The 61,895-nt window shown below is 39.1% G+C and overlaps 1 protein-coding gene and 1 pseudogene across 1 annotated transcript; one reads left to right on the top strand and one right to left on the bottom strand.

Annotated features, from left to right (window-relative positions):
* Positions 1 to 19,089: 19,089 nt before the first annotated feature.
* On the top strand, positions 19,090 to 24,073 carry LOC143593225 (poly(A)-specific ribonuclease PARN-like). Its single transcript, XM_077072921.1, has 8 exons — positions 19,090 to 19,388; positions 19,462 to 19,592; positions 19,672 to 19,860; positions 19,943 to 20,055; positions 20,161 to 20,277; positions 20,836 to 20,950; positions 22,244 to 22,459; positions 23,463 to 24,073. Exons 1-8 carry the CDS (start codon positions 19,090 to 19,092, stop codon positions 24,071 to 24,073), a joined length of 1,791 nt encoding a protein of 596 aa, XP_076929036.1.
* Positions 24,074 to 34,678: 10,605 nt separating this feature from the next.
* On the bottom strand, positions 34,679 to 35,719 carry LOC143593227 (cytosolic sulfotransferase 12 pseudogene; annotated as a pseudogene).
* Positions 35,720 to 61,895: the final 26,176 nt, after the last annotated feature.

Genomic DNA, 61,895 nt, shown 5'->3' with positions numbered 1-61,895 from the left:
CTTCGGGTTCTGCTCGGTGTTACTCGGTAGTGAACCCTGCGGCCTCTCGTTCAATCGGCTGGCTATCTCCCCCATCTGCCGCTCGAGACTCTGAATCGACGCTCCTTGATTCCTCATGAACTGCTCGTGCTCTCGAAGCTTCTCCTGCGTCTCCTTGTGTCGGGAATCCTCACGCGTCATAAGCTGCGACAACATCTGTGTCTGTTGCGCCATCATCTCCACCAAAGTGGGCTTCTTCTCCCCACTGCTCGCTCCCTCACCGGCATCCTGAAATAAACTCTGGCGTTTCTGAAATCCGGGCTGGTTGCCGCTCCTCCAGTTGGAGTTCTGATTGCCTCTCCATCCCGAATTATAAGAATTGAAAGAATTTGGATTTCGGTTTGGATTTCCTATGAAGTCTACGGCCTCCTCCTGCGAACTGACTGGGCACTGAACGGTATCATGCCCCCCTCTGCAGATCTCACACAACTTGCTCTTCGTCTGCATATCCTTCACCATCTTCGCCAACGCCTCTACCTGTGCCGTCAGTGCGGTGGTCGTGTCCACCGAATGCATGCCTCGTGAGATGGAATCGACGGTCTTACCTCCTCTGGCGGGTGGTCTCTGGTATCCACTCATAGCTAGCCCATTGAATAAAGCGATACACTCATCAGGGTCCTTAGTCGTCAACAGATTTCCTCCCGCCGCCATGTCGAGCATACTCTGCGTCGCGTACGTCACTCTATTATAAAATTTTTTGACAACCGCCCAATATTGCAAGCCGTGGTTCGAGCACAACGTTAATAGATTCTTGAATCGCTTCCAGTTCTCGTAAAAACTCTCGGTGTCCTCCATCTGAAAAGAATGTATCTGGTTACGCAAACGAGCGGCCTTAGCCGGAGGATCGTATTTTTCAAGAAATTGGGTCTGCATGGCAGCCCAAGTAGCTATAGAGCCCTGTGGGAGGGACTCGAGCCACAGACTCGCTTGATCAGCGAGAGAAAACGGAAAGACGCGGAGCTTAACGGCGTCTTCGGAAACGCCCTAAACACCAAGTCTAGAATCAAACAATGCACCGATCAATCAATACAAAACTAATCAATCAACACACGGGGTTTATGCAATAAATTGATATAATTTCCAGCCACTAAACACAACCTATTTCATGTCTAAATCAAACTTTACAATAGCAATTAAGGTCTATTAATCAAACAATCAATAAAACCTATCAAACACTAACAATTTTCATCTTTCCTAGGTAGAACTAACAAGATTAGCCTCTCATAATTTTTGGACTGCAGCAAACACTCAATGAAATCACCATAAAACTCATCTCAAATATCAATTCAAACATTCAATGGTCAACAAATATCGTAAACAAGTCAATATCTCAAGTAATTGCAAAACTACTAATCAATTAAACAAGTATATTAAAGTGTATGATCAATGAAAAATAGGTAAGGATATGGATGATTCCGGGCTGCTCTTGGCTGTAACTACTGTTGTATAACCTTCCCGAGGCTTGGTTCTTGTGTCTTCTTTCTTCCCTAGCCGCCACAAGCTCCAACCCTAAGCCGAAAAAAAAAATTTCTTCTTCTCCCTGCTGCTAGCTGCGATCGCCAGGTTGCTGTCCCTCTAGGGTATTTTTTTTTTATTTTATGATATAATATGAGGCTTGGGCTTTTTCATATCATAGACGGGCCGGGCTTTGAGTTTTACTTGAAAACATAAGCGTAAAAGGCTCGTAAACTGCTCCAAAAGTCCGGTTTTTTTCTTCCTTTCCACCCTTTTGCCTACAAGATAAATAAAAATATGTTAAAGCTATCTAAAAGGAGTTAAAACACATAAAATGTAATACAAAAACATAGATAAAAGGTGCGGAAAATACGAGTGTTTTACAACACATCAAGTCTTGACGGTATGCCCTAATTTTAAAGGCATAACTAGAATAAATATTCTAATGATACAAACGAATAAAACATGATATAACGGGTTAATAACAGATTTTGGATTGATAACTATATTGTATATAATAAATTTTATAAAAGTTGAGTTAAAACGTAATCAATTTTAATATTATTATATGTTGCATGTCGGTTTAAAATAATCGATCGACGGTTTAATGTATACCTTTACACATTAAATAAAATATCTCATTTTTAAAAGCTTGGCGATGATTTATTTAAACGAGTACGAAAAATTTAGATTATTTATTTACTTGCTAAGATATATATATATATATATATATATAGAGAGAGAGAGAGAGAGAGAGAGAAAGAGAGAAAATGGTTCAAATAAGAATAAGAAGTTTCCTAAGAATGGTAAGAACCAATAATTTTTTGGCATGTAGCATTACAAATTATGGTGAAAGAACAATTCTAGGAAACTATGTCGGTTATAAAGGTGAAAGAGTAATTCTAAGAAACTATGTCGGGTTTTGGTAATTTTAAATCTCAACCATTAATTAGCATGATCCAATGGCTATGATTTATTCCTAGTATTCCTAGAAAACTACTTCTTTTTATTATAACCATCCCTATATATATTTACACACACACACACATAGGGAGAGGATCAAGAGAAAACTCATCTTTAGAGAGAAAATTTAAAAATTTCTAAAGAATTATTTTTAATTAAAAATAAAAGAATATTTTCAAATTTCTGTTTTTCCCATTATTCTTATATTTTCTTACCCTTTGCTCGAAAAATTAATTAAAAAAAAACCGCTGTAATGCACATACGTATTACTGGGCCATACCATTGTATTACACATGTGTATTACCATGTATTTTTAAGTTTGATAGTGTTTAATTGCATATATTCAATATTTATGTATTGCATATGTCTAGTAGTGTTGTATTATATGGAAAAATAATAATAATAAAATAAAAGTCGATGTAGTGCACAATAGCCTTAATTTTGTATTACACATACGTACTAATGTGTATTCGATGTGCGTATTAGTCTTATATTGCATATATACAATAGTGTGTATCAAATATGTGCAATAGTGTTGTATTCTATGCAATACAAACACTTTTGCATATATGAAATGCACACTACGCATGTACACTACACCGACGAGGGTTTTTTTTTCTTTTTTGAACCATTAACAACATATAAGAATAATGAAAAAAAATACTTCAAAAAAAATTAAAAAAAAAGTTAAAACTAGTTTTTAAGGGATTTTTAGAAGTTTTTAAGTTTTCTATTTAAAAGGAGTTTTCACTAGATACCACCAATATATATATATGATGTTGGAAATTTTGTGAAGATCGGTTTAAGTAAAAACTATTTTTAGTTTCTTTATTTATTCATAAAAATATATTATATTAGGCTAAATAGGAAAATAATATAGATTTATAAAGATAAATTATATATATATATGCACACACACATACATACGTATACATACATAGCAAGATTAAGCGATAATTTATTTTTGGAAATATAAATGGCGTTCGGTTCGTTAAACGAATGAATATAATATTAGTTTTTATTATAGACTTAGCTAAATATTAATATTTAAGTAAAGTAAAGAAAATAAAAAAATAAAAATTTAAAATAAAAACGGTCCAGGGGAGGCTTGAACCTGCGGCCCTGGACAGGTCACTGTCTTAACACGCATGCGTTGGCCAGCTGAACCGACTATTATTTTGTTTAAAGTATTAAAAAACTGAAACTGTTTAAACACAAACCCAAATCAATTCCAACCCTTATAAACCCTAAACGGAGAAACCCAAAATTGGGGATTGTTTTCCCTCAATCAATTGAAATTGACAGAGGGCTTTTAATCCCTGCAAAAATCCGAACTAAACCCACATTTCAATTACCTCAAATGATGATGTACTGAACGAGATTGATAGGGCTAGGGTTACGACTAGAACTTGAGTGCAAAAACGATCTAAAACAGTTTGTATGATGAAATTAGTTTAGGTTTTAGGCTCGGAATACTATAAGGAGTATGAGGGACGATTGAATTGAGTTATTATCATGTATTTATACGGTTTTGAGATCAAGAGGGCCGCGGGTTTGATTAGCTTGATTTTAGTTGTTTTTTAGCTCTCTAAAACACGATTAACACAGTGATTAAATGCGGGTTTGACCAATTTACGAGTAAATGATATCAATTCCGTGATGTTCGGCTTGATTAACGGATTCAAGATCAAAGGGGGCCGGGGTGGGGGTGAAGGTGACGGAAGAGAGGGAATAAGGGAATGGCATTTGTGTTTTTTAAGACTAAAGGGTGTACATACCATTTTGCTTTCTAATTTATAATGTCATGTCAGCGCCACATCATACCCTACTCCATCCCACTATCTTTTACAATACTATGGAAATGGTCACCAATTTACCATTCACCACTTTCTTTTTTTCAAATAAAATAATAATATTTATATAGCTAAAATTAAAACCGTGTTGATAAAAAGCGGAATGACCAAGCTCGACTCGTTACATATGAATTATAATATTAAGTGTAAAAAGACTTTTTTGTTTCAAAAATAACAACATTAGTTTTTAATTTATTAGTATAACTAAATAATACATAAAATAATTCTGGATTTTAATAATATAAATACTAACAAGCTCTCCAAATTTTACCAAACATCTATCAAACACCTCAAAAATCAGCATCTTCTCCAAACACCCTTATCTTATCCATTCTCTCTCTCTCTCTCTCTCTCACACACAGTTTTATTTCAAAACAAAGGAAAAATAATAAAACAAAAGCTTTAAAGGGGAGAGTGAGCGGCAATATCATCGGTAAAATTTTCACAGCAAATTTACCGCTGGGCGGCACCAGCACGCCTGGGGCGGTGTTCACCGCCGGCGCCACTTGCCAGGTCAGATGTTGGGCGGCAAATCGAAGCCCACACCCTTTAGCCTAAGGGGGTGTTTAGGATTGCTTATTTTCAACAACTTATTAACTTTTTAAAAAGTAATAAGGTGTTAGAGATTGCTTTTAATATGAGAGGAAAAGTTCCATAAGTTACACTTTTGTAACTTATTAACTTAATGAAAAGTTATAAGGAGGTAAAATAAGGAATCCCAAACACCCCCTAAGTGTTATACTCTTTTCTTTATTTAACAAAATTATGTTTTTAATTTAAATATTTTATTAATTTAATATAAACTTAAATAAATAAATGTTGAGTGGGTAAATCACTCTTTTTAAATTGGGTAGTTTTGGTTTTTTAGACGATATTATCCTATTAGTTAGTTGAGTGGGTACTTTGGTACTCCCTAATGGGATGCGCCTACCATTTTGACGCCAAAATTTAACGAGCTTGCTTTTTGTTTAACGTCCAAAATTGTGATGACTTGACTTCGGCGATGTGGGGTTTTACGCAAACAATGCACTAAGTAATGGTTACATCTACACTAGCAGTACTTTTTTTATTTATTAGAAAGTTGAATTATCATTTGCATCTTAGTAAACTCAAAGACAAATACTGGCCAACAAATTTTAATTGAATTGACGCAGCTAACCTAGAAATTATGATGATGGTATAAACGTTTATTTATTAGTTAACAAGAGACTAGAGATGTGGCCGGTGTAATATCGGTATTGAAAATATCGGTAGCAATTTTTCGGTATAGTACCTATCTAGTATCGAATTTGTAAAATAAGTAGCTTCAAATGGACTTTGGATGCTCAACTCATACAAGTCTTTATTTATTCAAACAAAACTCGAAGTCTCTTTGAATCTCAACCGTTTGATTAAGGATCATGAAGAAACACTAACCGGACCCCGGGCAGATTACGGGTAACCTGGGGGTTAGATAGATGTTTCCCACGAGGGGTTAGACCCGGCAAAGATGGTTCTTCTGATAACCTGCAAAACAGACACCGTGAGCTTGTCACTGAGAAGGGGGGGGGTTCCTCCTTGTGACCACCCTCCGGCGTGAGAATCAGACTAGATTGCTCTTTAAATATAAAAGTATATTAAGAGATTGCTAGAGCAGACATCAGGTATAATATGATGATAATGTGATAAGATATGATGGTCATACCATTTGTGGTATTTATAGCCGAAGGTAGGTTTCCAAGGAGGTGTGGCCTGCTGAATAGTATTCCTGTTCTACCAACTGTGGCCTACGCACGTGTCCTGCTGGTAGTTGGTGGGTAGGCAGCGGCTGATAGTGACCAGGCCTGCTGTATACTATTCCTTTTCCACCAACTGCCGGCTATGCACGTGGTATGACAGGAGTTGGTGAGTAGGCAGCGGCTAATAGTGACATACAGTACAGGAGCATGCTGCTCGCCATACTGTTGTCAATAAGCTGTCGTATCTTTAGTCAGATCTTTTGCCCATACCTCATCAGGTACAGTACAGAAGATCTTCCCGTATCGTACGGACTGGCTTATTTGGGCGGGAGTATTCCCCCTCCCGCCCTTGTGCGGGATTGTTCCCGGCTTTGCTCATTTCTTCAGGTGACACTGAGTGATTGAGAGCTAAGTGCCTTGTGCGTGTAGCCTTGCTGCGCGGGTGGCCTTCCCTGATGGCTTGTATCCGAGGCTGCGGGAACAGGCGGAGTCCTTCACCATTGGGAGGCATTTCCTGCGGGAACAGCTTGCGTACTGCGCGTAAGGACGTCACGTCTCTGAGCATGGTTGGTTCTGCGGATCCAGTTGGTTTCTGCGCAGACGTCCCTCTTCAAGGTGAGTCTTGCGGGTCCAACTGGGCTCTGCTGGGACCTACCTCTTCAAGTCCCCCCAGTCCAATGTTCTTCTCATGAGTGTTTAATAAAGTGAGGTGAACTTTTGGACTTAAGCAAAGGGTTTTGAAAAGGGTTTTTTAAGGTTTTCCATGGGGATTCTTCCCGCGGAAGTCCTTGTCACTTGCAGAAATTCCCGAGTTTCCTGCTTGATCTTTGGGTATGATGCGGGTAGGTCTGTAACCTCCTCGCAAGTCAGGAGCGTTGAGTCCCACTTGTGTGGATTCTCCATGAGGTTTTGGTAGTTTTGAACATAGTGATCAATTATGTTAAAACCACCAATTCCATCCTGGAGCTTCAAACAACGTAGTTCTCGACGTTCCCGCTATGCGGGAATGTTATTTCCGTTTCCGCAAGCATTGCCCAGAAGATCCTTCTTGGTTTCAATTCCCAGCGGAGCGCTAGGTATGTGAAGGGTTTTGCCTTAACACTGTACCCGCGCTCGTCTTACGGTTACTTTACTTCCAAGGTATTCCTGGCGTCAATTCCCTGCGGGTGCTAGGTATGTGAAGGGTTTTACCTTACCACTATACCCGCACCCGTCTTATAGTTACTTGGTTGCCGAGGTATACTTGGCTTCAATTCCCTGCGGGTGCTAGGTATGTGAAGGGTTTTGCCTTAACACTGTACCCGCATCCGTCTTAGGGTTACTTGTTTGCCAAGGTTCTTGGCTTCAATTCCCTACGGGTGCTAGGTATGTGAAGGGTTTTGCCTTAACACTGTACCCGCATCCGTCTTACGGTTACTTGTTTGCCAAGGTTCTTGGCTTCAATTCCCTGCGGGTGCTAGGTATGTGAAGGGTTTTGCCTTAACACTGTACCCGCATCCGTCTTACGGTTACTTGTTTGCCAAGGTTTTCTTGGCTTCAATTCCCTGCGGGTGCTAGGTATGTGAAGGGTTTTGCCTTAACACTGTACCCGCATCCGTCTTACGGTTACTTGTTTGCCAAGGTAAGGGGTATTTTCCCGCTTACTTTTTAATCTTTTTGAATTTTGAATTTTAAAATTCGAAGAGTTGGTGGAAAGATAAGAACAGTCCAAACCTCTGAAACGTCGTGCGACGGTTTCTTCTGACTGTGTCAGGACGTGCAGGAAGTTATGGTGACGTGACAGTACATGGTCATTCCAGACGCTTTTTCAGGCGCGTGGGCGCGATTTTTCGGGCGCGTGGCCGCGAAATTAATGGTACGCGTCCTGTCAACAGCTGTTGCCAGCTTGCTTTTTGCCACGTGTCATAGTTTCATTGCACCTTCGATTTCTCTCTCTTCCACATTAAATGCATCGCATTAATTGCGATTAGTATATAAAGGGGGAGAGGGTTCTTTGTAATCCACACTTTCACTCTTCTCTTCATCTTCTAAGCGATTTCCGGCGAATACTCACCTTTTCAGGCAAGCATTCTCTCGAAATCGCTTTCTTCTTTCCTTTGCAAGATGTCGTATCGTGATCTTGAATCTACAGCCGATGACAAGAGTACTGCTGGCGAGTGCCAGTGTGCTCTGCCTGGCGATCTGTACCAGTACGTCGTCAGGAAGTTCATGCTCGAGTCTCTCGAGCCTGAGTTTCCTGAACCCCATCAGACTGTGTACGATGCCCCCAGAGGCAAGATCGGGGTATATGCTGCATTCTTTGTTTATGGGAATCTTAGGTTCCCATTGAAAAAGTTTGTTTACCGTGTCATTGAGAGGCACGGTGTGCACCTGACCGAGGTGCACCCGATGGCGATTGCCAAGATTCGGCACTTCGAGTGGGTGTGCCGGATTCTGGGCATTGAGCCCTATGTTGACCGCCTGATGACCTTCTACACTTGGAGGTGCATCCAGGGGTGGTATACGTTGATAACCCGAATTAAGGGTTTGAAGATTTGCGCAACCAAGCGCAGTCTTCGCGCGTGGAAGCGGGAGTTCTTCTACATCTCCGCTCGCGCCATCCCCCTTGCCATGAAGTTCAAAAATGGGCAAGCACTTCCCAGCCTTCACGCCACCAACTACGAGGAGGCGGAATGGTTTTCGAAGATATCCCGGGTCCAATCTCCGGTTTACCGGTTTGCGGAGTCCGGGATGGTGATGCTGGGGATGAGCCGGGTGTGGAAGGAGGCGGATGCGCGAAAGATTCCGATCGTCCTCGAATACGGTTCGAACTCTGTTCCTTACGGTATGCTTTGTTTCTTTTTGTTGATTCTGAATTTCTTCTAACTTTTTTCCTGTTTATTTCAGAGGGGAACGACTTGCAGTCGCTCCTGAACCCGCGGGAGGCTGACGGTCCCGCTCGGATGGGTACTCGCGCTCTAGACGAGAACGAGTTGCCCATCCTAGAACAAACTGCGGATCGGTTCGTGGAGGTCTACCCGCTAGGCCACGAGATCCTGAGCGCCAGGCGGCCAGGTAAGGCGCTATTCGACCCTCGACCCCTCAATGTTGAAACCTCTGCTGGAATTCCTCTAATCGTATGTTCTGATGAGGAATCCGCAGATGGTCCTCCGTTGGTGCGGAAGAAGGCTGCCGGCGGGAAGGGAAAGGAGAAGGTGGCCTCCACTGCCGATCCGGCGCCTCGGTCTGATTCGGAGACCGAGAGCGAAGAGGTGGCGGGGAATCCCGGTGGTGACAAGACCACCGCTCCGGAGGCTGCGACTGTCACCTCCGGAGAGCCCAAGAAGACGACGGTAACCGGCGCAAAGAGGCCGGCTCCATCGGGTTCGTCCCCGCCTCTCCGTACCTTTAGGCTCAAGAAAACCCGTAAGTACAAACTTCCTTTATCTTTTAACTTCATAGTTTAATATCGTTTTAACACTTATCTTCTTTACGCAGGCGTGGATGTTGACGCATTCCAGGGTGGAGCGCAGAGGAGTACCTCTCCGCCAATGACTGTAGGCTTGGTCAGCCTACCTGAGGCGACGACCCAGGCGCCTGCGCCTGCTTCCGCTGGTTCAGTTGCTCACTCCTTTGAGCCGACTGTTCCAGCTGAGATGACGTCACCGCCGGTTGTGAGTGCTATTTTTACAACATCTTTCACTGAGCCGGCGGTCACTCTTGCTGCGGATTCCGCGGCGGCGACCGCGGCGGCTGCTACCATGCCCCCGTCATCGGCAACGACGGCCGATCCATCAGGTACGCTTGGGGCTTCTCGCCAATCTCTGCCACCTTCCCATCTGCCTGACCTCATGGATGGATTTCCCTTGGGTTCAGGTGATGGGTTCGGCGGCTATCGGCCTGTTATTGACCCTACAGGTGCGTAGGGTTCTTTTGGCCCTTTTCATATTTTTTTTTATCATCTTTTCCTAACTGCTTTATGTTTTTTGCAGTGTCGTTTTCCAATGAAGTGTACGTTCCACGATGGAACATTCGCCGAGGAACAACCCTTCGCACCCCTGTGGAGTGTGTGGAGTGGGCTCGTCACGCCGCTCCCAGTGGTGCGTTGGGGGAAGCCATGGCTAGCTACCAGGAGGGTAGGCTAAGCAATGAGCTTCGGGTTCTACTGGCCCGGATGCAGCCGCGCGTCGAGCTGCTTTGTCGTGAAAACGACAAGTTAAAAGCAGCTCGCGTTAAAGAAGTAGCTCAGGCGCGGGCTGTCCGGGAGGAGAACCAAAGACTTGCCGCAGTGGCTGCGGAGAAGGAGAAGGCCTTCAAGCCCCTCGAGGTTGAAGTTCAGTCCCGGCTCGAGGCCCGTTCCAAGGCTGCCCAAGCTGTTAATGAACAGCTTCGGCTGGCTAAGGAAACTGCAAGGAACGCAACCGAGAGGGCCACCAAGGCTGAAGCTGTTGCTGAGCCTCTACGCGTGGAGAATGAAGAGCTTAAAGCCAAATTAGAGGCTCTCCAGCAGGCTCATGATGCCTTGGCGAAGGAAGACGCCAAAAAGCTCCAGGAGATCTTGGACCAGAGGGGGGTGCTTGACCATACTGAGCGGAAGCTAAAGGGTGTCGAAGAGGCTGCGGCTAAAGAAGTGTTGCTTGCCAACCTCAACAAGAGTGAAGCCGAACGCGCCCGTAACGAAGCTCAAGCTGCCCTCCAAGAAGCTCTGGTTGCCAAGGAATGGCTTCTTCGAGAAGTGTTGTCTCAGGTATGTTTAGCTTCATGTCTTCACGCTTTTCTTTGTAAATAGAAAAGGTTCTGATACTTGTATTATTTTTTTTTTGTAGGTTGTGCATCGAGTCTTCACTGAGACATCTTATGACGATGCTATGAGCGCAGCCCTCAACGCTTCTCATGGGGATGGGGAAAAGGCCGGCTTCCTGCTTGGTCTAGGGTTCGTTGAGAAAGGCATCCCGCCTTCCAACTTCCCTTTGTATGATGTGGATACTGAAGCTATTTACGACCAAGCAGTGAACCAGTATGCCGCCTTCCCGCATCCGGTGGTGGAGAAGGTGAACGAAGTCGCTGCTGCTGATGATGGGCTAGCTATCCTTAAAGCTTTCCTTGAACTGCCACGCTCTACTGATGGTGCTGGTCCAAGTGGAAGTGGCCCTGAAGCCTGATCCTGAAGATCCCTTCCCACTGCTAGGATAGATTTAGCTTATATAGATTTATTTTCTTGTAGGCGGGTAGTTACCCGGCCATTCTTGTAATGAATCATTGTGAAATATAAATCTTTGTGCGGGTAAGACCCCTATTTTCTCTGGATTCTTTGCTTTATAAACGTTATATGACTTGCATACTTTAGTTTAAACTAGCAATTTTCCAAGTGTTTAGAATAAGTTAACCTTTGAACGTGGTAGATAATAGGTTGAAGTTTTGCTTCCTCTTTCGTGATTGTGCGGGTAGGACCGTCACTTGCACTTAGTAGGATGGATAAACTTTACCATCTGACCTGCGTGTAGGTTTTCCTCATCTTTTTTGAAATTTCTAAGTCCTTAGGATAAGTTAACCTTTGAACGTGGCAAATAATAGGTGTGAAGTTTTGCTTCCTCTTTCGTGATTGTGCGGGTAGGACCGTCACTTGCACTTAGGATGGCTAAACTTTACCTATATCTGACCTGCGTGTAGGTTTTCCTCATCCTTTTGTTAGAAATTTTCTTGAATAAGTTAACCGTTCGACGCGCGGTTGTCAATAGGTTAGTGTTCAGTTTCCTCTACCATGATTCGTGCGGATAGACCGGCACTTTCATTTAATGGGATAACTGAACTTTTCCCCTTCAACTGACCTGCGTGAAGGTTCGCCGTTTTTTGGGTTTATGCGGGTTTTGCCGCCTTCCCCACGCAACGACTTTCACATTTATGTATGCGGTGAAAACCGGCATATTCGTTTTGAATAAATTGACCGTTCGACGCGCGGTTGTTAATGGGTTAGTGTTCAGTTTCCTCTATCATGATTCATGCGGATAGACCGGCACTTTCATTTAGTGGGATGACTGAACTTTTCTCCTTCAACTGACCTGCGTGAAGGTTTGTCGTTTTTTGGGTTTATGCGGGTTTTGCCGCCTTCCCCATGCAACGACTCACACTTATGTATGCGGTGAAAACCGGCATCAGTGTTGATAGTTAAAGTATTAATGTAAAATCATCAGCGTCGATGTTCTAAGGAGAATCATTTCCATTAGAAGTGGCTCTTGGCCTTTTCTTTACAAATTTGGAATTGATTTACATGCAAACTGTGTAATTGAGCTCCCTTCCATGTTGTTGGGATGGGAGTGCCATCGAGCCGATACGCACCTGGTTCGGGATCTCGTTCTTTACGCAACATGTAGTCTCCACATTGAAGCTGGAATTTTTATTAGTGTTTTCCCCAGCTGGGGTTCTACACGCATCAGCCTGCTCATCGTTCATTGCGCCACGAGGTGCGCGAGCGTCCCATCTCTGACAAATGCTTCGACCATGTCCTTTACGTCTATGCATTCTTCGGTGTTGTGTCCTTTTGTCCTGTGAAAGTCACAGTATTTACTCTGATCAGCATTGTGACGATGTCGGATTATTTGAGGCTTTGGCCATGGGAGCTCCTCGGTGGCGAATATCTCGGTGACGCTTTTGGTGAGCGGCGTCCATCTGGAGTTCTTGTTTGACTGTACGTTATCCCTTCCGCCTAACCGATGTTGCAAGCCGGATGAGGTGTCAAAGTTTACCCTTGACTGCCAAATGCCTAGCTTTCGCTTTTTGTTTAATCGGGCGGTAAGGACGTTGTCTTCCATTGTTTTCTGGGTGTAGAGGTTTGTGCTCTGAGGGAGATCTCTACCCAGTTGCTTCTCCGTTTCCGCAAAGCGTTTTGCTGCTGTCATGATGGCATCCCATGTGGATGGCATGCCATCTTTACCCGTTAAGGTGCGGATGAGCTCTGGGTCGTTCGCGCCCTGAATAAAAGCAGCGCGAACAAGATCTTCGCTAATGTTACCCAGACTTAGCTTCTTCGAGTTGAAGCGAGTGATGAAGTCTAGCAAAGATTCATCCTCCTCTCGAATGCATTTGAGGATTGTCCATTGCTCCTCGGTATACTTTCTTTGCTGGCTGAAGTGTTGGCTAAACTTCTGTTGGAAGTCTGCCCAGTCATAGATGTGGTTGACCGGTAGACGATCGAACCACGCTCTAGCAGCCCCAACAAGCGTCATTTGGAACATGTAACACCACGTAGGTTCCGTCCAACTACTGACGGTTGCCCCCGCTATGAATCTGTTCAAATGATCATCTGGGTCAGATATACCATCATATGTGCCTATGCTGGTCATTTGTTTGGCACTTCTTGGGGCGATTGCTTCCGCAATGTCCCTTGCAAATTTGGACGTTCCCGCATTTGCAACGTTTGGTCTGAATGTTTTGGAGAAGTCACGTGGACTTCCACCTGTGTTTTTTGGTTTGAAGGCTTCTCCAAAATGCCTTCTCGGTTGGGGGTCCGTTTCCTTACGCTTCCCTTTTGCCCTATGGCGAGGGTTCGCGTCGGAGTCGGATTCCTCCGAGTCATCATCCAAGTATTCTTCGAATTCGTCGGCCTGTTGGACGGAACGCAAGCGTTCGTCCAACTCAGCTTGGAATTCCTTTTGACGTGCCTCCGCCCATGCCTTAACTTCATCGAGTGTTTGGCGGGGGAGCCTTCGTTTCTCTAACTGGGTATCGGTGAATCCCAGTGAGCGATTATTTACTGCACTTGCCCCAGCTTGGGTAACTGGGGTAGTGTTCGTAAAATTTACTTCACTTGCCCCGGCTTGGGTAACCGGGGTAGTGTTTGTAAAGACTGTGTAGCCGGTATTCCCCCCAGTAGCTGGGGTTGTGGTTACCGGAGTTTCTTTAACCATCTTTCCAGAAGTTTGAAAAAAACTGGAGAAAAATGAAGTTCTAGCTTTATGCACGGATGGCGCCAATGAAGAAACACTAACCGGACCCCGGGCAGATTACGGGTAACCTGGGGGTTAGATAGATGTTTCCCACGAGGGGTTAGACCCGGCAAAGATGGTTCTTCTGATAACCTGCAAAACAGACACCGTGAGCTTGTCACTGAGAAGGGGGGGGGGGGGGTTCCTCCTTGTGACCACCCTCCGGCGTGAGAATCAGACTAGATTGCTCTTTAAATATAAAAGTATATTAAGAGATTGCTAGAGCAGACATCAGGTATAATATGATGATAATGTGATAAGATATGATGGTCATACCATTTGTGGTATTTATAGCCGAAGGTAGGTTTTCAAGGAGGTGTGGCCTGCTGAATAGTATTCCTGTTCTACCAACTGTGGCCTACGCACGTGTCCTGCTGGTAGTTGGTGGGTAGGCAGCGGCTGATAGTGACCAGGCCTGCTGTATACTATTCCTTTTCCACCAACTGCCGGCTATGCACGTGGTATGACAGGAGTTGGTGAGTAGGCAGCGGCTAATAGTGACATACAGTACAGGAGCATGCTGCTCGCCATACTGTTGTCAATAAGCTGTCGTATCTTTAGTCAGATCTTTTGCCCATACCTCGTCAGGTACAGTACAGAAGATATTCCCGTATCGTACGGACTGGCTTATTTGGGCGGGAGTATTCCCCCTCCCGCCCTTGTGCGGGATTGTTCCCGGCTTTGCTCATTCCTTCAGATGACACTGAGTGATTGAGAGCTAAGTGCCTTGTGCGTGTAGCCTTGCGGCGCGGGTGGCCTTCCCTGATGGCTTGTATCCGAGGCTGCGGGAACAGGCGGAGTCCTTCACCATTGGGAGGCATTTCCTGCGGGAACAGCTTGCGTACTGCGCTTAAGGACGTCACGTCTCTGAGCATGGTTGGTCCTGCGGATCCAGTTGGTTTCTGCGCAGACGTCCCTCTTCAAGGTGAGTCTTGCGGGTCCAACTGGGCTCTGCTGGGACCTACCTCTTCAGATCACCTTAGAAAACGTCAACATCGATTATGGTTGTTCATGAGTAGTCGAGTAAAGTGAGGGTCAAGTTATAATTTGAATTGTTTACAAGCTGATCTAAACAGGGACACTTTGTTTACAACCAAGTCGATTTGGATCTAGTAACTTTCAAGGTATTTTTCTTTTAACAACCCTAACTTAATATGATTATTAACGGGAAAACCGATTTCAATAATTGGTTCTTTGTGATAACACATCCCACAATATCATAAACATAAATACAGTTTTTAATTACATATAAATCTATATAAAAGAAGCGCGACCATTATTTCACCATTAAACACACTGTAATGCCGAATCTACAAATAATTAATAAAGATTAACATATTTCAACACAATGCACATAATATATCAGAAGTCGAATAACAGATTATCAAATCAGGATAACAATGAGTAAAACCACTACGTAAAACATCAAATTCTAGGTCTAACTTAAATGAATTGAGTAGAATTGAGCCGAACCATGTTTAAACTCGGACTCACATACATTATAAACAAGGCAAGCGACTCATTTACACCAAAATCGATCTCGAAAGAGTTCAACAAACTTCAAGTTTTGAGTTATTTAAACGGTCCCAATCTTTTGACAGACTAACTCACACACACCGAATGTAGCAATAATAATCATTAATCTACAATGAAAGAGCACATTTTGAAGCACCTTAAAAGATGTTAACTATAAACCCTCTGATTCTTTTTAACGGAGCTGCTAATAAGGCTCCCATTCAATTTATGAGACGCCCTTTACATTACTCGTATAGCATATACAAGTTGTATAGGTTTTTCGTACACTAACATCATAACTTTTCAGAAACACGCGATTGACCATAATCGTATATGAGTCGTATATCTCTATACGACTTAAAGTTTATACAAGTAGTATACAGTTGTTCGTTTCTGTCGTTGGAACCCTAGTCGTTGTTTAAGTGGTTTGTTGCTCGTTGGATTTGCCTCAAATCGCCAACCTTCACCATCACGGAGTTGGCACGACCCTCTTCTTCTACCGTCGTTGACTCCGAGGTGATTCTAGGGTTCATGCAGCATCAATAATTGGGGTTTTTATTAGAAAAATTTTCCTAAATATTTGATCAAAATGTTGAGTTTTTATTTTGCCAAAAAAAACCAAAAACATTTTTCAAGGACTGGCGACTAACGACATTAGAATTTTGTTAGTCGCAGATTGTTGGGAGCAAATATGTTAAAAGATGGGGCTGTTAGCAGCCAACTCATTAGTTGAGGTTGTTATTTGCCAATGGTCAATAATTGGGATAATTAAATCCAATTTTCCTTTTTTTGTTTTTTTTTGGCTTTTCCAATGTTACTTCTAGAGCTAGTTTGGGAGTGGGAAATACTTGCTTTCTTTGTTAAGCATGAGAAAAATCTAATGGATTAAAAAAAAAGTCGTTTCATAAGTGGAGTTTTACATTGGGAAGTGTTTTTTGAAAATTTATGTCATGCTACTCGCATGGCTTAATCTCTACGAAAAATTCAAGTTTTAACTCGTTGCTCAAAACTACTCATCCGCTTTGAAGTCATATACTCGTATGAGGCATAGTCGTATAGTTCATTATATGAGTCGTATAAGTCGTCTCATGTAACGTGGTCAAGAGCAATATGACAAAAGGCTGTCATCTATACGAGTAATATGAATCTATACGAATCATATAGGAGGCGTTAGGTATTTATGGATATCCAATGCTTTTTTAAAGCGAAAACAATTCCTAAAATAGGTATTTATGAAAACAAATTTCGAGTTTTAGGTATCATTTTCAAATAATCCAGAAATAGATATTATAAACCAGCGTGACGAGTAAATTATGCTAACTAGTAGTTTGCAGAGCCAATTAAAACATGTCATGTGGCCATAAAGCGTGACGAGCACGTTCACTAATCATTTAGTCGCCACAACTAAAGAAGTTGTATGCGTCGTAATCAACGCCCACGAGTACTGCATAAATCGTTTAGTCACGACGAATAGATTACAACTTTTCGAGACACGAGTAGTTTACTAAACTAACCATGAAGAGTTGTTTTGTTTATTAAATACATCGAACTAGTTAGTTTTACAAGAAACTAACTGGACCGGTTAGTTTGATAGCTCAATTAATCATTACGAGTAGATCTTAGTCAACGACTAGTTCTTCAAGTAAATATTTCCTATATGAGTAGTTTATTGCCAGTTAACTCGTTACGACTAGTTTGACCTTACAATCTACTTGTGGCTTCTCATTTTAACGATAATCCTATTTTTGAAAGTCTATAAAAATGATAGAAATTTTCTATTTTTAAATGTGTAAGTTAATGCTTAAGTAACAAGAAGGAAGATTATCTTAAAAGGTATAATTTAATATTGAAGTACGATAGAGAAAATGGTGCAGGAGTGGAGAGAAGTACGACGGAAAAATAATAGGACCGGGCAAGCTTCAGCTAGGCGAGAGACCTCATTCTATGTTTCGAATTTGCCGGATGGGGTCACAAGCTCTGAATTGTGGGAGGTGTTTAAGGACTTCGGAGTGATAAAAGTGGAGGTTGAAGTTGAGAATATGGAGAGCTTTTCAATGACAAGGGGGTGTGTTTAGGCACTGGTGGTGAGAACAAATGTCTGAGCTCCGAAGAAGTGACGGTGGAAGCGGGCAAAACTGCAAGTGTAGGAATCATTATTGGTGTTGATCTCGAACATCACACGGATGTGGTGAAGAATATGATTGTGGAGGATGGGGGTCATGTAGTTTGCCAATGAATATTATGTCCGTTAATGCTAGGGGTCTAAACGAATCCACAAAACAAATATGGATTCGGGGATTAAAGAGGTGTCATGGTGTTCATTTCATTGCAATACAAGAAACTAAATTAAGTGCAGGTTCCTATTTTCAAACTAATCAGGTTTGGGGTAGGTTGGTTTTTGAGTTTGCTAAAGTAGAGGCAGTGGGCAGTTCAGGCGGGCTTATATGTGTTTGGGACCCTACCTTTTTTGCTAGATGTGGGGTTGTTAAGCATCGGCGTTTCTTGGCTATTGAGGGTGTTATCAAAGCTACAGGGGTCGTTCTTAACATTAAGAGTTGGGTGTCTTCTTCAAGTTATCATTCCTAGTCTCCTCCTTCACCTTAGAACCGACTACCTTCTTTGTTTTATGAAGATTGAACAGTGAGTTTTTTTTTTGTTTTTTTTTTTCATTTTCATCGACTACTCCGACTGTCATCCCGTCCGGATAGGAATAGTTGTCGGAGAGGTTTTGTTTTCGGGTTTGGTTTTGGCTATTGAGACTGTTCTTGAGCAGGTTGGTGATTTGTAAAGCGAGCCATCATTAATGTTATTATTATTATTATTCCTGGTCATCTTGTTTGTTCACGTGTTAAGAGTGGTTAAGCAATGGCTTGAAAGGTTTTTGAAGAAAAAGATTTGAGAATGGCAGATGGATGAGTTGTTCGAGCACATTGATCCTAAGATCATACACTTTGATACCATCTTAAGAATTGAAAGGCTCAAATGTTTGTATATTGATTTTGTGTCTTTCTTAAAATGGGAAATGTGCAATATATAAAACAAGAATAATGGCTAAACAAGGAAATAACTAAAATGACTAGAAATCTCCAACGGCTTCAAGATGTATATTTATCATACTCTTCTAAAATGGGAAATGATGACAAAGCTCATCTCATATTTTGTGTCAAATGAACTTTATTTTCTAACAAATACATATAATTTATTATTTTTTTGAAAAAAATACACTACATAGTGAAAAAGCTAGTGTAGCTGTGACCTTATCTTGATTTGTTATCGATTTCCGATTTCCTATTGTTGCCTTAATTTCTCAAATACGATCATTGAACCGTCAACTTAGATCACCATCAATAAGAATCGTCTCCACCTGAAATCCCTATCAAATTATCGATAAACTTACCGTCTTTGATGTTTTGTTCTTGTTCTTGAATTGATATGTAATGAGTTGTGTTCAAAGTGTATTTTGTTGGTAAACCACTCGTTAAGAAACGAAAATAATATAATAAATAAAGTAAAACAAGTCCATTTTGTTAGGTCACAACAAAATTAAAAGAAACCTCCTGGTGTTGAATCCAGCCGCCATTTCCAATGTCACAGAGGCGGTTCCTCTGCAATGGCAATGGCAGATGGCCGATCAAACAGGTGACCAAGTCCAACTTCACCGACTCACTCAACGAGATCACTGCCCACATATCCAACTCCGACTTCGTGGCCCTTTCACTCCAAACCACCGGCTCTCACTCCTCCACGTGGCACCGGATCCTCCCATTCGACACCTCTGAGACCGCCTACCTCAAGGCCAAATACGCCGCCCAGAAGTTTCAGATTCTTCAGCTCGCCGTTTGCCCCTTCTCCGTTAGGGCTTCTAACAAGCTTACGGCTCACCCGTTAGTTCTCTACTTATTTATTCATTCTTGTTTTGAAATTGCAATTGATTTAGCGTTGACTTATGTAATGTAGGTTCAACTTCCATTTGTTCCAGAGGGATGAACTTAATATAGGGACCCCTTGCTACAGTTTTTCATGTCAACCATCTTACTTATCTTCTATGGCTCGAGAAGATTTTGATTTTAATCTCTGCATATATGATGGTAATTGTAACTTTCCACGCTCTTTTTTGCTCAAACCGGTTATAATTAATAAATTTCTTATTCTACTCTTCGCTTTAAGGTATATCATACTTGTCCAGAGCACAAGAATCAGCAGCGAAACATCAAATACTCAATCCGGTTTCAACCGCTTATGTGGCGCAATCCCATTCGTCTCGTTCAGTTGCAGATAATGTGTTTGTTGAAAGAATTAAATCCCGAATCGCGCACTGGATAAGTGCTTGTAAACGTGCACACATGAAAGATGATGGTGAGCAAATTCACAAATGTTATTATTCTTCTTGTTCTGATGTCGTTTATTTGTTTATTCATTTATTAGTTCTTGTTTGCAGATGCTTTAGTTAATTCTCTTAGGAAACTTATATTAGGTGGTGACGAGTATGGATCAAGACCATCTTTTAAGATAGATGTTTGCAGTGAACGTCAAGTGCAGCTTGTATTTGAGGTCAACTCTTGCTAATGAATTAATATTTGGTACTTTGCTCTTTTTATAAATTGTTGGAATTTCTTTATAAACTTTTGAAGTTTAATGATAATAAGAACAATGCAGATGGTGAAGTCCCGTTACGAAAATGTCGTGCCTTTGATAATCTCAGCAAAAGGTGGAGGAGCACAATCTGTTCGTGTTGTTTTGACAAGTTCGAAAGAAGACCGAGATCTTTTAGAGGTATTAACACGTGAAATGATTATTAATTAGTCTGAATTATTATTTTTTTTTCGTTTATATGGTCTGATCATTTTAATTAGCTCAGTCCAAAAATAAAACCTTTAACCTTTTGAGTCTATGGCTTCATTCATTAACCTTTTTTCGCCCCCCCCCCCCCAAACACTTAACTTTGTTAGATTTTTCACTTTAGTTTTCATAAAATGACCAAAAGATCCCTATTTATTAAATTTTTTTGACTGAACTAGTTGAAATGTGTAAATTACGAAGACAAAAATTCGAGCTTAACTCGTATACATGATTTAGCTGTGTTAAACAAGTTAAGTCAAAAAGATATTAATAAATAGGGGTATTTTAGTCCTTTCTTGAAAACTAACAGAGTCAGTGTAAGGGACGAAAAGGGTTAAAAATGAAACCATAGTGCCTCAAAGGGTTGAAGGTTTCAGTTTTTGACCGAACTAGTTAAAATATTCAAACCACAGCGACAAAAAAAGAACTTAGCTTTTAATTAAAAGTCGGGATTCCAACCTGTTTAGTAGTCCACATTTCTTACTGTTGCAGAAAGATCTTAAAAGCATGGAAGAGGAACAAAGTAAGCGTATACGTGGCTTTCGAGAAGTAGTTGATTTGATTTCCACTTCTCAGAAACCTGTTGTTGTTCACAACTCTCTTAACGGTTTGTTTTATACTTAAAAGACAGAATTACAGAGACTGTCCTTTATGTTTGTATCAAATTTCACTCGGTGTCCTTTATCTTCAAAATCGATGTGTGTTGTCATTTACGTTTCAAAATCCAACAGCGTTTGTCCTTTGGCCCTAACCCTGTTAAATTTCATCGTTAGGTTAGGTCATGTGCAGCTCACGTGGGGGCATAACAGTAATTTCATACACATTTTTCAATATTTAATTAATTAGAGAAACTTAGCTTCATGAATATTAGACGAATTCGTGCTTTCTAGGGTTCCAGAAACTGAATTTCACCTGACAAAATATTGGCAATTGTTTAAATCAGTGTTATGCTAATTGAATAATCTGTCACAAATTGACGTGGAACATTTCTTCTGAATAATATAGCTGTTTTTGTTTATTGGTAATGCGATTATTTTTATGAGGAATTGGGGAATTTATACTCAACTGGAACCAATAAGTCTGTAAGAGTTATTCTCTACTGGAATATTCTTCCATTACTTTGAAGCTAGAGGTGCCAAGTTCGACCGTATGGGAACTCGAATCGAGCTTGAGCTTTTACTGAGGCTAGCACTGTCGACCATCCCCATATTTTCATTTCTCAGATGACGACCTAGGGCTCTGCCACCATGGTGGTGGTGCTTCCTTTAATTCCTCTGGCTTTGGCGTCGAACCTCCATTTGTCACTTTGAAAACTCAAATTCCAACCTAGGGTTTGTGTAGGCAGCCGTGAAATGATGGATTCTGCCATCAAAAGGGGAATAGAGCATGACTGTATGAGTAGTAAGTTAGGGTTTTTATTTTTGATGAACTGAAAAAAGAGGGAAAATATTGGGGGTAATCGGAGATGGGTGGAGGTGTGGGGGTGGGGGAGGTGGGAGGCCGTGGCAGGGGTGGCTGTGTATTACTTGAGGGGGAGAGAGAATGAGCAGGGAGATGAAGAAAGTAGAATGAAATTACTGTGGCTGTGTATTATATGAATTTTTTTTTACATAAACGGATAAAATGAAAAAGGGGTATGAAATTACTGTTATGCCCCCACGTGAGTTGCACATGACCTAACTTAACGATGAAGTTTAACGGGGTTAGGGCCAAGGGACAAACGTTGTTGGATTTTGAAACGTAAAGGACAAAACACATCAATTTTGAAGATAAAGGACACCGAGTGAAATTTGATACAAACATAAAGGACAATCTTTGTAATTCTGTCTACTTAAAATGTTATTTCATTGTTGTGAACCTTATATCGAATGAATGTAGCTGTTTGTCTTGTCTTATGTAGATTTTACATTTATTCATTCCAAATTCGTATCTCCGCTTCCGCCTACAATGGATGAGTTCAAAAGCTCGTTGCATACGGTTTTTCGTGATATACGTGACATTAATGATCTAGTGAAGGAAGTGGGCCCGCTTAATAAATACAGCAACTTACCTGCAGCTCTATCCTACTTGAAAAGAAACTTTTTTGCGTCTGTAGAAATTGAGATGCCTCAAAAAGGTCAGTCAAACATTGTAAATTTTGTATAATATGTCTATAAAATGCCCACTGATTTCTTCAGTCCCAAAAAAAAATGTATGTATTTGAATTTTGAGCGTCAAGCACGTTAATTGTTAGCCATATGAAGTCTTATGACCTTACAACTAGAGGTGTAAATGAGCCGAGCTGAACCAGTTTTGAGCTTGAGTAGGCCGAGCATGGTTCATTTAACTTACTTGAACTCGAGCTCGACCTGTTCTAAGCTCTATTTCTAGAGCTCAGCCTCGGCTCATGAATAGTTTTTTAAGCTCGAGCTCGGCTCGTTTCTATCTCTATTTCTAAACCTCAAGCTCGGCTTGTTTCTAGAGTTTGACTCATAAGTAGTTTTTTAAGCTCAAGCTTGGCTCATTTCGAGCTCTGTTTCTTAAGCTCAAGCTTGGTTTGTTTCAAGTTTTGTTTTTAAAGCTCAGGGTCGACTTTTGAGTAGTTTTCCAAGCTCGGGCTTGGTTATTATTTAATAACTAATTCACGCACTTCTATAATTTTTATATATGTTTTTGTTATAATTTTTATATATAACATAATATATATATATTATTTAGTTATTTTTATCATTGTTTTTACATTATTATAGTTTTTATATAAATACATGTTTAATATGTTAAATAAAATTTATATAAATAATAGCATCAGTGAAGCTTGGGCATGGGCTCGTTTATTAAACAAGGTTTTTTTTAGGCTCGGGCTTGAGCTCTTAAGCTTGGCTCGATCCGAGCTTTTAGCGAGCTGATCTTGTGTAGCTAACAAGCGGCATAGCTCATATACGCCCTCGCTAAAATCATTTAAAACTTGAGTTTGAATCTATAAATCCTATGGTAGATTATTAATAACCAATAGTACTAAGTTATGGATGGGCGAGTTACCTTAAATGAAGCTTTGTTATTCTAATACCTTTTCAGCCCAAACTCTTCTTGCGACCCGCTCATCTATTTGTTACTCTCTTAACTACTTCCATGTTTGACAGCTAGCGCAGAGGAACACAAGAATCATGGGCATAACGCTGTGAGAATAAGCGAGTTGTTTGCTAAATTATGCGTTATCCTGAAACCCACTCCAGAAACCCAACACCACAATCTTGAAAACCCTTTACTTAAACCTTACTCAAACGCGTTCAATTTGGGTTCCACTGAACAAACTGATGACATCAGCATATGGACTCAAAATCCAAAACAAATCAGCATCTACAATCTGGTTTTCTTATGGGGTTTCAGAAGCAACACATCTGCTGGAAAACTGAAAGCCATGCTTCGCAAGTCCCATGATGTGTTGTCCGAAGATGATGTTTTTGATGTCCGGTTGGTTGACAAGAATTGTGCTGTTGTGGTGTTTTGGAAAAATGGGCTTTCAGAATGGTTTCTTGAAGCTATTGGCTATGGAGACGGGCTCCGGGAACTGGCGGCGGAGGGACTGATGGCGGCAGGATACGACGCCTATATAAAAGTGTGCAAATCTGAGATTTTGGGGGCTGATTTGGCGGCTTCGTTTGCGGAGTTTGATCGAGCGTCAAGGGATCATGTTGAGGAGTCAGAAGTATGTTGGAATAGTGAGTTGATGATCAACTTTGATGATCTTTGAATATTTTGGTAGCATGATTTAAAGTTGATAGTGGTAGATTTTGGATTTTGATACGAGGCAACATTCTTTTGCAGTAATTTTTGTATTGTGATGGTAATGTTTGCTATATTTCAAATCAGTGTTTTATCTTTCAAACAAACCACCCTTAAATTCTTTCCAAACATTTTTTTTCTTAAAACAAGAATTTTAGCACGAAAAAAGTTGTAATTCTTTAACCTATTACTAATACCAGAGGTGTGCAAAACTGGTTTAGATTATAAACCAACATGGTTGGTCATCAAGGTTATATAAATCGATATGTAAGAAACCGGCCGGGTTATAAACCGGTTTAGGAAGAGAAATGCTCAAACCTATCAATCGTTTCGGTTTTGCTATAAACTGGTTTGGGACAAGAAACCGTCTTTTTGCATGTTTTCCAAATCGGTTCTGGTCCAAAACTGGTTTCATTCACTACAAATTTGTAAACGAACCTACGGGTTGAGTCGGGTCCAAACTGGTTTTTCCCTAACCAGGTAAATAACTGGTTTACCAGTCCCATACCATTTTTTTTTCTTTTACATCTCTACTATTATAAAGTCTAAAAACATTACACACTATATAAAACGTAAGTAAATTAGAGAGACAGAGTGCCCCAAAACATTAAATTCCTCAAAAGCAAAATGGCGACTATAACAGGCCTCATAAGCAATGCCAATAGACCAATGCTGAAACCCTAAAATCTTCTATAAATAACATCCAAAATCACAATCCACAATCCTCTCCCCCCCCCTCCTCTCATAAGTAATGCCAATAGACCAATGTTGAAACCCTAAAATCTTCTATAAATAACATCCACAATCCTCCTCCTCCTCGGTAAATATCGATGTCTTATCTCCGAAATTCGTATTATTATTAATGGTTAATTTGAAGAAAGCAGGTCGGCTTCTTGATTGGATCTAGAATTATCTACGATCCAATCTAAAGAAACACTAGTCTAATCATGGATAGGCTTAGCTTAATGTATCAATCGAGGACGGATTAACACCAACCTAACCTCTGGTGGGCTTAGCTTAATGTTCTCCGGTGATTGATACGACTACTGTTCAGAAATCGACAACCATAACCTACAAAACAGATCACCGTGAGCTTGTTATGAGAAGGGGGAATAGGGGGTCTTCTTGTAACCGCCCTCCGGCATGAGAATCAGTATGGTAAGTGATGAGTAATTCTTTGTGAGAATGGAATAGTTCGAATCCTTTTACCGTTGTATTTATAGTCGAAAGGAAGGAGAAGGATAGGGTCAGCTGTCCCACTCAATGGAACCTTCTATTCATATGGCTGCGTATGATAGTGGCTTATGATTGGTCGGACAACTGGCGTACGGAGGTCCTTGCCATAGGTAGGTGCTGTGTTGGCCTTTCCTTATTGATCCATTGTGCCTTCGTGGGTAGTACAGGAATTCCAACATGTGATTGGTTCATCCCTTCCTTACCACATGCTAACATGTGCCTTCTCACGACAAGTCCTCCGCTGAACTTCTTATGTTACTAATCCTTAAGTCTTTCTTCGGCGGAAGGTGTATACTTCTTTACGCGGAAAATATTCTTAATGCGGTTGGTCTTCCGCGCTTGCGGGGGTTTTAATCCTTGTGATGCGAGTTTAGTGTCCTACCTCCACAAGTCCCCCCAGTCCGTTGTTTCTTCTGTGATTAGTTCTACGGGTGGGATATTGGACTTGTATTTCGTTTTGTTGTTTAATTTTGACAGTTATTTATGAGGGTATTTATGGAGATAGCTTTTGACTATTTTCCTGACACTTTAGTTGTGGTGGCGTCACCACACGCATGGTTCTGGTTCATAGTTACTCCAGGTGATTTTACCAACGCTTCTTAATTGCGACACCTTGAATTTGAGTGTTGTTGTTCCGCGTGTCGTCTTCTGATTGGAGATTCTAATGCGTTGCATCCGGCTGTCAACTGTCACATTTTATTCTTGTAGTATAAATACGCGTCGAGTTGCCTTATCCTTCGTCATTTTCTTTTTGTATTTTCCATCATTTCATGTGTTTTACAACGCTTTGTTTGGTTCGTATGCTGCTTGGTCGAAAAACATTGCTTATGCATTCGATATCTTCATCGTGTTTTGGTAATGTTCTCAGACCAGGCTTCATTCCCATCAAGCTTGGTTGTTATGTACGTAGTTCCTTCACCTTTCTGACGTGTATTCTTATTTTTGAAGCTTCCACTTCGATAGGCAATTCTTTCTTTTTTCGCGTTACAGGTATTACTAAGTTCTTCCTCGTCCTTCTGCCACGGAAGGTTTCTTGTGCAGAATTATTTGACTATGTAGTAACTAGATGGCAACTATATAGTTGGATTTGTATAAGGTTATACCCTAAGTGGCCCTGGTACTTCTAACGTCAGACGTCGCCTGCTATAGCAGGGTCTTTCGTCTGTTAGCGCGCGTCACTTACCCGCCCACTTGTTTTGAACTTTGAAATTCCCGCGTGACGGGTCTCTTTCTTATTGGACCTCCTGCTTTTCCAGAATATCCGTTTTGGACCCTGGTTCCCACCGACGATTAGTATAAATAGGTCGTTTTCACCGTTTTTCTTTCATTCAAACTTCTTTCCGACCTTTTACACTTCTAATCTTTCACGATTATATTCTCTTTATTTTCTGTCCTTTGCCATCGATCAATGGCATCATCTTCAACCGGTAAAAAATCCGACAAAAAAAAAGTGTCCAGAAGAGTGGTAGTTCTTCGATTGAAACGGTTACGATCCATTGGAAATGGTTTAACTATGAAACTTTGATTTCGACTTACGAGGTCTCGCCTGTATGGGAGCCTGAACTACCCGCTGCTGGTAGCACTCTCAAAGATGCCCCCGTCGGTAACTTGGCCTTATATTCTGAGTTTTTTGACCATGGAAATTTCTGGTTGCCCATTACCACATTTTTTCGAGACATGCAGTTGTCTAATGGGTTGCACATAACCCAGGTTCATCAGTTTTGGATGATATGTCTCTGACATTTTGAGTTTTGTTGTCGAATTCAACGCATCACTACAATCGTTGATGATTTTAATATTTTTTACAAGATTTACACCAAGGGTGGCTGGTTCGGGTTCCACTTACGAGACATTAACATCATGTTTGTTGGAGAGGCTCCACGGAGCTTTTATGAGTGGAAACAGAAGTTCTTCTACCTCCGCACAGATGCCATTCCTATCCCGATGAACTACCGTGATCCTTCCTTAGTTATTGAAGATGTTCCTCCTCAAGGTAATCAGAATTAGTATTGGTACAAGACACTAACTGCACGGGTAATTCCTCTTACTTTCATTCAGGAGTTTTCTTTGGTTGCGGCTGGCATGAGTCGAATCGGCTCCAGGCCGCACAAGACTCCGTATTATGGTCGTGATGGCTTGAGTACGTATTTCTTGCGGTTTCTCTCTCTCTCGTTCAATCTATGTTTGCCTTTTCAGCTATGGGAAGTGTTTTATTATCCCTTGTTAAGGATGGGCCTGGTGAAAACTCTGTGTTTTCATTGATCGGTGCCGAGCGGGCGGGTGAGCCGACTCTTAATCCTCGTCCCCTAATTGCCCTTGCTACGGATGCTGTGCAGTGATTATTTCGACTAGCGAAGAGTCTCGGGAATCACCGTGCAGGCCTCGAGTTCTGAGGATTTAAGTTTGGCAGGTCATGATGCGAAAGATGTTGTTGACCTTACTCGTCCTTTTGGTGACAAGACTGCTTTGAAGAAGAAGAAACGCAAGGAAACATTGACGATCGATCCATCTTTGGGTGAAACCGCTAAAGCTCCCGCGATGCCTGCCATTATGAAGGCTCACTTAATCTTGACCTTCTTTCTCCTATTTGGAAGAAGGCCAAGCTTAGCGAGAAACTGGCGGAGAAGTCTGCATCCTCCGCGGGTATTTCTCGCGCTTTCGCTTCCGTATTTATTTTAACTCATGTTATTAACTTTTCATGCTTTTGACAGATTCTTTGAAATGAAAATCGAGTAGTGGGCCCCATGTTGATCTCGTTGTTGCTGGACAAGCTCCTACTCCTCGACCTTCTCCTCCTTCTTTAGCTTCTGAGAAGGGTAAGTCGATTGAGTTACATTCCAGTTCTCCTTCTCCGATGAAGGATGTTGAGGTTGAGGGGGGTGATCTAGAGATTTCTGCTCAAGATGTTGAGACCCATGTTGAAGACCTTTCCGTTGCTTTTCCTCTTATGTTGAGACCCATTTCGATTGACTGGTAACCTTCCGCCTACACCACCTCGTTCAGTATGTCACACCCCAACCTAAGGCGGAAATGTCGGGGTGTGAATCGTTGGTTCATAGCTCACAAGGTACTATCATACAATATAAAATATGCCAATATCTAATTAATTTATTTATTTCAAATTTTAAATAAGTGCACAAGTTCCAAACATGACAATAATAATCCAAAACAAAATAAAATGCGAGCATCCTTTATTTTAATATCTAATGGTCTCTCTATGTGTTCTTCACCTAAGCTTCAAACCAACTGATAACCTGCATATGCGTACAAAATAAACATAGATTTGTCAACACGAAGTTGAGTGAGACAATCACTAGTTTTGACACTAATAATATATAATAAATGAGCAAACAAAATAGTGTGAGCATAAATCAATCAAACAATGAGCAAATATTTGTGTCAGCTGACCGTTTCCTTGCGAATCGGGCATTGGCTACTACGACTAGCATATACAAATGTGAGTGTCGGTTGACCATCGTCATGCGAATCGAGCTTTGGCTACTAAGACGGCGTATGATCATACTTTAATGTTATTATGATGGACCTCTCCGAATACAATAAAGTAAACAGTTAAGCAAATATCAATTAGCATTTAATTGATAACACACAAGATTTACGTTTGCTAGTTGAGTATATATAATGTAAAAATATGATATAATACGCATATGTCCCCAAAACCATTGGAAAACAGTAAAATATGAGGGGAATGATCTCTCACCTTATTATTTAGGTGAGATTGCAATATAATAAGAATAAAATGCGATTAAACGAGTGAATCGCCCTTTAATGCGCTGTTTAAGTAAATCCGAACGGACTTGAAACTTAGAGACAATAAACTATAATTAAAACTGAGAATACATCCGCTGGAATTGATCCAAATGGATATCTAAAACTCCGGTTATGAGATATTTAACATTTACGCGAACTGGTACTGACCAGAATCCAAACAGCGAGTCGGAAGTCGGGTTTTGGTCAGCAGCCTTGAAATCTCAAGACAAAAATAAAAGTCTTCTGGACCGAAAGTCGGTTCCAACCAGAAGTGATAGACAATCATTGGTCAATGTTGTTGACTAATGCGCCCTTAAACGGTTTGGAGTCAAACTGACCCGTCAATTCCCCTCAATCTCATAAATTGATTGATGGTTATTGACTATTGAGAAATAAGGAATGACTTTACAGTAAACAACTTACCCAGAAAATGCTTAAATCGATGAGAAAACGGAGTCAAAGGCCGGTTAAGAAAGCAAAGTCAACAAAAACACTTATAACTTTGAGTAAAATAGCAGGAACGGAGGTGAAATTATATGCTTAATGAGGGTGACGGCTGGGATTGCTATTATCACGGTTTAGGGAAAAGTTTGGAAGATGATTAATGGCGTTTATATAGGATAGGTAAGCACAAGTTTATCACAACTCATGTCATTCTCAAATGATTTCCCATCCGCTAAACCACCTGCCGAACAAGATGAACCACCATTAGAACTAATTGGTTCAACAATCTTAGAACTTTAGGGACAAAGATCTTAGGCTTTGGTAAATACCCAATTACATAGACCATTTTGTCATCAGGAGGGGTGTTGAAACTAAAGTGGGGTAGGGATGTATAATTGTCATTAAACGGTGGTGGAACTGCAGTAAAATCATATCCTGTCCCCTCTTTTGTTTCACTCCCATCTATGAACCAATGATGCCATTTAACTTATCAGATACCATTTCAAACTTATCGACATTTATTTTTCTATTTGAAAAATTAATCTTAAGTTCCTCAATTTTAGCGTTTAAAGCAGTTATTCGATTTTTTTTTGTGAGAATCAAGTTTCAAATATGCTTCAAATAACTTTCGATTTAAGTTTGCCATGCCATCATGATGAGTCTTAATTCTAGTGATAAAATTTTTTTCAGCTTTCTTATACTCGTCATTTTGGTACTTAATTCCAATATTTTCTCTTATTAAGCTGGCATCATGGCTTTTAACCTTTTCTATGCACAGTTTAGAGCATAAATGTGTGTGTACCTCAGGAATCATGGGACTTGCTTTACTTCCTTAACTTTCCAACACTTGTTGAAGCTTCATTCTCATTCATAAACGCCATCCCAGCAAAGTTCATTGGCAGCATCAACTCACCCATTTGATTGATCCAGTTAGGATCAGATGATTCCTCAGATTGAGCAAGCATGGCCTTACCAACTGCTTGCGTGTTTCCCTTACCAATTCTTGGAACACCCCGACTCGATGAGATGCTTTAACCAACCCCTTTTCCCTTAACTCCATAACCTTTTCCCTTCCCTCATCAAACACAACAACAATCTTCACTTCTCCGAAAGGTTTTCTTGGATTTATGAACTCTCTTGCAAAGTGCCCCATTTTGTTTCAGTTGTAACACCGGAGCTTTTCTTTGTCAAATCCAATGTTGTTGCTATTAGCATCCTTGAAGATGTTCTTCCCATATTTTTTTCATGAAGTTTGTGGCCATGTGCACTGTCATGTCCATTTCATACTTGATGTCCATTTTCTTAAGGTCTTGTTCATTGATCTCTGGAAGATCCCCTTAATTGAAGGATGAAGGAAGTATCTTTTCGTTTAACAATTCTTCATGGCTAGCCATAAAAGCATGGAATAGCGAAATGTGGGAGTCATTACAATGGTTGGTGGAGTGAGTTGAACTGCCTGAAATGCTACCTAAGGATTGGTTGACGCCATGAGCTTTTAGAGCTTGATTAACAGCACAGTTTACCAATTCTTGAATAGTGTTTGATGTTGATGATCCTGATGCCCTCATTGATGAAATGAAATCTTTTTTTTGATCAGATTGAACAGATTGAACTGTAGATTGAACCCCCCCTTACCCCATCAACTGCATGAACTATAGGATGTAACTGACCCAGAAAAGCTGATCCAACTCCCGACCCTATAGAAACACCTGGATGATTAAGAGAACTGACATGGTTATTTATTCGGAGCTTGTCATCCATCTCCAATGATCTGATGGTGGAAGTTAGCTGCATAAGAGTTGTTGTGTTTAGATTTGTGGTCCTTTTAATGGTAGTGACATTGTTGTTCCACGTGTACGCAATGATTTCAACAACTTCTTATTAATTTCGGACACATCCCAAAGGATACTAGCACTTCTCATTCTGGCATTTAGGGCTTCAAATCTGTTAAGGAGTGATGAAAATGTTTCTCCTTGAATATGATTGAAAATATTGAATTCACCCTTCAACATCGCTTTTCTGCTTTCCCTCATATCCGGGTTTCCTTCAAATATCTCCACTTAGGCATCCCAAAGAACCTTTTTAGAAGCACATTCTCTTATGCTTTCAGTGATTTCAGTGGAGAGACAAATACTGAGATACCCATATGCCTTTTCATCTACGAGCATTAGTTGCTTATCAACATCAATGACACTTAAGGAGGAACATAAAGTGGATCATCAGGATTCAATGTTACGGGTCTATGAGGTCCATTTTCAATCGACCTCATCATTGAAAAGTCGTTTGCTCTTTGAAGTTCTTGAACCTCCATATCCGGTGTTCAAAGTTGCTTTCAAAGTTCAGGAGTCTAGGTGGTTTGTTAATAGTCCCAGCTTCATTTTCAAGTCTCATGAATCTCTTTAACAATTCTGGATCATAAGACATCTTTTAAAACTGATCAGTAAACCCGAAATCAAGGCAGCCTCTTAAAATCAGCAAATTCTGTGAAAAATTCTAAGTACAGGGGATCACAATCGCACGTGAACAATAATGCGATGCGATTGGGTTTCTTGTGCGATGCGATTGGGTTTCTCGTGCGATGCGATGGGGTTTCTGAAATGTGAGTGCGGCTAGAAAACAGATGGGAATGCGATTGGTAATAGAAATGCAATTGGTCCACATATGCTAATGCGATTTGGATTCCAATGCAAATGCGATTTAAACTTCAAATGCGATGCGATTTGGATTCCAAATGCGATGCGATTAAGTATCTGGAGAAGTGTAATCGCGTAATACGTTGTTACGTACGGATCTTCACACAAACACTCTTTTAGATAGTTTGCTTAAAACAACCCAAAATAGCCCTTAGTACACTTAAACACACTTGTCAAACACTAAGACAAGACCAAAATCCAAGGTTGTGACCTAAGAACCTCAAATAGTAGAGCCGAAAGCTCTGATACCAATTGTAGGTCCCTAAACTAGATCAAACAACAAGTTCTTGAATCAATCTCGGTTGTTGGTTAGTGTAAATCACCAACAACTAACCAAGATCTCGGATCTTGAGTTGTGATTGAGTATTTTACTAAATATGGTAAGTTTGGAGAGTTGCTGAGAGGATATGGATATAGTGAGAAAGAAGGATTTGCAAAAGGTTGTTTTGTATGGGTATGTCTCCAGTAATTTATAATGGAAGACTTGCCATGCTTGTTTTCATTCATAATGGGCCAAGTGGGCCTTATTTACAAAGGCCTGAGGCCTAAACATACATTACAAGATAAACGAAAGCTAACAAAATATAACCGATAACAAAACAAAATAATACAAAAAACTAATCAACATAATCGGGCCCTACATGACACATTCTCCCCTATAGCCAAATTGGTAATGGTTCTAACCCCTTTGGCGGTAGCGGTAAAGTAGGATTGGCTAATCCATCCACTTGATGTGAGAAATGCTTTTCTTCATGGTGATCTACATGAAGAGGTCTATATGAAAATTCCACAATGGTTTGAAAAGGGGAAAGAGAACAAGGTTTGCAGACTTAGAAAATCACTATATGGGCTAAAACAGACATCGAGGAACTGGTACCAAAAATTCACCAAAGCTTCACTCGAAATTAGGTTTATTTAATCATGCGCAGATCATTCCCTTTTCATATTCAAATCCAAAAACTCATATATGGCAGCCCTCATCTACATAGATGATGTTATCATCGTCAGAAATAACTCGAGAAGGACTAATGAAACCAAGATGTTTCTCAACAGCAAGTTCAACATCAAAGACCTAGGGGTTCTTAAGTACTTCTTAGGAATTACATGAAATCAAGAAGGGTTGGTCCTTAGTCAAAGAAAGTATGTGCTGGACATCTTGGAAAATTGCAGGATGATTGGATCTAGACCAAGTGTCTTTCCAATGGAACAAAACACAAACCTTGGACAAGGCGATGAAGAAACATGATTCGATGCTAGCCAATATCGAAGACTCGTAGGTTGGCTCCTATACCTTCAAGTAACAAGGATTGACATCACTTAGTCGGTTAATATACTAAGCCAATTTGTTTTCGATCCTCGACAAAACCATTGGGATGCCGCAATTAGAGTTCTAGGATACCTAAAATCCACACGGGGACAAGGTATCTTTCTCTTTAAAGGCGGTGGAACTAACCTCACAGTCTACACCGACTGGTTCGGCTGTCCTGACACTAGAAGATCTAGAACTGTATACTTGTTAGTTCTTGGTGGAGCGCCAATATCATGGAAGTCGAAGAAACAGTCAGTAGTTTCACATTCCTCTGCATAAGCTGAGTACCACGTCAGTGGCAACTACCGTGAGTGAAATCTCGTGGTTAAGGTGGCTCTTAAAAGATTTGGGAGTTAAACAAAATTATCCAGCACAATTGTTTTGTGATAACCTAGCAGTCAAACACATTGCCAGCAATCCAGTTTACCATAAACGTACGAAACTTGTGGAGATGGATTGCTACATTGTTAGAGAACGGGTTGAGTCAAAAGAGCCACTATACATTGACACAAAGATGCAAGTAGCTAACTTATTTACTAAGGCGTTGGACTCTTGACAAATACAACTTCTACTTGACAAATTGGACATTTGTAACCTTCATGCTCCAACTTGAGGGGGGGGGGGGGGGTAAAGGCGGAAATCAATCTTTGACCACATCATTTTCTTATTTTATTTCCATAGCATTCCCTATTATTTAGCCTTGATAGTTGTTAAGAGTTTGTATATATTGTACTGATCGATAATTGAGAGAAACATATACAAGAACATTCTGAACCATTTATTTATACCCTTTCCATTCGAATGTTGGGAGAAGAGGTTGAGGTCTTCCAGACGTCGAGACGTCGATGCGGTAGGCATGATGCTAGTACTCTCGCAACGCTTCATTTGAACTCTATAACTAGCTTTGGCGTCGCTATGTTGGTTTATTTGTAATACTAAATATGCTATAGAACTCGTTACTTTATTGATTTCAAAGAGGCTGCATGCTTAAGTAGCAATTACATACAACTGAAAGAAAAAACTCAAATCACAAAACAAAACACGGATTACTTGAAATTACAAACTACAATATTATTCGGTAACGGATACATTACTCTTTGAATTATTCTCATCACACAACAGGAGCCATTTACCTCAAACCATATATGGAAGTAAAGATCAAACCCGAACCCTTGAACTTCTCAGCAGTGATTCCATCAATACGTTCTTTCATCTCCTCACTCAAATAGTTTTTCCAATCTCCGATCACTCCTTTTCGGAAGAAATCTTGCTTTTCCACGTCCACCAGCTTGCCAAACTTTTCCACACCCGTCTTGTTCACCTCTAGATTTCTCATATTCTCAAAGCTACACAACTTAACTATCTCCCTCACCACCCCTTTCTCATCTTCCTCTGCGGTTATCGAATTTCCCATGAAAACAGCCAACTTCCTCACCACCACCTCTGGCTGTTCCTTCAATTCCTCGTACTTCAAGAACAGAATCTTGTTCGGATTTTCCAAGCTAGCTCTCCAGTATGACAAAACATGTTCCCAGAATGGCCCGTAGTCCGACACCCCGAGACAGAAAAGCTCAAACGCTTCATCTAAAGAAAGGGGAGGCAGCTCTTTGGATCTAATTTTGTTCATGAAATACCACTTGGAAATCAAGACGTCTTTTGGGTCCCTACAGACGTAGACGAACTTGCCAGAACTCATGCAGGCCGGTAACAAAGGGCGAGCAAAGTGAGTACTAAAGAGTCGAGGAGCTGGGGAGTTGGTGTAGTCGGTAATAGGGTAGGATTCGACATCGAGGACTGGTATGGTGCTTTGTGGGCTGTGATTGTGCAGATGGTGGTCGGAGAAGCTGTAGCGGTGACGGTTAAGGGTAGAGAATATGTGGGCTTTGAGCCAGGTGGTGCCGCACTTCACGAAGGAGGCCAAGAAGATGTCGGTGGGATGAGACTTGAAGTAGGCATGTAGAAGCAGGTTGGTTTTTAGGATCACGGGGCTTATCCAGAAGCCATTGTAGTTATGCAGGTGTCGTGTCCACCATCCACTTGCTTTGGGTAGTGTTTCTATCAAATGTTTGTGCTTCTCGCAGATCTTCTTGTACTCGGCATCTTCTTGTTCTTCTGTTCCTGGTGCACTTGTAAAATTACTTGACATGATGATATGATGAAGGAAATGTAAAACGTACAAGTGCAAGGATCATCCCATTTTATGCTTAATGCATTTAGGTACAACTATACAAGGTCAACATAGATACCCTTTCATTGTCATGCATTTAGATATGAAGACAAATCTTTTCTTCAGATATGGTTTGTTTGTAATCAATAAGAGTCATAGAGTGTTCTTAATAAATTGAAATCCACTTCACGAAACTTCATAATATATAACAAAATATTGTTTTTGCTTGGTTTTGGGTGGGCCTAGGCATTTAGACTAAAGAAGATGGTTAGAAGAAACTATTGTCAGTTTAATTTTATGATTAGCAACTATAGTTTAGGTTTTAAATATGTATTATTTCTGAGACCCTAGATTTGGGCGGTTATTAGCATATATTACTTGTGAGTACGTTCCTAATCACCAAGTGCTTGCTCATCTCATAATGAGTAACGGTCCGGATGTAGTGTCAATGATCATAAATGGGACATATATAACTGTTGGTCGGCCGCCAAAAGAATATTTTTTTAAAATGGTGTATATTAGAAAAAAAATTAGGTTAACGGGAAAGTCAAAAAAAAAAAAAAAGGTTAACGGTTTCTTCATGGTATATGCTCTTAATGCGTATTTGATTATTTAAATTGTAACTTGTTTTGTACTTTCCTTTCAAGTCATTTTTTTTACCATTAGTATTTTTATTAATAAAAGTGTTAACGGTTTATTCATGGTATATGCTCTTAATAGACACTTGGTGTTTATTTAAACCGAAAACAGGTTTACCTTAAATATGTGATGAGATCCAATTTCACCGTCTCATGATCTCTTCCTCTCTTCACAACTATGATCTTTTCAAAATTTATATTTTATTTTTGTACCTTTTGTGGGATTGTATTGTATAATATAGAAAAAGTGTTTAAAAAAACAAACAAAACATAAATAGTAAGCATGAGCTACGGTATAATTTTATTACAACACATAAGTAATTTTGGTTGTCGCATGTCGACTTCTAGAGAAGTGTAGATCTCTGTTTCCATCTCTCGATCCTATTAAATATGCCGTTTGTCAACTTCTAGTGAAACCCATGTTTTTCTTTTCCGCATCTGTCCCTCATATTAAATAAAAAGGATTTTAAATGATTACATTAAACAATTAAATATCTAAAATTAATTCTAACAGGTTATTAAATTTACTAAAGCATAAGATTGAATTAAAATATTACCTAAAAAAATTAGGGTTTTAAAATAAAAACCTAATCCACCATTTACAATGTAGGATTAGGAAGAATTTTTTTTTTAACATGATCCGCCATTTACAATGTAGGATTAGGAAGTAAAAAAATTTTTTTTTTTTTTAACATGATCCGCCATTTAGAGTGTAGGATTAGGAATTTTTTTTTAACAGCTCACGGGTCCATTTAACAGAATGTAGGATTAGGAGTAGCAGGTGTCTTCTTCTTCTTCATAACACAACACAGCTCACGGGTCTCTCATTCATGGCAGGCATGGCAGCTTCATCACGGGCATGGCAGCTTTCGCATTCATCACGGGCATGACAGCTCACGGGTCCATTCTCTTCTTCATAACACAGCTTTAATTTTGCCATTCATCACGGGTCATGGTAGCTTTAATCTTGTAATATAGCAGCATGCATTCAAGGTGGCATTTTTCATATTGGCAGCTTTCGATGTGAATTCAAGGCAGCTTTAAATCATGCATTCAAGGCATGCATTCATGTTGTTAGAAATGGATTCAAAATAACTAGTAAGTAGTAAGGGGTTAGTTTGGTTAGTGGGGTTTGTTAACTGGGTTAGTTTGGTTAGTGGGGTTTGTTAACCGGGTTAGTAACGGGATTTTTTTGTAACTGGGTTAGTGGGTATTGTTAACTGGGTTAACTGGGTTAGTAACGGGGTTAACTCAGGTATTTCCAGAGGTTGAAGTTTCCCGAAAGGCTTCTGGTGCTCAGCCTTAACTTGTAGACACATCAAACACTTACTCACGTAGTAAGCCACCACAAACTTCATCGCAGGCCACCGATAATTCTTCTTCAGGTCTTGGTACATCTTGGTCGCGCCCGGATGAATGGAATAGCGCAACTTGTGTGCTTCATCCAAAATTTTACCTCTGAAACCCCAATATCTTGGTACCCATAAACGCCCATCCATATACTTCACCCCGTCACTGACGTCTTCCAACAATTTTTCTTGACCCCAAATACGCTCTGACATAATCCATTCCACCTGTAAAGCTTCGTTCTGAACGTTGTCTATCTGATTCAAAATATCGGGTTTAAAAATAAGGTAGTAAGATTTTACATAAATGGGTTTAGGTCTCTCCTTCCGGCTCAACGTGTCGGCTACTACGTTAGCCTTACCGAGATGGTACATAATCTCCAGATCATAATCCTTAATCAACTCCAACCACTGACGCTGTCGCATATTCAGTTCCTTTTGATCAAAGAAACACTTTAAGCTCTTATGATCGATATAGATAACACAAAGAACGCCGTAAAAATAATGCCTCCACAACTTAAGCGCAAACACAATCGCCGCCAGCTCCAAATTGTGAGTAGGATAATTCGCCTCATGAAGCTTCAACTGTCGTGAGGCATAAGCGATGACTCAGCCTCGCTGCCTCAGAATACACCCAAGCCCTTGGTAAGAGGTATCAGAATAAACAACTAAATCATCGGTGCCATCTGGTAAAGCTAGGATCGGGGCATGCGTCAACCTGTTCTTCAACTCGAGGAAAGCCTTCTCTTGCTCAGAAGCCCAAACAAACTTAAAACTCTTCTTGGTCAACTTGGTCAATGACGAAGCGATTTTTGAAAAATCGGGAATGAAACGGTGGTAATACCCCGCCAAGCCCAGAAAACTACGAATTTCGGATGGAGACTTAGGAGATTCTTATTCGTTTACGGCTTCCACCTTTGCAGGGTCAACCAAAATACCACTCAGGTTAATAACATGACCCAAGAACTGAACCTCACGAAACCAAAAGGAAGGCTTAGAAAATTTTGCATACAACTTGTTCTTACGCAGAGCTTCCAAAACTTCCGTGAGATGACCGGGGTGATCGGATTCACTTTTGTAATACGCCAAGCGGCATCAAGTGCAACCGCATCGGAAATCTATACCCAAACAACTCGAGGGAACAACCCTGAATAGCCTTACACACGGAAACGGACTTTCCTATGGAGACCTCAACCTTAAACACATCGACTACATGCTCGAGTGATTTATTCAACGACGAACAGAAAGCGGTAGACACAAAACTTCTACTGGCACCCGAATCAAATAAGACCGAAGCTTGTAATCCATCAAGTAAAAAGGTACCGGGAATAACATTACGCTCCTACTCAGCTAAATTCTTGAAGGAGCGAGGAATTTAAGCGGTCAAGTACCAAGGAACCCAGATTGACAGCATGCTACACCTCAGCTAAACAATTACGCGCAAAGCGTTCGAGAGGATGGGAAACGAACAGGATAATTTAGATAATAAGATGAACTTTAACGCTAACGACTCGAGAGTTAGCCAAATCATATCCCTACAAAGACGGAACCCTAACATAGTCAGACACAAGTGGTATTTAGAACATGAACGGTAAGGTAAACTGCTAATAACGTTGATCAAGTGTTATTAGTCGTTTACTTCACCGGCCCGTCCTAAACACCCCTTGCCCCTAACCACATTAGCATTCTATCTAACACTTAAACAATTAATCACATACCGGAACTTTAAAATTCAAAGGAATGACTAAACAATTTAACGTTACCTCTTGGCGTGCTGCTACTCGCGGTGGGCATACTAGTCTCTTCCCTTACGTTCGAGTCCAAGCATTCGGGGATGCTCGAATCCCTCGAACCATGGCTCTGATACCAAACCTGTAAGGCCCCAAACCCCGGGAACCCTACAATTGGTATTCATCCAAAATGATTATAAGAATACTTAAACTTGAAAATAGTTCATTTCATTAAAACATCCAATTCAGAGTATAATTCAGCGGAAAACCATAATTAATAAAATAAGTTCCCAAAACCCGGGAATAATGCCCAAAACCAATTTAAATATATTTGATAAAACTTTTAAAAAGAAATGTTTAATATTTAAATCTTCTATCCAAGTATGCCCTTCCTGTCCAAGTAGCTTCATGCACGTCCAAGAGGTAAGGCATCCTTCTCCTAACCTGAAAACTCACACTAATATGCACTCAAAGTCAGCTTGAGCTGAGTGATACATCAGTTAGGCCATCATCTTCAATTAATATTCATCCTTATATATATATATACACATACATATATATAAACATCTTTATAAGTACATCCCTATATATATAAATATAAATATATATATATATATATATATATATATATATATATATATATGAAATCCAAGTAATAACATCAGGGTCGAGCAAACGTACAACCCAAACACGTAACATCTCATCAACGTATGTAAACACAAAGTAGGCATACGTAACATCCGTAGTCGATAACGACTACTAACATCGCCAAATATTGACCATACAATAATACATTCATACATACTATAACATCCCAAGGCCTACCATATACAAGCAAGCCTATATAAAATAGTTTAAACGTTTCATCAAGCAAAATCGCTTAGGTGTGCATGCTTGCCCAACACTTTAAAAGAGTAAAAGGGGCATCATGAACTCACGTGACACAAGACAGGTGTTCACCACGAGCTAGAGAAAGCCTAAGTAATCCCAAAACTCAAACACCTGTCGGTTTACATTCAAACATCACTAACGATATCGAGATGACTCGTTTATCCTACGAGACGTCCTAACATGGTTCGAGTTGCCTAAAGTCTCGACCTAATCAAACTCAATCACAACAGCCCCCCGAGGCCTTACATTCACCAAAATGACCCTTAGTTACTCCCGGGAGTAAAGAATTCCCAATTTACCCCCGGAAGCACTAGGTGACACTAACACGCGCGTTTAAGAGTCGTTTAGGCCGTTAACATCCAACTCAGCCCCGTGTGGACCCAATATGATAAAATCACAGCCAAAAAGTCTACACGACGCTACATGAGTCAAATGGGTCGGTAACTCGCAAGTACAACGCACCAACTATTCAATAAACTCAATTGCGCGTTGTACCGACCCATTGAGTAACTGACAACCAATTCAGCCCCTTAACTCATAAAAATAATTTTTCAATAGCCCGTACATCAAACCAAGTTCCCCCGAGCTGAATTGGTCATTAATCACTTCAAGCCTCGCGTTAAACGCATCAAACTACAATTCTAGTCAACTGAACACCAACAATCAAACTACAACTAGTTGACCAAACTAACAAACACCAATGAACATGATTTTTAAGTATGTTGTACTAGACATACCTAGGAGGATTTTGGCCAATCGGGAAGAAAAGTTAAACGACTAAACGTACCGGGATGACGTAAAGGCTTCCGAGAAGTGTCGGTTAAATCCCGAGAATTATACATACTCTACAAGCTCTAAATCTTTAAACCGAAAATTAGCGGGCGTTACAAAATGGAGATGATCGACATAAGGTGGTGCATGGCAAGTGTGATAAAGAGAGAACAAAGCTTCAAAGAAATAACAGGTCGGAATGTGCTTGATGGTACAACTTCTAAGTTAGGCTTTGATAAGTCTAAAGTTAGATGTTTTTGTTGCAAAGAGAAAAGACATTTCAAAGGGGAATGCACTAGCAAAAGTGTAGAGGATAATGCTTCTAATCCTTTTGGACGAGATTACTACAAGCAAGCTATATATCATCGTTTAGAGGGAGAATCATCAAAGGGAAAGAAACCTACTGAAGCATCAACCTCATAGCAAAAGGCAGCTACAACCCATGTTGATGAAGGTTTCAATTGGAATTCAATATTCCAAGCTAATGTGGCTCAAGTGGTTGATGAAGAAAAAGAGGAGGATAATGATGAGAATGTGGTTAAGGTGGTTAATGGGGTTGAAGATAAGGATGGTAATGAGATTTAGACTGAGATTCAAGAGTATGAGGTGAAGGTGAATAGTGATGTTAAGAATGAAGTTGTCAAGGATGAGGACTTGGAAAAGAATGTTAATGAAGATAACAAAAAAGAAGTTGATCGTGATACTTCCGATGGCGAACTTCCTAGAACATATGATAAAATTCATAAGGTTCCTTCTAAATATCTTATTTCATTATTTCCACCTAATATTATCGAGAGTTTTGCAGGTTTGTTTTATGAAGAAGATATTCCACAAGGAAAAATTGACTTTGGAGTGTAAGAGGATGATTAAATTACAGAAGTCAACAAGTCAGGAGATGAGGAGGAATCAGTTAATCATCAGTGGTTATAATGTGATCCGCTATTCACAATAGCGGATTAAGTGTAACGGGATCTTTTTCTTATCTGTCATTGACAGTAGCGGCAATTACAATTTTTTGCTCCTAATCCGCTATTCACAATAGCGGATTAACCAAAATCCTTTTTTTGTTTTACTTTCCTGTTAACCTAATTTTTTTTTCTAATATACACCATTTCAAAAAAAAAATCCCGTCAGAATCCAAGGATACCACTTGACTCCTGAATGAATACGTGACAAGTAGTATCATGATGCGTCTGAGGCTTCGACCACTTTGGCGCGTTAAAGTCACTATCCTAAAAGTTTTCTAAAGGATGCTGATCAATAGTTGTAGGACAAGATGACATCACCGAAACGAGGGCATGCGTAGATATCATTCCTTTGCTAGTGTTTCTATCAAGTATGTATGCATCTCTTAGATATCATTCCTAAACCGTCTACTAAAAAAAAAAATTAGGCAGGTACAAGTTCAACATAGCTATTACACTTTCATAGTCCTACAGTAAAATATGAAGATTTTTTTTTAGGATAACGTGATACAGTTTATAATCCCTAGAATCTATACTTATTTTAAAATTGAAATCCAAATCACGAAACCTTAAAATAAAAATAAATCAAGATCTTCCGATTTTAATAATCTTAAATCTATACAAACGAAACCTTTAAAATATTTCTGGTTGTTTTTTACATTTTCTCTAGCCACCAGATTGGTTTATTTGTAAATGGAGGTTTCTTATGAATTTAATCCGAATTAATGGGTATGGGTCTCACCAAACCCAAATTACCCTTAAACGGGTTATAACATCTCATTAAATTAAAAATTAATCTCACTAAGTATTTGATATAAAAATCCTATAAAATAGGGATATATACTAAAAATAAATAGTCAATTTTTTAAAAATAAAACATTACTTATAATTGAGAAATAATTTTATATTAAAAAAAAATAAGCGGGTCAGATTGCTTTAAACCGGGTTATAGCATCTCATTTATTTGTGAAACTATGTTATCATCAAATCCTAAGTATATTATTAACTTCCTTACTATAAATAAATTAAAATCCAAAAAAATATATATAAATATTAGAAATGAATAACGTAAACAACTCCAAAATACGAGAGATAAAAGCTAATATAGCAATATAACATTTTTGCTCAACATGGATAGTTCTGGAGTAAACGAAGCTGTTTTTTTTTCTTTTTTTTATCTTGTCTTTTTGCTTATCTATCTCCCTTTATATATTTTCAGTAATGAAATGTTTAATGGATTATCTACTTAATATTTATATTTATTCGTTTATGTTCATTTGTTATAATTTGAATATTATTTTGTGAAACTTTTTATTTAGATTATACCTAGTCCAAATTGAGAAATTAAATTAGGGTTTGATTATGGGGTTTGTTTTATATTTTACGTTTCTCATATTTATATATTTTTTGTATTTTAATTTTATTTAATCTAAGAAAGTTAATTACATAATTAGGCTTTAATGATGAAATAGTTAAAAAATATATTAATTAAAAGATAGGTTAATTAATATTTTTATGTATTTATTTTAAAAGATTAATAATAAAAAAAACCCTTTATATGCCGCATATAAAAAGTTTTTTCTCTTATCTTGTTTGTATGATATATGCGGCATATAAGGTACAAACTAATAGGAAAAAAACAATGTATATATCGCATATAGTGTTATACTATGTTAGATCCTATTTTTCACACGGGTGAAAAATATATTAAAAATAAAAAATTATTACGTGCAATACGTAAATTTAATTGTTTCATATAATAATTTTTATTGATGACTTTTTTAATTAGGTTTTTGAAATATTATGCACTATAATTTTAAGTTGAAAACCAAATCTTGATATTTGATTTATTTCAAATAAAGCATTCATACCAATATTATTATTATATTAAATATTGTGTGTATAAAAAATGATACTTATAACAAAATGTTGTCACAGATTTAAAAATTAAATTTACAAAAAATATGGTTTTGTTGTAAAAGAAAATAAATAAAAATATATCATATTTTAAAATAAAGAGAGAAACAATTAACAATTTTAAACGGTTATGTTAAAAAGATATGAGAAGACAATGCCATATTGTGAATTATGAAAATGTTAATAATTAAATATAATTTTGGTTTTATACTTGAAAAGATAACACATTTATATATGTTAAGTAAAGAAATCAAACACAATTACTATTTTAGTGGAGTTGGTAAGCACATTTGGTTTGAAACATGAGGTATTGGGTTCCAAACCCGTATCACACAATAATGTATTTGTCAAATTTTTATAAAACCTTACGGATCTTGGGTTATTATAGGAAAACCGATCATTGGTCATAATATAATTGGAAATAGTGACATGACATTTAATATTTAATAGTCAATATGTATTGTCAATGAGCATTAGCTTAATATGTATTATTACTATTATAGGGGAAGTAAATAATTGGCTATAGACCGCAAGGTCTCAAGTTTGAAACCAATTTTAACCGGAATTTGTCGTAATAGGTCTTCGGGCGATGAGTTTTTTCTTAAACAAAATACGATGAGTTTGGGCTATCTAACACTGTTTGCGATCGCGGACGTATGTCTTTTGTCAATGGGTTACCGCGGTCCGCGGGTAACAGACTTTATTCATTGATCCTTTAAAAAAAAACATATGTATATTTTCAATATATATTGCAAATGCTGCGTTTATGGCATATCTTCATGAATTCTATATAGATGAGGTTCTGTACGGTTGAAATAATGAATGAATACAAGAACTTAGCATTATGAATTATGATTTAGTTTTGAAAAGACAATTCAATCAATAAAGAATTATCTAAGTATTTCGTATAAAGTGACTCAATAACAAAAGATTAACAAATTACCTAAATAGTAAAAATTAGTTTGTTTAATTACTATATAAAGATCAGCCGCTTCAATTTTTCTAGCTAATGCTTTATGTAGGAGTTATCCTTAATTAGGTGAGTTTACAACTATGGAATATGAGAATATTGTTACACCATTCCCAACTACTCATTGCCGGTTCTAACCTCATCTTCATATTTTAACAAAATATTTTTAATAACACACTCCATTCTACCTCATCCCCATACCTCATTCCCATAATTTTAAGATATATTAGTTTTTATTAATCATAATTATCGTCTTTTGGTCACTGTCGGTTCCAACTAACGAATTGGCTGCTGACAATTCTAATATTTAACGTATTTATTCCCAATAGTCCGTGACTAATAGAATCCTAACGTCGTTAGTTGCAGGTCCCCGGCAAACGTTTTGAGCCGGAAAGCTCGCATTTTTTCCGGAACACTCAACACTTTTGTCCCAAACATATTTGTAACTTTGTATCGCATTTTAGGAACTTTTTGTAATAAAAATACCAATTATTGAGGTCGACGGAATCATAGAACCATCGTCAGAGTCGGTTGTTGGTGCTCAAGTGGTGGTGGTTGGTTGGTGGTGAGCCAATTGGTGGTGGTGGCGGTGTTCGGGTGGTGTTTTTTGGAAAAAAATGTGGCTTTTCTGACAAAAAAAAAACTTTTTTCCAGCGACCTGCAACTAACGGTGTTAGGATTCCGTTAGTCGCGGACCGTTGGAAATAAATATGTTAAAAAGTTGAAACCGTTAGCAGTCAATTCGTTAGTTTAGACGACAGCGACCGAAACGAGATAGTTGAGACTAATGAAAACCAATATATAGAAAGTAAACGTGCCCCCATTTTTGATGTGACACTATTCGGTCCTATATCACTTTTTTTTTATTTATTATTATTTGTAAGTACAGGTAAGTAGAAGATAAGAGAAAACATAATTAAAAATGGAATAATATATTATTGGTTAATTGAATAGTTGTAGTTATGGAGTAAGATGTGAGTAGTTTTAATAATTTAGAAATAAATTTAGAAAATGACATTAGATACTTATTAGAATTTGTGGGACTCAAGGAATTTAAGTGTGAAAAGACGACTTTGCCTTGTCCTATCATCTTTTAGCGTCAAAACAAACGTTGACTTGATGGCGGAGCCCATAGTGGGCGAGAATTTGTACGTCAGGGGTTAGAAGCCATAAATTCGAAAGAGGGGTTGCAAGATGCGTTTTGGCGTTAACTACAGGGGTGTAAACCACATTAACTCTTTTTTTCTTTAAATTATTTTCAATCCTGCTTGATTTTTAAAGAGAAAATGAAAGGAGAAAAGATTTCAGGATAATTAGTGTATCTCGAGTGGGTTGTTTTTTCAGCAGCCCCGAAGGACCCGAGTTGGTGTTTCCTGTGGGTATTGGGGCACCCCAAGGCCTTCGGGGAAGGCACTTCGTGTACCGTACGTTAGAACATTCATAGTTGCCTTCCCATCCACATTCCTATCATCACACTAAAAATCACTAACGTTTCTTTATCCTTTTCGGCTAGATTATATTTTTATATCCTTTGTCATTATTCGTTTCTCTCTTGTCCATTACAACCACTTTCAAAAAATATTAAAAAATTGTTGATGATGAAGAGTCTTTTCCTAAATATACAAATAAACAATAACATTTTATTTCTCCTCTACTCTCGACCACTACCCAATATGCAAGTCCCACTCACAAATATACGAGGATGTGTAACATCTCGGGAATACCCTATTCAAATTTTGTGCCAAAAGTGAAAATTCACTTAAAGGGGAGAAAATGAAAATTTTAGTTTTTCAGACCCATCGCGCTACGCGATGGGTGGATGGATTAGCTCATCGCGCTACGCAATGCACTTCCCTAGATATTCTGAAAAAGGGGGCGTCGCGCTACGCAATGGTCCCAGATCAAGTGGGCATCGCGCTACACGATGACCCCATTAAGTAACAGGGCCACGTGGCCGACCACGTGTCAACACGTGGCAGCGTATCACTGATTGCGGCGTCGTTCTACGCGACGGCCGTGGGGAAATCACCATCACGTTATGCGATGGTGGCCAAAACTCGCCTATAAAAGGGGAGCTACGGGGTTGAACCCCATTCATCCCATAATCACACACACAGTCTTTAGAAGCGTGCTAGGTTACCGAGAAGTCCGAAGGTCCGTTTTCTTGAAGTTCATGCAAGTATAGGAGGTGTAACGAGCAGTAGAACAGTTAAGCGGGTTAGTAGCGAAGTTCTGCCAGTTTAGCAATCACTCTACCTTAGCATTTACATCCCCGAGTACTCACTAAGGTAGAATCTAAGTTTAGGCTATTTCCACTACATTATAATAGTTTAGACTCAGTCAAAGGCTATGGCCTTTAACCTTGAAAGTATTTTCAAAAGCATTCACAAAAATTTTCCAATAAACATTATTTTGGTAATGATATTGTTATACAAAACTATATTTTGATAGGGATGTAGTAACTGAAAGGGGGATATCATTAGTAGACTCTTCTTGCCTAAGGTAAGTAATTCGTACACATCCCAATCAACCGCGGGACCCATTTACTTACTTGGAGAAGTTTGTCAACGTGATAGACTCTATTAGGCCAAAGGATGCTATACCAAACGTCATATAAATACAATCATGATTTTAAAATACATTCACAAACCTAATCAAGGTTAAAACCAGACTTAAGGTCTGCAGTCTAATCAGAACACACCATCAAGGTGATCATTCAAACCTATTTGTTTATAGGTTAAAAATCATTCACAATCAAGCCAAGGCTTTTATCAATCACACCAAAGATACAGGTGAATACGTTAAGCCTTTACAAACAGTCAAACAGATATATACTCTATACGATAGACAGGTTGTTGTCTTATAGAGTCAGTCAAACATTTACATGAGACTACGTGATCTCTAAAACTTTATAATACAAAGTAGAAAATAAAACAACTCAGACCGAATACACATGTGTCTAGATCCAAGCATAACTGTTCAGCCTAAACAATCAAAGGCTACGTGGCCGCATGCTAATGGTCATATATAGTTTCTCCGGTATGGGCTACGTGGCTTGGAGACTTATGTGTGTGTAGGGCAGTGTTACAAATACTGGGTATAGTAATATATCTGCTGAGCTTGTCAAGAAAACTATATTTGTATTATGATTGTTATTTAAATACTTTTAGAGTCATAACGATTCACCAGCACATAGCTGACGTATTTTAACCCCTTTTGCAGGTAATTAAGTTTGATGGTATATAGCAAGGATTAGAGTCACAGAAGATAGAATTTAGCACCGTATGATGGCTCAATTTTTTTATATAATCCTTGTAATGATAAAAACAATATTTTGTAAAACTTCAACTTGGGTATTTAATTCCCAAGTAAATTTTCAATGTGAATTAATATTATATTAAACCTTTAAGTTTTCTGCTAAAATAAACCCGCAACTCTGATGTATTTTTAAAACAGGTACCAACTATTGGTCACACTCCTAGGGCCAGTTTTGGGGTGTGACATGTTGGTATCGGAGCCAGGTTTTAGTGAATTAGGTATTATGATAATAGTACCTAAGCTTTAACCTAAAGATTTTCAATATTATTATATTATTATGTAGGGATAAGATAGGATTGGTAATCTTTTCAATCCCTAAGACTAATTAAGTGCAGATGTCGTATGTTAACTATTTTGGTCATAAACACCGAGTAGCTAGAAAGACTAATCCCACACCTATTCCTAATTTGCCAGATATGGGCAGCAGCAACAATAATAGTTTTTTTTTTTGAATGATTCGTTAATAATCAAAAACAACCAGTATATCTGCCAGGTAGCCAGCAAATGCAGATTGAAATATCGGACGACACAACTGAAAACAATCCACAGTATCACCCGGTAGAAGAAGTAGAGGTTCAGAGTAGATTTAGACAAGAAATTTACACTGATTCCTCTAGTTGGATGAATTGTCACTCAGACCCAAGCAGATGGCATTTCGGATCGCCACCTCCGAATGCTCAAATTTTAGCTGGACCAAGTCATCATAATCCCGTACAATCAAAGATGCAAATAGACAACTCCTTGGAACCCGGGGAGGAAGATGAAGAACCTCATCGTCAATTCCCACCATATGTAGGTCCAATCCCAACAATCTCGGAACAAGCTAACGAGACAAGAGAGGAAGGGCGGTTGATAGAGGAATTTACACCAACAGCATAACTGATGAGGAAATGCAGGCATACGTAGCCAATCCCCACTTATATCCTAGAGAAAATGCATATCTATTTCCTGCCGCATCAGCACCCACTGGTTATCCAAATCTGCCTAACGCGGTGATGGACGAACTTAGAAACGAAAGGATAGACAAAAAGAAAATAGGGGAGAAGATAACAAAGAAATGTGATAAGATGAAAAATCTTGTCAAAAAGTGGGTTAAGGATTAAGAACAAGTTTGTTATGTAATGTTGATGTTGTTGTATTTCCTTTCTATGTATCATAAATCAAATGAAATGGAAAGTGTTGTATTACTTTTTCTTAAGTTATTGTTACTTTTATTTTCAGAATGTCAGGAAAAGAAAAGGCCGATAGTATTCCAACTATCCAAGATAACAACAATGAAAGGACAGTGGAGGAAAATATATGAGCAATACCTCCTGAGTATGTAGGTGGTATTCGTGACTTGATCAAAGAGGCTGTTAATCTGATAGTTGAATTAATAAAGAATAACCCGAGTAGAACTTCTTCTCGTTCTAGAAGACCAAGTCAAAGCAAAAATGAAACAGTGCAATAAAAAAGGGAAACTAAAAAGGAAACTGAAATGAAAGAGCCTGACAAGAAGGAAACGGAAAGGAAAGAATCGGAAAGGAAAGAAGAAGCAAGTGTTAATAGCTCGGCTACAGAGAACGAGCTACCCAATAAAACAAAGAAATTAAAACTTCAAGAAGGGTGTGATTTTAAGGTGCTTAAAGTTCATAGCCCTAAAGAATTCTATGGAGATAAGGGAGCGATTGTGACCCTCCGATGGTTGGAGGAGATGGAATCGATCGTGATCATCAGCAAATGTTTTGAAATAGAGAAAGTTCAGTATACCTCCCAAATGTTCAAGGGAGAGGCTTTAGAATGGTGGAATACCCTCATTGAAGTAAAAGGAAGAGATAATTTGTATAATTTGGAGTGGAAGGAATTTAAGGAAATGATTTTGAGAAGGTTTTGACCGATCAACGAAATAGACCAAATTCAAACAAAGTTGTGGAATCACCGAGTTATTGGAACTAATTTAAAGGAGTCTAACACAAAGTTTTTGGAGTATTGTCGAATTGTTCCGCATCTAGTCACCCCCAGTTCAACAAAGTGACTAGGTACATTTATGGGTTACCAATCGAAATCCGTGATTTAGTTCGTTCACATATGCCTGCAACAATTGAGTCAGCAATGGAGTTAGTCGGATATCTGATGGATGGGATGATCCGTAATCGTGATGAAAGGAGAAAGAATGAGGAGAAGTTGCCTGTTGGAGGGAAGATAAGGAAGGTCGAGAAAAAGAAGGAAGGGACTTTTATGTACACTCGTCTCATTTGAACATGTGGAAGAAGACATATGGTAAATGTTTACGACCAGTCAACACCATTACCTGCAATTTTTGTAAAAAGCCTGGTCACATGGAAGCTGATTGCAAGAGGAAGCCAGCAGTTACCACGGCTGGAGCAAGTGGAAGTGGTGCAAAAACAGATGGTCGAAAGGGAAATGCCTGAGTCTTTATGCTTGATACACAAAAGGCAGCAGAGATACCGGACGTGATTACTGGTACATTTCCTATCAATAACGTTTATGCTAGAGTGTTATTTGACTCAGGTGCTAATCAGAGTTTCATAGATCATTAATTTTGTAGTATGTTAAAAGAACTTCTAGTAAAATTAGATAATCATTATGAAGTTGAAACTGCCAATGGAGATCTAATTAGAATACATGAGGACTTAAGTAATGCAACAATTTCATTAGGCAGTTATGATATACCTGTACAACTGTTACCCATGACCATAGCAGGATTCGATGTAGTTTTAGGTATGGATTGGTTGGCAATGAATCAAGCCCGTATTATAAGACGATTGAAATTCGAACACCAAATAGTAAGATCATTCGAATAGTCGGGGATAAAGAAGCGGGAAAGGTTGGGATAATATCGAAAATAAAAGCCAGTCGTTGCTTAGGTAAGGGATGCCTTGCTTTCATGGCTTTTATAACTAAAGAACCCAAACCAAGGAAGTTGGAAGAAGTACTAGTTGTTTCGGAATTCAAGGATGTATTTCCTCATGAGTTACCAGGAATTCCGCCAGACAGAGAGGTAGAGTTTAAAATTGATTTAGTGCCCGGAACCTCAACAATAGCTAAGTCTCCTTATAGATTAGCACCTACTGAGATGAAGGAATTGAAGTAACAAATAGATGAACTGTTAGATAAGGGATTTATAAGACCAAGTCTTCGTCGTGGGGACCTACGATATTGTTTGTCGAAAAGAAGGATGGTTCGATGAGAATGTGTCTAGACTATCGGGAGCTGAATAAGGCCACAATCAAGAATAAATAACCGCTTCCAATGATTGATGATCTGTTTGATCAACTGCAAGGTGCAAGTTATTTTTCTAAAATTGATCTCAGGTCTGGATATCATCAATTAAAGGTTCATGAAGAAGATATTCCAAAAACAGCATTTAGAACAAGGTATGGACATTATGAGTTCACCGTCATGCCGTTCAGACTCACTAATGCACCGGCAGCATTTATGGATATGATGAATCGAATTTGTAAGCCGCACTTGATAAGTTTGTCATTGTATTCATTGATGATATTCTTATATATTCAAAAACCAAAGAAGATCACCAAATTCACTTAAGGACTATGTTGGAAACTTTGAGAAGAGAAAAGTTATATGCCAACTTTTCAAAGTATGAATTTTTGTTGCCAGAAGTCTAATTTCTTGGTCATATTGTAAATGCCAAAGGTATTTAGGTTGACCCCGCTAAGATAGAAGCTATAACTAAATGGGAAAAACCAAAGACGCCAACTCAAGTGAGAAGTTTTCTAGGCTTAGCTGGATACTACAGAAGGTTTATTCAAAATTTTTCAAGAATAGCTGTCCCACTAACTGCACTCACTCGAAAATCCAACAAGTTTGATTGGGGGCCAAAACAAGATGAAGCATTCGAAACACTAAAAGAGAAATTAACTAATGCACCAATCTTGGCTCTACCAGAAGGACAGGATAACTTCACCATATATTGTGATGCTTCGCACACGGGTATGGGATGTGTTTTAATGCAAGAAAAGAAAGTGATTGCGTATGCTTCATGACAATTGAAAAAACATGAAAAGAATTACACAACACATGATCTGGAACTGGGCGCGATAATCTTTGCATTAAAGTCATGGCGACATTATTTGTATGGTGTTAAATTTACCATATACACCGATCACAAGAGTTTGAAGCATATTTTTAATCAGAATGAATTGAATATGAGGCAAAGGTGTTAAATGGAGACTCTTAATGACTATGATTGTGAAATTGTATACCATGAAGGAAAAGCCAACGTCGTGGCAGATGCTCTGAGCAGAAAAGAATATGAAAAACCCAGAAGAGTTCGAGCTGTTAGGTTGGAACTTAAATTAGATCTGATCAATCAAATAAAAGAAGCTCAAAAGTTAGCACTAAAAGAAGAAAATATTAAAGCTGAAAAAGAGAATGGAACGATTGATCAATTGATTAAAGGTGATGATGAAATACTCAAATTAGGGAAAAGAATCTGGGTACCAATGGTTGGTAAATTAAGAACTAAAATTCTTGATGAAGCTCATAAGTCAACATACATGATGCATCTGGGAAGTGATAAGATGTATCATAAACTAAAGAATGATTATTGGTGGATAGGCATGAAGAAAGGCATTGCCATATATGTTGCTAAGTGCTTAACATGTTCTAAAGTAAAAGCCAAGCACCAAAAGCCATTAGGATTATTGCAACAGCCCGAGATCCCAATTTGGAAATAGGATATGATAACCATGGATTTTATTATAAAGTTACCAAGAACTTCACGAGAGAAGCACACAATCTGGGTTATCGTAGATAGACTGACTAAGTCTGCTCATTTCATTCCTATGCAAGAGTCCTTTAGTATGGATAAACTAGCACAGTTGTATGTTGAAAATATTGTATCTTTGCATGGAGTACCACTAACCATCATTTCGGACAGAGATAGTCATTTCACTTCGAAGTTTTGGGCAAGTTTCCAAAAGGCTATGGGAACACGATTGAATTTAAGTACAACATATCACCCTCAAACGGATGGACAAAGTGAACGTACAATCCAAACTTTGGAAGATATGCTTCGAGCATGTGTAATTGATTTAGGAGGAAGTTGGGATACTCATTTACCATTAATGGAATTCTCATACAACAATAGTTATCATACGAGTATCCAAATGGCACCATTCGAAGCATTATACGGGCGGAAGTGTAGGACACCCGTATGTTGGTCAGAAACTGGGAATAATCAATTATCAGGTCCAGAAATCGTTCAAAAGACCACTGATCAAGTAATACATATACAAGAACGATTAAAAATGGCAAGAGATAGACAGGAAAGCTATGCAGATGTTCGCCGCAAACCTCTAGAGTTTCAAGTAGAAGATAAAGTATTACTCAAAGTATCACTTTGGAAAGGTGTAGTACCATTTGGAATATAGGAAAGTTGAGTCTGCGTTTCGCAGGACCATTCAAAATACTTGAAAGAATAGGACCTGTTGCATACCAACTAGAATTACCAAAAGAAATGAGAGGAATACATGATGTGTTCCATGTATCAAATCTACGTAAATGTCTAGCCAATGAAACACTTGCGATGCCTTTAAAAGATGTTGAGGTTAATGAAAAGCTTAAGTTTGTGGAGCAACCAATTCAAATTGAAGATAGTATGATTATATTCCTCAAACGTAAACGACACAAGTTGGTCAAAGTCCGTTGGGATTCAAGACGTTGACCTGAGTATACATGGGAACTTGAATCAGAAATGAAAAGGAAATACCCATACTTATTTCAATAAAATCTCGAGGACAAGATTATTCAAAAGGTGGGGAGGATGTAACATCTCGGGAATACCCTATTCAAATTTTGGGCCAAAAGTGACAATTCTGTAACTTAAAGGGGTGAAAATGAAAATTTTAGTTTTTCAGACCCATCGCGCTACGCGATGGGTGGATGGATTAGCTCATTGCGCTAAGCGATGCACTTCCCTAGATATTCTGAAAAAGGGGGCGTCGCGCTACGCGATGGTCTTAGATCAAGTGGACATCGCACTACGCGATGACCCCATTAAGTAACCAAGGCCATGTTGCCAACCACGTGTCAACACGTGGCAGCGTCAATGATTGCGGCGTCGCGCTATGCGACGGCCATGGGGAAAGCCCTATCGCGCTACGCGATGGTGGCCAAAACTCGTCTATAAAAGGGGAGCTACGGGGTTGAACCCCATTCATCCCACAATCACATCCACAAACACACACATAGTCTTGAGAAGCGTGCTAGGTTACCAAGAAGTCCCAAGGTCAGTTTTCTTGAAGTTCGTGCAAGTATAGGAGGTGTAACGAGCTGTAGAACAGTTAAGTGAGTTAGGAGCGATGTTCTGCCAGTTTAGCAACCACTCTGCCTTAGCATTTACATCCCCGAGGACTCACTAAGGTAGAATCTAAGTTGAAGCTATTTCCATTACATTATAATAGTTTAGACTCAGTCAAAGGCTATGGCCTTTAACCTTGAAAGTATTTTCAAAAGAATTCACAAACATTTTCCAATAAACATTATTTTGGTAATGATAATGTTATACAAAACTATATTTGACGGGCATGTAGTAACTGGAAGGGGGATCTCATTAGTAGACTCTTCTTGCCTAAGGTAAGTAATTCGTACACATCCCAATCAACCACGGGACCCGTTTACTTACCTGGAGAAGTTTGCCAAAGTGATAGACTCTATTAGGCGAAAGCATGCTATACCAAACGTCAAATAAATACAATCTTGATTTTAAAATACATTCAGACCGAATATGCATGTGTCTGGATCCAAACATAACCGTTAAGCCTAAACAGTCAAAGGCTACGTGGCCGTAGGCTAATTGTCATATATAGTTTCTACGGTATGAGCTACCTGGCTTGGAGACTTGTGTGTGTGTAGGGCAGTGTTACAAATACCGGGTATAGTAATATATCTGTTGAGCTTGTTAAGAAAACTATACTTGTATTATGATTGTTATTTAAAAACTTTTAGAGTCATAACGATTCACCAGCACATAGCTGACGTATTTTAACCCCTCTTGCAGGTAATTAAGTTTGATGGTATATAGCAAGGATTAGAGTCATAGAAGATAGAAGTTTGCACCGTATGATAGCTCCATTTTGTTACATAATCCTTGTAATGATAAAAACAATATTTTTTAAAACTTCAACTTGGGTATTTAATTCCCAAGTAAATTTTCAATGTGAGTTAATATTCTATTAAACCTTTAAGTCTTCCACTAAAATAAACCCGCAACTCTGATGTAATTTCAAAACAGGTACCAACTATTGGTCACACTCCTAGGCCCAGTTTTGGGGTGTGACTGGTTGGTATAAGAGCTAGGTTTTAGCGAATTAAGTATTATGATAATAGTACCTAAGCTTTAACCTAAAGATTTTCAATATTATTATATTATTATGCAGGGATAAGATAGGATTGGTAATATTTTCTATCCCTAAGACTAATTAAGTGCAGATGTCGTATGTTAACTATTTTCGTCATAAACACCGAGTAGCTAGAAAGACTAATCCCACACCTATTCCTAATCCGCCAGATATGGGCAGCAACAACAATAATAGTTATTATACTAGCTTTTTCAGCCGGGAGTAGCCGATAGTTCCGAATTTACCATACGGAACTCAACCAGTATATCTGCTAGGTATCCAGCAAATGCCGATTGAAATATCAGGCGACACAACTGAAAACAACCACTATATCTTCCAGGTAGGCAGCAAATGTCAATTAGTGACTTCGAGCGTACTTTACTTAGAATAGTTTCAGATAGAAATTATTCTTTTGTAGCATGCTTCATCCTTCTTGACTAATTCTTGCTTTGCTCGAATTTGTCCTTCGAGCAAGCCTATTCTTCTTGATGTCTTCAATTCTGCCTTAACTTATTTAGCAATCTTCAGCATGCTCGAATGTGAAGCATGCTTGGAACTGAACCATGCTCGAAATCTATACTTGGAACATTGACATCTTCTTATTACATCCATGCTCGTCACCAATGTGCTCGGACATCCTGTGCTCATATCACTTGGCTAAAACTTGAATGATCAAGTTGTTTGCTCAATTGGCAATCCATACTCGATAGAAGAACACTCTTAATCGGAGAAGTGTAGCTTGCTCGAAGCCTTCAACACTTAGAAGAATACGCTGAAAGACCATGCTCGAGATAGTAGACCATGCTCTATGATCTAGGCTTGCTCGTATTCCATAGTTACCCGATTTCTTGAGGAGGTTGAGAAGATTCCAATCCTCCTTTGTAAATATCTGACTCAACAATCTCCCTCTAGATTGGAACAAGCTCAGATGCACCAAAACATACCTGCATACAGTTACGCATGTATCAAAATTCTAAGATAGTCGATTTAGGCACAAATATCATTTCATTACATAAAGGAATTCTGCCATTTAGGCATTACACACTAAATTCAAACATCGTTCAAAATATAAAGTAAAATATATAATCACAAACAAAACAAAGATAAACAGGAATAAGTTTGATCATCAGTATGCTCCATCTTGCTATCTTCTTCCCAGGCTCCTTTCAGCAGCTTTTTCCTTTTAGAGTTTCACAAAGGCAGCCTTTTATTTGAACATCTCCAGCTCTACTCCATCTTCAGAATCAATAGGGAACTCTGCATTGTTAATATCTTGTAAGTCTTGGATGTGTATGAAGTGAAGATCTTCATCATACTCAACCACTGCAATGGTCCCTCTTGATGCATTTCTGAGTGATATAGAGTCTCTGTTTCGGTTGTAGGTGAGATGGGCTATCTTGCCATTTTGTTGCACATGAGATTTTGGCTCCATCATCTCCCTTCTCATGGCTAAGAACTCCTTCAAAGTTTCCCTTTTTCCACTGGAGCTGCTTGCCTGATGAGTCTTGCTTTTCTTGGAGTCCTATAGGGAGAGCTCTAAAGTGTGAACTTCGTTGATTGATTTCTTCTCCTCTCTCTTTTAGCTTCACTGTGTGCTTCTCTCCTTCTCTGCTTGAGAAATGGGAACCCCTTCTTAGATTGTTCTTTTAAAAACTTTGAGAGATCATTTCTCTGTAGGCTTACAAGCTGATTCCTCTGTTGATTGTCATAAAGGTCTAGTTCAGCCATTTTTTGTAGTTGTTCCTTTGAGAAGCTTCTCAAGTCATCTCTGAAGATTATTAAGCTCTCTTCATTATCTTCAGTCACCACTCTCAAGGTCTTTGATCTTTTATCAAAGTAAAGATGTGTGGGCAAGTTAAATTCTTTGGTTCAACTCATAATCTCTGGCCTTATGGCAATTCTGCTTGTTCTTATTGGTGGATTCTTTTTTGCTTCCTCTATCTCTGACTCTACAAACCATTGTTTGATGGTTTCATCAGTCTGCATCATTAATCTCCCCAAATTTGCACCTCTTTTGCAGAGTATGCTTATCATGGTCGCCCTTTCTTCTTCTTGTTGTTCAGATTTGCTTCCCACAGTTTTCTTTCAGTTTCTAGAAATAGCCTTTGCTCTCTATGATATATTTCAAGTAGTTGATCATGAGGCATGCTATCAAATTCTTCTTCAGTCATTCCTTTATCCATCACAATGTCCTTCAATGTTTGTACTCTTTGTGGATCTTTGAACCATTCTTTCACCTCTGCTTCTTTCTTTTCGATCTCTTCCTTCTCTTTTTGCAACTGCATCTTCAATTTTCTTTCCCTTTCGCAGTTAGCAGTGCATTTCTGATCCTTGTGAGAGTCCTTGACCATTTGTACCTTTTTTTTTCAATTCTTCAATAGATAGATAAATCAAAGAGTTGTAGTTGTAACCATGTAATTGCAGAAATTTGATGTCTTTGTGTTTGCTCTTGAGTGATTCATATTCTCTTTCATCTCTGACTTCCTTTTCAATCCTTCTCTTGCTACTGTCAAATTCTTTTAACACCTTTTCTCCCTTCTCCTTTTTCTTACTTAATTTTTCTACAAAATTTGCAACATCATCTACAAGGGAATTTTTGTACATTCGGTCGAATGTGTCAAATGATTGCAGATTCAGAAATGCAGGTCTGTGTCCGGCTTTCAACAAAAACTCTCTTTGGGATTCCCTTCTTCTCCAGCCTTCAGCCTCTTGAGTAATCTTCTCCTTATATATCCTCTGAAGATATTTCATATTGTATTTGAGGCTCAGGAGGTAGGCTCTGTCCTCCTTTTCTTTGTCATCAATTTTCTTTGACCTCTCTTATTCTTCATCAATTTCTATATGCTCATCCAAGCTGTGAAGGGCTCCTATCACGGGTTCTTCAGTTTGAATTATTTGAGGCCCTTCAACAACCTTGGGTTGTGTTTCCCTTCTCTTGTAAACCTTTACAGATTTTTGTCTTTTTGATTTGGGGGTCACAAATTTAGATGTTTCTTTCCTCTTCAACGACCCCCTCACTTTAGGTTCTGGCTTTGTTATTATTGGCTCTTCATTCATACTAGCTGGTTCATCATCAAAGATTTCTTCTATTCTTGGTTCATTGATATGAGGCTCATCATCAGTCACTTCATCTACCCTCGGCTCTGGTTTATCTGTTAATACCAGCTGGCTAGCCTTCCATTGCTCTTCACGCTCAGCTGCTTGAGCCCTTCTTGCCGCTGCCACAGTTTCTGGTGCATGCTCGTATGGATTCAGAAGAATGTCATAATGAGTTCTGAGCATGACCAGTTTGGAAATGAATTTTACATAAGTGTTCCACGTCATCTTTGGTCCTTCATTCCTTTTGGGTTCTTATCTGACGCCCAGACAAAATTCTGTTTCATTTTGAGGCTCTAGCTCAGGCTATACGGGCTCGGGCTCATCTACTGATTGTGCTTCTAGAGTTTGTTGTTCAAATTGTTTCTTTTTCAATGCCTTCATAGCAGACCCTATGGCCTCATTAGCTACCTTCTTCATCCTCTCCTCCTTTTCTTCCTTCTTTTTCATCTCAATCAGTGCCTCCAGCACTTCTTGAGGAACTTCCTCTTCATCTCCTCCAACCACCACATTTTCTTTTTCTTGATTTATCAGTTTAATTACAGTTTAAACAGATTCTACTTCGGCAATGTCTAGATCCACCACATCATCCCTTTGAAGCATTTCATCTCTAGATTGCATTATGTGTGCAGATTTGGGATGTAGATCTTCATCAGTCAGTGCAATCCCTTTTCCTTTCAGTTTCCTTTTTACAATCTGCTCTTGAGTTTCCTCTTCCCTCTCTGACTCCCCCTCATCCAATGCATCTTCTACATATTTTTTCATTAATCATTTCAAGAGCATTGGATGTCCCCACCTCAGCTTCTTCTTCACTGGCGTCTTCATATTGCTCATTTAAATATTTTAGAGTGTCTGCTTGTTGGATATTCTCCCCCTGTTTTGGTGCATATGAGGTCTTCTCAACCTCAGCTTGCTCCAGGGTTTGAATCCTGATCAGGGCATGCTGAAGAGCTTGCTATAGAGCCATGTTCTTCTGCTCCAAAAAGGCATTCTTCTCTTTTAGCATCAAATTCTCAAGTTTCAAATTGGCATTTTCATCAATGAGAGTGTATACATTTGGGCTTGAGGGTGGTGTCTCCTGAGTGGGTGGAAGATTAGGCTCAGAGAGTGGTTTTGGTGAAGAGGTTTCAGGTGATGGCATAATATAAGAGACTTGTGTATCCTGAATAGTTTCATGAATAGGAGAAGTTGGTTGTGTAGAGATATGTGTATGGTTGATGTGTGTCTAATAACCCTATAATAATGACCCTCACAACTAAGCTTTAATATTAAAACGAAAATCCTAAAACCACACACAACCGGCAAGTGTACCGATCGCAAGTAGTATAGACCTAGGAAGTCCGAGTATCGAACACTTGGACACGTAAGACGCTAACGATTACTAACCCTAGACAAAACCTACCTTAGAATAATAATTAATTGATTTTTGGATTTCTTTTAACTTAACTGAACTAACCTAACTGACTGACCAAAATTACCAAAAATAGAAAACTTAACGGAAGACTAACCGTGTTAACTTAGGATGGAGAAAAACGTCTACCTAGGTCTGAATCAAATTGTAGGCCTAACAAGCTAATGGATTGAATGATATCTAGACACCGGTCCCTAAAGATGACACGACTAAGGATCGCTCGGGCTCACTGGATCACCTCTCGGTCTCACTCAACAAGCATAAACTACTCAAAATCGCCTAAAACGACCAAACCGGGAAACAATTGCTAACGTGTTCTAATGAAGGATCACCTCTCGGCCTCACCAACACTCGACCGTAATGGAAATGAATACTACACAACCAAGGATAGAGGAACAATTCAACTTAAACTAAAATAGATCAACTAGTCGCTCAAAACACCTAAACCTGACAAGAAACGAACTCGCTCTCGCGCAATCCGTATTCTAGCATGCAAAGGCAATGAGACAACCGTAACTTCCTATCACCTCTCGGTCTCAAAGAAGGTGTCTAACCGCTGTACTTTAATCAATTAACCATGCAACAAAACCCTACGGTTGTTCCTACCGCAAACAAACCCTAAACACCAAGTCTAGAATCAAACAATGCACCGATCAATCAATACAAAACTAATCAATCAACACACGAGGTTTATGCAATGAATCACCAAAATTTCCAGCCCTTAAACACAACCTATTTCATGTCTAAATCAAACTTTACAATAGCAATTAAGGTCTATTAATTAAACAATCCATAAAACCTATCAAACACTAACAATAATCATCATTCCTAGGTAGAACTAACAAGTTTAGCCGAGTATCATAATTGGGCAGCAGCAAACACTTAATAAAATCATCATAAAACTCATACCAATCATCTTAACAATCATCCAATGATCAACAATAATCATAAACAAGTCAATCTCTAAGACAATTGCAAAACTATGTAGTCAATTGAACAAGTAAAATAATATGATGAACAACGTAAAAGATGGAAGGATATGGAGTGATTCCAGGCTGCTCCTTGGCTGTAAAATTGATGGTGAATGATCCCGAGGCTTGCACTTGCTTCCTTCTTCCTTCCCTAGCCGTCACACAATCAAAACCTAAGCCGAAAAAACTTTTTCTCTCTTCCTCCCTTGCTGAAAGTTGCGATCGGCCAATAGCTTAGCTCTAGGGTTTTTTTATTTTTTATATATTATAATATAATATAATATTTGGGCCTCCATGATGCATACGGGCCGGGCCTTGAGTTGTTTACTTGAAAACGTATGCGTAAAAGGCTCGTAAACCACTCCAAAAGCTCGGTTTCTTTCTTTCTTTCACCCAAAACCTAAAACATGAATAAAATTATGTAAAAGCTATCTAAAACGAGTTAAAACATATAAAATATAATATAATACGTAGATAAAACGTGCGAAAAATACGTGTGTTTTACAACACATCAAATATCCCCACACTTAAGATTTTTTCGTCCCTGAAAAAGAATACTACACAGGATCATACCCGAGTTCAACCGACAACTCCTGGTTTTATTTATTTATTTATTTATTTATTATTATTATTATTATTATTATTATTATTATTATTATTATTATATATGTATTTTTTTTTCTTTTTAAAGTATTAGAACAAGTGGCCCGTTACCCAATTATCTCTTCCAAATTTCACCTAATAAGCTAGATCAGGTCGATTGCCGGTATTGCTGTCCACTTTAA

Source organism: Bidens hawaiensis, unplaced genomic scaffold (genome assembly GCF_021521415.1).
Source record: "Bidens hawaiensis isolate Kalapana, Puna unplaced genomic scaffold, B.hawaiensis_p1.1 tig00041853_1, whole genome shotgun sequence".
Taxonomy (NCBI): Eukaryota; Viridiplantae; Streptophyta; class Magnoliopsida; order Asterales; family Asteraceae; genus Bidens; species Bidens hawaiensis.
The sequence above is the reverse complement of the archived record's forward strand: the minus strand, read 5'-3'. Positions and strand labels throughout refer to the sequence as shown.

Bases quoted from the DNA above. Each gene is read 5' to 3' on its own strand.
- LOC143593225 (XM_077072921.1), top strand. From the start codon at position 19,090: ATGTCACAGAGGCGGTTCCTCTGCAATGGCAATGGCAGATGGCCGATC. The intron at 20,278-20,835 runs GTATTAACACGT...TTACTGTTGCAG, and splicing joins AAGACCGAGATCTTTTAGAG to AAAGATCTTAAAAGCATGGA. The intron at 20,951-22,243 runs GTTTGTTTTATA...TGTCTTATGTAG, and splicing joins TGTTCACAACTCTCTTAACG to ATTTTACATTTATTCATTCC.